Genomic DNA, 72,089 nt, shown 5'->3' with positions numbered 1-72,089 from the left:
AACATGCTAAGACACAACATGCTAAGACAAAACACGCTAAGACAAAATATGCTAAGACACAACACGCTAAGATACAACACGCTAAGACACAACACGCTAACACGCTAAGACAAAACACGCTAAGACAAAACACGCTAAGACAAAACACGCTAAGACACAACACGCTAAGACACAACACGCTAAGACAAAACACGCTAAGACAAAACACGCTAAGACACAACACGCTAAGACAAAACACGCTAAGACAAAACACGCTAACATGCTAAGACACAACACGCTAAGACACAACACGCTAAGACAAAACACGCTAAGACACAACACGCTAAGACACAACACGCTAAGACACAACACGCTAAGACAAAACACGCTAAGACAAAACACGCTAAGACACAACACGCTAAGACAAAACACGCTAAGACAAAACACGCTAAGACAACATGCTAAGACACAACACGCTAACACGCTAAGACAAACCACGCTAAGACACAACACGCTAAGACACAACACGCTAAGACAAAACACGCTAAGACACAACACGCTAAGACAAAACACGCTAAGACCAAACACGCTAAGACACAACACGCTAAGACAAAACACGCTAAGACAAAACACGCTAAGACACAACACGCTAAGACACAACACGCTAACACGCTAAGACAAAACACGCTAAGACACAACACGCTAAGACACAACACGCTAAGACAAAACACGCTAAGACAAAACACGCTAAGACACAACACGCTAAGACAAAACACGCTTAGACACAACACGCTAAGACACAACACGCTAAGACACAACACGCTAACACGCTAAGACAAAACACGCTAAGACACAACACGCTAACACGCTAAGACAAAACACGCTAAGACACAACACGCTAAGACAAAACACGCTAAGACCAAACACGCTAAGACACAACACGCTAAGACAAAACACGCTAAGACAAAACACGCTAAGACACAACACGCTAAGACACAACACGCTAACACGCTAAGACAAAACACGCTAAGACACAACACGCTAAGACACAACACGCTAACACGCTAAGACAAAACACGCTAAGACAACACGCTAAGACACAACACGCTAAGACACAACACGCTAAGACAAAACACGCTAAGACAAAACACGCTAAGACAAAACACGCTAAGACACAACACGCTAAGACACAACACGCTAACATGCTAAGACAAAACACGCTAAGACAAAACACGCTAAGACAAAACACGCTAAGACACAACACGCTAAGACACAACACGCTAAGACACAACATGCTAAGACAAAACACGCTAAGACAAAACACGCTAAGACAAAACACGCTAAGACAAAACACGCTAAGACACAACACGCTAAGACACAACACGCTAAGACAAAACACGCTAAGACACAACACGCTAAGACAAAACACGCTAAGACACAACACGCTAAGACACCACGCTAAAACACAACACGCTAAGACACAACACGCTAAGACACAACACGCTAACATGCTAAGACAAAACACGCTAAGACACAACACGCTAAGACACAACACGCTAAGACAAAACACGCTAAGACACAACACGCTAAGACAAAACACGCTAAGACACAACACGCTAAGACAAAACACGCTAAGACAAAACACGCTAAGACACAGCACGCTAAGACACAACACGCTAACATGCTAAGACAAAACACGCTAAGACAAAACACGCTAAGACAAAACACGCTAAGAAAACACGCTAAGACAAAACACGCTAAGACAAAACACGCTAAGACACAACACGCTAAGACAAAACACGCTAACACGCTAAGACAAAACACGCTAAGACACAACACGCTAAGACACAACACGCTAAGACAAAACACGCTAAGACACAACACGCTAAGACACAACACGCTAAGACAAAACACGCTAAGACAAAACACGCTAAGACAAAACACGCTAAGACAAAACACGCTAAGACACAACACGCTAAGACACAACACGCTAAGACAAAACACACTAAGACACAACACACTAAGACACAACACGCTAAGATACAACACGCTAAGACACAACACGCTAAGACAAAACACGCTAAGACAAAACACGCTAAGACAAAACACGCTAACATGCTAAGACACAACATGCTAAGACAAAACACGCTAAGACAAAACATGCTAAGACACAACACGCTAAGATACAACACGCTAAGACACAACACGCTAAAACACAACACGCTAACACGCTAAGACAAAACACGCTAAGACAAAACACGCTAAGGCAAAACACGCTAAGGCAAAACACGCTAAGACACAACACGCTAAGACACAACACGCTAAGACACAACACGCTAAGACACAACACGCTAAGACAAAACACGTTAAGACAAAACACGCTAAGACACAAAACGCTAAGACACAACACGCTAAGACAAAACACGCTAAGACACAACACGCTAAGACACAACACGCTAAGACAAAACACGCTAAGACAAAACACGCTAAGACACAACACGCTAAGACAAAACACGCTAACATGCTAAGACACAAAACGCTAAGACAAAACACGCTAAGACACAACACGCTAAGACAAAACACGCTAAGACAAAACACGCTAAGACAACACGCTAAGACACAACACGCTAAGACAAAACACGCTAAGACAAAACACGCTAAGACAAAACACGCTAAGACAACACGCTAAGACACAACACGCTAACACGCTAAGACAAAACACGCTAAGACAAAACACGCTAAGACACAACACGCTAAGACAAAACATGCTAAGACAAAACATGCTAACACGCTAAGACATAACACGCTAAGACACAACATGCTAAGACAAAACACGCTAAGACAAAACACGCTAAGACAAAACACGCTAAGACACAACACGCTAAGATACAACACGCTAAGACACAACACGCTAAGACAACACGCTAAGACACAACACGCTAACACGCTAAGACAAAACACGCTAAGACAAAACACGCTAAGACAAAACACGCTAAGACAAAACACGCTAAGACACAACACGCTAAGACACAACACGCTAAGACAAAACACGCTAAGACACAACACGCTAAGACACAACACGCTAAGACACACCACGCTAACACGCTAAGACAAAACACACTAAGACAAAACACGCTAAGACAAAACACGCTAAGACACAACACGCTAAGACACAACACGCTAAGACACAACACGCTAAGACACAACACGCTAAGACACAACACGCTAAGACAAAACACGCTAAGACAAAACACGCTAAGACACAACACGCTAAGACACAACACGCTAAGACAAAACACGCTAAGACACAACACGCTAAAACAAAACACGCTAAGACAAAACACGCTAAGACAAAACACGCTAAGACAAAACACGCTAAGACACAACACGCTAAGACAAAACACGCTAAGACAAAACACGCTAAGACACAACACGCTAAGACACAACACGCTAACATGCTAAGACAAAACACGCTAAGACAAAACACGCTAAGACAAAACACGCTAAGACAAAACACGCTAAGACACAACACGCTAAGACAAAACACGCTAACACGCTAAGACAAACACGCTAAGACACAACACGCTAAGACACAACACGCTAAGACACAACACGCTAAGACACAACACGCTAAGACACAACACGCTAAGACACAACACGCTAAGACAAAACACGCTAAGACAAAACACGCTAAGACAAAACACGCTAAGACACAACACGCTAAGACAAAACATGCTAAGACAAAACATGCTAACACGCTAAGACATAACACGCTAAGACACAACATGCTAAGACAAAACACGCTAAGACAAAACACGCTAAGACAAAACATGCTAACATGCTAAGACACAACATGCTAAGACAAAACACGCTAAGACACAACACGCTAAGACACAACACGCTAAGATACAACACGCTAAGACACAACACGCTAAGACAACACGCTAAGACACAACACGCTAACACGCTAAGACAAAACACGCTAAGACAAAACACGCTAAGACAAAACACGCTAAGACAAAACACGCTAAGACACAACACGCTAAGACACAACACGCTAAGACACAACACGCTAAGACAAAACACGCTAAGACAAAACACGCTAAGACACAACACGCTAAGACACAACACGCTAAGACACAACACGCTAACACGCTAAGACAAAACACACTAAGACAAAACACGCTAAGACAAAACACGCTAAGACACAACACGCTAAGACACAACACGCTAAGACACAACACGCTAAGACACAACACGCTAAGACAAAACATGCTAAGACACAACACGCTAAGACAAAACACGCTAAGACACAACACGCTAAGACACAACACGCTAAGACAAAACACGCTAAGACACAACACGCTAAAACAAAACACGCTAAGACAAAACACGCTAAGACAAAACACGCTAAGACAAAACACGCTAAGACAAAACACGCTAAGACACAACACGCTAAGACAAAACACGCTAAGACAAAACACGCTAAGACACAACACGCTAAGACACAACACGCTAACATGCTAAGACAAAACACGCTAAGACAAAACACGCTAAGACAAAACACGCTAAGACAAAACACGCTAAGACACAACACGCTAAGACAAAACATGCTAACACGCTAAGACACAACACGCTAAGACACAACACGCTAAGACACAACACGCTAAGACACAACACGCTAAGACACAACACGCTAAGACACAACACGCTAAGACACAACACGCTAAGACAAAACACGCTAAGACAAAACACGCTAAGACAAAACACGCTAACACGCTAAGACAAAACACGCTAAGACACAACACGCTAAGACACAACACGCTAAGACACAACACGCTAAGACACAACACGCTAAGACACAACACGCTAAGACAAAACACGCTAAGACAAAACACGCTAAGACAAAACACGCTAAGACACAACACGCTAAGACACAACAGGCTAAGACACAACACGCTAAGACAAAACACGCTAAGACAAAACACGCTAAGACACAACACGCTAAGACACAACACGCTAAGACAAAACACGCTAAGACACAACACGCTAAGATACAACACGCTAAGACACAACACGCTAAGACAAAACACGCTAAGACAAAACACGCTAACATGCTAAGACACAACATGCTAAGACAAAACACGCTAAGACAAAACATGCTAAGACACAACACGCTAAGATACAACACGCTAAGACACAACACGCTAAGACAAAACACGTTAAGACAAAACACGCTAAGACACAACACGCTAAGACACAACACGCTAAGACAAAACATGCTAAGACACAACACGCTAAGACACAACACGCTAAGACAAAACACGCTAAGACAAAACACGCTAAGACACAACACGCTAAGACAAAACACGCTAACATGCTAAGACACAACACGCTAAGACAAAACACGCTAAGACACAACACGCTAAGACACAACACGCTAAGACAAAACACGCTAAGACAAAACACGCTAAGACACAACACGCTAAGACAAAACACGCTAAGACACAACACGCTAAGACACAACACGCTAAGACACAACACGCTAAGACAAAACACGCTAAGACAAAACACGCTAAGACACAACACGCTAAGACACAACACGCTAAGACACAACACACTAACACGCTAAGACAAAACACACTAAGACAAAACACGCTAAGACAAAACACGCTAAGACACAACACGCTAAGACACAACACGCTAAGACACAACACGCTAAGACAAAACATGCTAAGACACAACACGCTAAGACAAAACACGCTAAGACACAACACGCTAAGACACAACACGCTAAGACAAAACACGCTAAGACACAACACGCTAAAACAAAACACGCTAAGACTAAACACGCTAAGACAAAACACGCTAAGACAAAACACGCTAAGACAAAACACGCTAAGACACAACACGCTAAGACAAAACACGCTAAGACAAAACACGCTAAGACACAACACGCTAAGACACAACACGCTAACATGCTAAGACAAAACACGCTAAGACAAAACACGCTAAGACAAAACACGCTAAGACAAAACACGCTAAGACAAAACACGCTAAGACACAACACGCTAAGACAAAACACGCTAACACGCTAAGACAAAACACGCTAAGACACAACACGCTAAGACACAACACGCTAAGACACAACACGCTAAGACACAACACGCTAAGACACAACACGCTAAGACACAACACGCTAAGACAAAACACGCTAAGACAAAACACGCTAAGACAAAACACGCTAACACGCTAAGACAAAACACGCTAAGACACAACACGCTAAGACACAACACGCTAAGACACAACACGCTAAGACACAACACGCTAAGACAAAACACGCTAACACAAAACACGCTAAGACAAAACACGCTAAGACACAACACGCTAAGACACAACAGGCTAAGACACAACACGCTAAGACAAAACACGCTAAGACACAACACGCTAAGACACAACACGCTAAGACAAAACACGCTAAGACACAACACGCTAAGATACAACACGCTAAGATACAACACGCTAAGACACAACACGCTAAGACACAACACGCTAAGACAAAACACGCTAAGACAAAACACGCTAACATGCTAAGACACAACATGCTAAGACAAAACACGCTAAGACAAAACATGCTAAGACACAACACGCTAAGATACAACACGCTAAGACACAACACGCTAAGACAAAACACGTTAAGACAAAACACGCTAAGACACAACACGCTAAGACACAACACGCTAAGACAAAACACGCTAAGACACAACACGCTAAGACACAACACGCTAAGACAAAACACGCTAAGACAAAACACGCTAAGACACAACACGCTAAGACAAAACACGCTAACATGCTAAGACACAACACGCTAAGACAAAACACGCTAAGACACAACACGCTAAGACACAACACGCTAAGACAAAACACGCTAAGACAAAACACGCTAAGACACAACACGCTAAGACAAAACACGCTAAGACAAAACACGCTAAGACAAAACACGCTAAGACAACATGCTAAGACAAAACACGCTAACACGCTAAGACAAACCACGCTAAGACAAAACACGCTAAGACACAACACGCTAAGACAAAACACGCTAAGACAAAACACGCTAAGACAAAACACGCTAAGACAAAACACGCTAAGACACAACACGCTAAGACACAACACGCTAAGACACAACACGCTAAGACACAACACGCTAAGACAAAACACGCTAAGACAAAACACGCTAAGACACAACACGCTAAGACACAACACGCTAAGACACAACACGCTAACACGCTAAGACAAAACACACTAAGACAAAACACGCTAAGACAAAACACGCTAAGACACAACACGCTAAGACACAACACGCTAAGACACAACACGCTAAGACAAAACACGCTAAGACACAACACGCTAAGACAAAACACGCTAAGACACAACACGCTAAGACACAACACGCTAAGACAAAACACGCTAAGACACAACACGCTAAAACAAAACACGCTAAGACAAAACACGCTAAGACAAAACACGCTAAGACAAAACACGCTAAGACAAAACACGCTAAGACACAACACGCTAAGACAAAACACGCTAAGACAAAACACGCTAAGACACAACACGCTAAGACACAACACGCTAACATGCTAAGACAAAACACGCTAAGACAAAACACGCTAAGACAAAACACGCTAAGACAAAACACGCTAAGACACAACACGCTAAGACAAAACACGCTAACATGCTAAGACAAAACACGCTAAGACACAACACGCTAAGACACAACACGCTAAGACACAACACGCTAAGACACAACACGCTAAGACAAAACACGCTAAGACAAAACACGCTAAGACAAAACACGCTAAGACACAACACGCTAAGACACAACAGGCTAAGACACAACACGCTAAGACAAAACACGCTAAGACAAAACACGCTAAGACACAACACGCTAAGACACAACACGCTAAGACAAAACACGCTAAGACACAACACGCTAAGATACAACACGCTAAGACACAACACGCTAAGACACAACACGCTAAGACAAAACACGCTAAGACAAAACACGCTAAGACAAAACACGCTAACATGCTAAGACACAACATGCTAAGACAAAACACGCTAAGACAAAACATGCTAAGACACAACACGCTAAGATACAACACGCTAAGACACAACACGCTAAGACAAAACACGTTAAGACAAAACACGCTAAGACACAACACGCTAAGACACAACACGCTAAGACAAAACACGCTAAGACACAACACGCTAAGACACAACACGCTAAGACAAAACACGCTAAGACACAACACGCTAAGACACAACACGCTAAGACAAAACACGCTAAGACAAAACACGCTAAGACAAAACACGCTAAGACAAAACACGTTAAGACAAAACACGCTAAGACACAACACGCTAAGACACAACACGCTAAGACACAACACGCTAAGACACAACACGCTAAGACACAACACGCTAAGACAAAACACGCTAAGACAAAACACGCTAAGACAAAACACGCTAAGACACAACACGCTAAGACAAAACACGCTAACATGCTAAGACACAACACGCTAAGACACAACACGCTAAGACACAACACGCTAAGACACAACACGCTAAGACAAAACACGCTAAGACAAAACACGCTAAGACACAACACGCTAAGACAAAACACGCTAAGACAAAACACGCTAAGACAAAACACGCTAAGACAAAACACGCTAAGACACAACACGCTAAGACAAAACACGCTAAGACAAAACACGCTAAGACACAACACGCTAACACGCTAAGACAAAACACGCTAAGACACAACACGCTAAGACACAACACGCTAAGACAAAACACGCTAAGACAAAACACGCTAAGACACAACACGCTAAGACAAAACACGCTTAGACACAACACGCTAAGACACAACACGCTAAGACACAACACGCTAACACGCTAAGACAAAACACGCTAAGACACAACACGCTAACACGCTAAGACAAAACACGCTAAGACACAACACGCTAAGACAAAACACGCTAAGACCAAACACGCTAAGACACAACACGCTAAGACAAAACACGCTAAGACAAAACACGCTAAGACACAACACGCTAAGACACAACACGCTAACACGCTAAGACAAAACACGCTAAGACACAACACGCTAAGACACAACACGCTAACACGCTAAGACAAAACACGCTAAGACAACACGCTAAGACACAACACGCTAAGACACAACACGCTAAGACAAAACACGCTAAGACAAAACACGCTAAGACAAAACACGCTAAGACACAACACGCTAAGACACAACACGCTAACATGCTAAGACAAAACACGCTAAGACAAAACACGCTAAGACAAAACACGCTAAGACACAACACGCTAAGACACAACACGCTAAGACACAACATGCTAAGACAAAACACGCTAAGACAAAACACGCTAAGACAAAACACGCTAAGACAAAACACGCTAAGACACAACACGCTAAGACACAACACGCTAAGACAAAACACGCTAAGACACAACACGCTAAGACAAAACACGCTAAGACACAACACGCTAAGACACCACGCTAAAACACAACACGCTAAGACACAACACGCTAAGACACAACACGCTAACATGCTAAGACAAAACACGCTAAGACACAACACGCTAAGACACAACACGCTAAGACAAAACACGCTAAGACACAACACGCTAAGACAAAACACGCTAAGACACAACACGCTAAGACAAAACACGCTAAGACAAAACACGCTAAGACACAGCACGCTAAGACACAACACGCTAACATGCTAAGACAAAACACGCTAAGACAAAACACGCTAAGACAAAACACGCTAAGAAAACACGCTAAGACAAAACACGCTAAGACAAAACACGCTAAGACACAACACGCTAAGACAAAACACGCTAACACGCTAAGACAAAACACGCTAAGACACAACACGCTAAGACACAACACGCTAAGACAAAACACGCTAAGACACAACACGCTAAGACACAACACGCTAAGACAAAACACGCTAAGACAAAACACGCTAAGACAAAACACGCTAAGACAAAACACGCTAAGACACAACACGCTAAGACACAACACGCTAAGACAAAACACACTAAGACACAACACACTAAGACACAACACGCTAAGATACAACACGCTAAGACACAACACGCTAAGACAAAACACGCTAAGACAAAACACGCTAAGACAAAACACGCTAACATGCTAAGACACAACATGCTAAGACAAAACACGCTAAGACAAAACATGCTAAGACACAACACGCTAAGATACAACACGCTAAGACACAACACGCTAAAACACAACACGCTAACACGCTAAGACAAAACACGCTAAGACAAAACACGCTAAGGCAAAACACGCTAAGGCAAAACACGCTAAGACACAACACGCTAAGACACAACACGCTAAGACACAACACGCTAAGACACAACACGCTAAGACACAACACGCTAAGACAAAACACGTTAAGACAAAACACGCTAAGACACAAAACGCTAAGACACAACACGCTAAGACAAAACACGCTAAGACACAACACGCTAAGACACAACACGCTAAGACAAAACACGCTAAGACAAAACACGCTAAGACACAACACGCTAAGACAAAACACGCTAACATGCTAAGACACAAAACGCTAAGACAAAACACGCTAAGACACAACACGCTAAGACAAAACACGCTAAGACAAAACACGCTAAGACAACACGCTAAGACACAACACGCTAAGACAAAACACGCTAAGACAAAACACGCTAAGACAAAACACGCTAAGACAACACGCTAAGACACAACACGCTAAGACACAACACGCTAAGACACAACACGCTAAGACACAACACGCTAAGACAAAACACGCTAAGACACAACACGCTAAGACAAAACACGCTAAGACAAAACACGCTAAGACAAAACACGCTAAGACAAAACACGCTAAGACACAACACGCTAAGACAAAACACGCTAAGACAAAACACGCTAAGACAAAACACGCTAAGACATAACACGCTAAGACACAACATGCTAAGACAAAACACGCTAAGACAAAACACGCTAAGACAAAACATGCTAACATGCTAAGACACAACATGCTAAGACAAAACACGCTAAGACACAACACGCTAAGACACAACACGCTAAGATACAACACGCTAAGACACAACACGCTAAGACAACACGCTAAGACACAACACGCTAACACGCTAAGACAAAACACGCTAAGACAAAACACGCTAAGACAAAACACGCTAAGACAAAACACGCTAAGACACAACACGCTAAGACACAACACGCTAAGACAAAACACGCTAAGACAAAACACGCTAAGACACAACACGCTAAGACACAACACGCTAAGACACAACACGCTAAGACACACCACGCTAACACGCTAAGACAAAACACACTAAGACAAAACACGCTAAGACAAAACACGCTAAGACACAACACGCTAAGACACAACACGCTAAGACACAACACGCTAAGACACAACACGCTAAGACACAACACGCTAAGACAAAACACGCTAAGACAAAACACGCTAAGACACAACACGCTAAGACAAAACACGCTAAGACACAACACGCTAAAACAAAACACGCTAAGACAAAACACGCTAAGACAAAACACGCTAAGACAAAACACGCTAAGACACAACACGCTAAGACAAAACACGCTAAGACAAAACACGCTAAGACACAACACGCTAAGACACAACACGCTAACATGCTAAGACAAAACACGCTAAGACAAAACACGCTAAGACAAAACACGCTAAGACAAAACACGCTAAGACACAACACGCTAAGACAAAACACGCTAACACGCTAAGACAAACACGCTAAGACACAACACGCTAAGACACAACACGCTAAGACACAACACGCTAAGACACAACACGCTAAGACACAACACGCTAAGACACAACACGCTAAGACAAAACACGCTAAGACAAAACACGCTAAGACAAAACACGCTAAGACACAACACGCTAAGACAAAACATGCTAAGACAAAACATGCTAACACGCTAAGACATAACACGCTAAGACACAACATGCTAAGACAAAACACGCTAAGACAAAACACGCTAAGACAAAACATGCTAACATGCTAAGACACAACATGCTAAGACAAAACACGCTAAGACACAACACGCTAAGACACAACACGCTAAGATACAACACGCTAAGACACAACACGCTAAGACAACACGCTAAGACACAACACGCTAACACGCTAAGACAAAACACGCTAAGACAAAACACGCTAAGACAAAACACGCTAAGACAAAACACGCTAAGACAAAACACGCTAAGACACAACACGCTAAGACACAACACGCTAAGACACAACACGCTAAGACAAAACACGCTAAGACAAAACACGCTAAGACACAACACGCTAAGACACAACACGCTAAGACACAACACGCTAACACGCTAAGACAAAACACACTAAGACAAAACACGCTAAGACAAAACACGCTAAGACACAACACGCTAAGACACAACACGCTAAGACACAACACGCTAAGACACAACACGCTAAGACAAAACATGCTAAGACACAACACGCTAAGACAAAACACGCTAAGACACAACACGCTAAGACACAACACGCTAAGACAAAACACGCTAAGACACAACACGCTAAAACAAAACACGCTAAGACAAAACACGCTAAGACAAAACACGCTAAGACAAAACACGCTAAGACAAAACACGCTAAGACACAACACGCTAAGACAAAACACGCTAAGACAAAACACGCTAAGACACAACACGCTAAGACACAACACGCTAACATGCTAAGACAAAACACGCTAAGACAAAACACGCTAAGACAAAACACGCTAAGACAAAACACGCTAAGACACAACACGCTAAGACAAAACATGCTAACACGCTAAGACACAACACGCTAAGACACAACACGCTAAGACACAACACGCTAAGACACAACACGCTAAGACACAACACGCTAAGACACAACACGCTAAGACACAACACGCTAAGACAAAACACGCTAAGACAAAACACGCTAAGACAAAACACGCTAACACGCTAAGACAAAACACGCTAAGACACAACACGCTAAGACACAACACGCTAAGACACAACACGCTAAGACACAACACGCTAAGACACAACACGCTAAGACAAAACACGCTAAGACAAAACACGCTAAGACAAAACACGCTAAGACACAACACGCTAAGACACAACAGGCTAAGACACAACACGCTAAGACAAAACACGCTAAGACAAAACACGCTAAGACACAACACGCTAAGACACAACACGCTAAGACAAAACACGCTAAGACACAACACGCTAAGATACAACACGCTAAGACACAACACGCTAAGACAAAACACGCTAAGACAAAACACGCTAACATGCTAAGACACAACATGCTAAGACAAAACACGCTAAGACAAAACATGCTAAGACACAACACGCTAAGATACAACACGCTAAGACACAACACGCTAAGACAAAACACGTTAAGACAAAACACGCTAAGACACAACACGCTAAGACACAACACGCTAAGACAAAACATGCTAAGACACAACACGCTAAGACACAACACGCTAAGACAAAACACGCTAAGACAAAACACGCTAAGACACAACACGCTAAGACAAAACACGCTAACATGCTAAGACACAACACGCTAAGACAAAACACGCTAAGACACAACACGCTAAGACACAACACGCTAAGACAAAACACGCTAAGACAAAACACGCTAAGACACAACACGCTAAGACAAAACACGCTAAGACACAACACGCTAAGACACAACACGCTAAGACACAACACGCTAAGACAAAACACGCTAAGACAAAACACGCTAAGACACAACACGCTAAGACACAACACGCTAAGACACAACACACTAACACGCTAAGACAAAACACACTAAGACAAAACACGCTAAGACAAAACACGCTAAGACACAACACGCTAAGACACAACACGCTAAGACACAACACGCTAAGACAAAACATGCTAAGACACAACACGCTAAGACAAAACACGCTAAGACACAACACGCTAAGACACAACACGCTAAGACAAAACACGCTAAGACACAACACGCTAAAACAAAACACGCTAAGACTAAACACGCTAAGACAAAACACGCTAAGACAAAACACGCTAAGACAAAACACGCTAAGACACAACACGCTAAGACAAAACACGCTAAGACAAAACACGCTAAGACACAACACGCTAAGACACAACACGCTAACATGCTAAGACAAAACACGCTAAGACAAAACACGCTAAGACAAAACACGCTAAGACAAAACACGCTAAGACAAAACACGCTAAGACACAACACGCTAAGACAAAACACGCTAACACGCTAAGACAAAACACGCTAAGACACAACACGCTAAGACACAACACGCTAAGACACAACACGCTAAGACACAACACGCTAAGACACAACACGCTAAGACACAACACGCTAAGACAAAACACGCTAAGACAAAACACGCTAAGACAAAACACGCTAACACGCTAAGACAAAACACGCTAAGACACAACACGCTAAGACACAACACGCTAAGACACAACACGCTAAGACACAACACGCTAAGACAAAACACGCTAACACAAAACACGCTAAGACAAAACACGCTAAGACACAACACGCTAAGACACAACAGGCTAAGACACAACACGCTAAGACAAAACACGCTAAGACACAACACGCTAAGACACAACACGCTAAGACAAAACACGCTAACACGCTAAGACAAAACACGCTAAGACACAACACGCTAAGACACAACACGCTAAGACACAACACGCTAAGACACAACACGCTAAGACAAAACACGCTAACACAAAACACGCTAAGACAAAACACGCTAAGACACAACACGCTAAGACACAACAGGCTAAGACACAACACGCTAAGACAAAACACGCTAAGACACAACACGCTAAGACACAACACGCTAAGACAAAACACGCTAAGACACAACACGCTAAGATACAACACGCTAAGATACAACACGCTAAGACACAACACGCTAAGACACAACACGCTAAGACAAAACACGCTAAGACAAAACACGCTAACATGCTAAGACACAACATGCTAAGACAAAACACGCTAAGACAAAACATGCTAAGACACAACACGCTAAGATACAACACGCTAAGACACAACACGCTAAGACAAAACACGTTAAGACAAAACACGCTAAGACACAACACGCTAAGACACAACACGCTAAGACAAAACACGCTAAGACACAACACGCTAAGACACAACACGCTAAGACAAAACACGCTAAGACAAAACACGCTAAGACACAACACGCTAAGACAAAACACGCTAACATGCTAAGACACAACACGCTAAGACAAAACACGCTAAGACACAACACGCTAAGACACAACACGCTAAGACAAAACACGCTAAGACAAAACACGCTAAGACACAACACGCTAAGACAAAACACGCTAAGACAAAACACGCTAAGACAAAACACGCTAAGACAACATGCTAAGACACAACACGCTAACACGCTAAGACAAACCACGCTAAGACAAAACACGCTAAGACACAACACGCTAAGACAAAACACGCTAAGACAAAACACGCTAAGACAAAACACGCTAAGACAAAACACGCTAAGACACAACACGCTAAGACACAACACGCTAAGACACAACACGCTAAGACAAAACACGCTAAGACAAAACACGCTAAGACACAACACGCTAAGACACAACACGCTAAGACACAACACGCTAACACGCTAAGACAAAACACACTAAGACAAAACACGCTAAGACAAAACACGCTAAGACACAACACGCTAAGACACAACACGCTAAGACACAACACGCTAAGACAAAACACGCTAAGACACAACACGCTAAGACAAAACACGCTAAGACACAACACGCTAAGACACAACACGCTAAGACAAAACACGCTAAGACACAACACGCTAAAACAAAACACGCTAAGACAAAACACGCTAAGACAAAACACGCTAAGACAAAACACGCTAAGACAAAACACGCTAAGACACAACACGCTAAGACAAAACACGCTAAGACAAAACACGCTAAGACACAACACGCTAAGACACAACACGCTAACATGCTAAGACAAAACACGCTAAGACAAAACACGCTAAGACAAAACACGCTAAGACAAAACACGCTAAGACACAACACGCTAAGACAAAACACGCTAACATGCTAAGACAAAACACGCTAAGACACAACACGCTAAGACACAACACGCTAAGACACAACACGCTAAGACACAACACGCTAAGACAAAACACGCTAAGACAAAACACGCTAAGACAAAACACGCTAAGACACAACACGCTAAGACACAACAGGCTAAGACACAACACGCTAAGACAAAACACGCTAAGACAAAACACGCTAAGACACAACACGCTAAGACACAACACGCTAAGACAAAACACGCTAAGACACAACACGCTAAGATACAACACGCTAAGACACAACACGCTAAGACACAACACGCTAAGACAAAACACGCTAAGACAAAACACGCTAAGACAAAACACGCTAACATGCTAAGACACAACATGCTAAGACAAAACACGCTAAGAGAAAACATGCTAAGACACAACACGCTAAGATACAACACGCTAAGACACAACACGCTAAGACAAAACACGTTAAGACAAAACACGCTAAGACACAACACGCTAAGACACAACACGCTAAGACAAAACACGCTAAGACACAACACGCTAAGACACAACACGCTAAGACAAAACACGCTAAGACAAAACACGCTAAGACACAACACGCTAAGACAAAACACGCTAACATGCTAAGACACAACACGCTAAGACAAAACACGCTAAGACACAACACGCTAAGACACAACACGCTAAGACAAAACACGCTAAGACAAAACACGCTAAGACAAAACACGCTAAGACAAAACACGTTAAGACAAAACACGCTAAGACACAACACGCTAAGACACAACACGCTAAGACACAACACGCTAAGACACAACACGCTAAGACACAACACGCTAAGACAAAACACGCTAAGACAAAACACGCTAAGACAAAACACGCTAAGACACAACACGCTAAGACAAAACACGCTAACATGCTAAGACACAACACGCTAAGACACAACACGCTAAGACACAACACGCTAAGACACAACACGCTAAGACAAAACACGCTAAGACAAAACACGCTAAGACACAACACGCTAAGACAAAACACGCTAAGACAAAACACGCTAAGACAAAACACGCTAAGACAAAACACGCTAAGACACAACACGCTAAGACAAAACACGCTAAGACAAAACACGCTAAGACACAACACGCTAAGACAAAACACGCTAAGACAAAACACGCTAAGACACAACACGCTAAGACAAAACACGCTAAGACAAAACACGCTAAGACAAAACACGCTAAGACAACATGCTAAGACACAACACGCTAACACGCTAAGACAAACCACGCTAAGACAAAACACGCTAAGACACAACACGCTAAGACAAAACACGCTAAGACAAAACACGCTAAGACAAAACACGCTAAGACAAAACACGCTAAGACACAACACGCTAAGACACAACACGCTAAGACACAACACGCTAAGACACAACACGCTAAGACAAAACACGCTAAGACAAAACACGCTAAGACACAACACGCTAAGACACAACACGCTAAGACACAACACGCTAACACGCTAAGACAAAACACACTAAGACAAAACACGCTAAGACAAAACACGCTAAGACACAACACGCTAAGACACAACACGCTAAGACACAACACGCTAAGACAAAACACGCTAAGACACAACACGCTAAGACAAAACACGCTAAGACACAACACGCTAAGACACAACACGCTAAGACAAAACACGCTAAGACACAACACGCTAAAACAAAACACGCTAAGACAAAACACGCTAAGACAAAACACGCTAAGACAAAACACGCTAAGACAAAACACGCTAAGACACAACACGCTAAGACAAAACACGCTAAGACAAAACACGCTAAGACACAACACGCTAAGACACAACACGCTAACATGCTAAGACAAAACACGCTAAGACAAAACACGCTAAGACAAAACACGCTAAGACACAACACGCTAAGACAAAACACGCTAACATGCTAAGACAAAACACGCTAAGACACAACACGCTAAGACACAACACGCTAAGACACAACACGCTAAGACACAACACGCTAAGACAAAACACGCTAAGACAAAACACGCTAAGACAAAACACGCTAAGACACAACACGCTAAGACACAACAGGCTAAGACACAACACGCTAAGACAAAACACGCTAAGACAAAACACGCTAAGACACAACACGCTAAGACACAACACGCTAAGACAAAACACGCTAAGACACAACACGCTAAGATACAACACGCTAAGACACAACACGCTAAGACACAACACGCTAAGACAAAACACGCTAAGACAAAACACGCTAAGACAAAACACGCCAACATGCTAAGACACAACACGCTAAGACAAAACACGCTAAGACAAAACATGCTAAGACACAACACGCTAAGATACAACACGCTAAGACACAACACGCTAAGACAAAACACGTTAAGACAAAACACGCTAAGACACAACACGCTAAGACACAACACGCTAAGACAAAACACGCTAAGACACAACACGCTAAGACACAACACGCTAAGACAAAACACGCTAAGACAAAACACGCTAAGACACAACACGCTAAGACAAAACACGCTAACATGCTAAGACACAACACGCTAAGACAAAACACGCTAAGACACAACACGCTAAGACACAACACGCTAAGACAAAACACGCTAAGACAAAACACGCTAAGACACAACACGCTAAGACAAAACACGTTAAGACAAAACACGCTAAGACACAACACGCTAAGACAAAACACGCTAAGACACAACACGCTAAGACACAACACGCTAAGACAAAACACGCTAAGACAAAACACGCTAAGACACAACACGCTAAGACAAAACACGCTAAGACAAAACACGCTAACATGCTAAGACACAACACGCTAAGACAAAACACGCTAAGACACAACACGCTAAGACACAACACGCTAAGACAAAACACGCTAAGACAAAACACGCTAAGACACAACACGCTAAGACAAAACACGCTAAGACAAAACACGCTAAGACAAAACACGCTAAGACAAAACACGCTAAGACACAACACGCTAAGACAAAACACGCTAAGACAAAACACGCTAAGACACAACACGCTAAGACACAACACGCTAACATGCTAAGACAAAACACGCTAAGACAAAACACGCTAAGACAAAACACGCTAAGACAAAACACGCTAAGACACAACACGCTAAGACAAAACACGCTAACACGCTAAGACAAAACACGCTAAGACACAACACGCTAAGACACAACACGCTAAGACACAACACGCTAAGACACAACACGCTAAGACACAACACGCTAAGACACAACACGCTAAGACACAACACGCTAAGACACAACACGCTAAGACAAAACACGCTAAGACAAAACACGCTAAGACAAAACACGCTAACACGCTAAGACAAAACACGCTAAGACACAACACGCTAAGACACAACACGCTAAGACACAACACGCTAAGACACAACACGCTAAGACAAAACACGCTAAGACAAAACACGCTAAGACAAAACACGCTAAGACACAACACGCTAAGACACAACAGGCTAAGACACAACACGCTAAGACAAAACACGCTAAGACAAAACACGCTAAGACACAACACGCTAAGACACAACACGCTAAGACAAAACACGCTAAGACACAACACGCTAAGATACAACACGCTAAGACACAACACGCTAAGACACAACACGCTAAGACAAAACACGCTAAGACAAAACACGCTAACATGCTAAGACACAACATGCTAAGACAAAACACGTTAAGACAAAACACGCTAAGACACAACACGCTAAGACACAACACGCTAAGACAAAACACGCTAAGACACAACACGCTAAGACACAACACGCTAAGACAAAACACGCTAAGACAAAACACGCTAAGACACAACACGCTAAGACAAAACACGCTAACATGCTAAGACACAACACGCTAAGACAAAACACGCTAAGACACAACACGCTAAGACACAACACGCTAAGACAAAACACGCTAAGACAAAACACGCTAAGACACAACACGCTAAGACAAAACACGCTAAGACAAAACACGCTAAGACAAAACACGCTAAGACAACATGCTAAGACACAACACGCTAACACGCTAAGACAAACCACGCTAAGACAAAACACGCTAAGACAACACGCTAAGACACAACACGCTAAGACAAAACACGCTAAGACAAAACACGCTAAGACAAAACACGCTAAGACAACACGCTAAGACACAACACGCTAACACGCTAAGACAAAACACGCTAAGACAAAACACGCTAAGACACAACACGCTAAGACAAAACATGCCAAGACAAAACATGCTAACACGCTAAGACATAACACGCTAAGACACAACATGCTAAGACAAAACACGCTAAGACAAAACACGCTAAGACAAAACATGCTAACATGCTAAGACACAACATGCTAAGACAAAACACGCTAAGACACAACACGCTAAGACACAACACGCTAAGATACAACACGCTAAGACACAACACGCTAAGACAACACGCTAAGACACAACACGCTAACACGCTAAGACAAAACACGCTAAGACAAAACACGCTAAGACAAAACACGCTAAGACAAAACACGCTAAGACACAACACGCTAAGACACAACACGCTAAGACACAACACGCTAAGACAAAACACGCTAAGACAAAACACGCTAAGACACAACACGCTAAGACACAACACGCTAAGACACACCACGCTAACACGCTAAGACAAAACACACTAAGACAAAACACGCTAAGACAAAACACGCTAAGACACAACACGCTAAGACACAACACGCTAAGACACAACACGCTAAGACACAACACGCTAAGACAAAACACGCTAAGACACAACACGCTAAGACAAAACACGCTAAGACACAACACGCTAAGACACAACACGCTAAGACAAAACACGCTAAGACACAACACGCTAAAACAAAACACGCTAAGACAAAACACGCTAAGACAAAACACGCTAAGACAAAACACGCTAAGACACAACACGCTAAGACAAAACACGCTAAGACAAAACACGCTAAGACACAACACGCTAAGACACAACACGCTAACATGCTAAGACAAAACACGCTAAGACAAAACACGCTAAGACAAAACACGCTAAGACAAAACACGCTAAGACACAACACGCTAAGACAAAACACGCTAACACGCTAAGACAAACACGCTAAGACACAACACGCTAAGACACAACACGCTAAGACACAACACGCTAAGACACAACACGCTAAGACACAACACGCTAAGACACAACACGCTAAGACAAAACACGCTAAGACAAAACACGCTAAGACAAAACACGCTAACACGCTAAGACAAAACACGCTAAGACACAACACGCTAAGACACAACACGCTAAGACACAACACGCTAAGACACAACACGCTAACACGCTAAGACAAAACACGCTAAGACAAAACACGCTAAGACACAACACGCTAAGACAAAACATGCTAAGACAAAACATGCTAACACGCTAAGACATAACACGCTAAGACACAACATGCTAAGACAAAACACGCTAAGACAAAACACGCTAAGACAAAACATGCTAACATGCTAAGACACAACATGCTAAGACACAACACGCTAAGACACAACACGCTAAGATACAACACGCTAAGACACAACACGCTAAGACAACACGCTAAGACACAACACGCTAACACGCTAAGACAAAACACGCTAAGACAAAACACGCTAAGACAAAACACGCTAAGACAAAACACGCTAAGACAAAACACGCTAAGACACAACACGCTAAGACACAACACGCTAAGACACAACACGCTAAGACAAAACACGCTAAGACAAAACACGCTAAGACACAACACGCTAAGACACAACACGCTAAGACACAACACGCTAACACGCTAAGACAAAACACACTAAGACAAAACACGCTAAGACAAAACACGCTAAGACACAACACGCTAAGACACAACACGCTAAGACACAACACGCTAAGACACAACACGCTAAGACAAAACATGCTAAGACACAACACGCTAAGACAAAACACGCTAAGACACAACACGCTAAGACACAACACGCTAAGACAAAACACGCTAAGACACAACACGCTAAAACAAAACACGCTAAGACAAAACACGCTAAGACAAAACACGCTAAGACAAAACACGCTAAGACAAAACACGCTAAGACACAACACGCTAAGACAAAACACGCTAAGACAAAACACGCTAAGACACAACACGCTAAGACACAACACGCTAACATGCTAAGACAAAACACGCTAAGACAAAACACGCTAAGACAAAACACGCTAAGACAAAACACGCTAAGACACAACACGCTAAAACAAAACACGCTAACACGCTAAGACACAACACGCTAAGACACAACACGCTAAGACACAACACGCTAAGACACAACACGCTAAGACACAACACGCTAAGACACAACACGCTAAGACACAACACGCTAAGACAAAACACGCTAAGACAAAACACGCTAAGACAAAACACGCTAACACGCTAAGACAAAACACGCTAAGACACAACACGCTAAGACACAACACGCTAAGACACAACACGCTAAGACACAACACGCTAAGACAAAACACGCTAAGACAAAACACGCTAAGACAAAACACGCTAAGACACAACAGGCTAAGACACAACACGCTAAGACAAAACACGCTAAGACAAAACACGCTAAGACACAACACGCTAAGACACAACACGCTAAGACAAAACACGCTAAGACACAACACGCTAAGATACAACACGCTAAGACACAACACGCTAAGACAAAACACGCTAAGACAAAACACGCTAACATGCTAAGACACAACATGCTAAGACAAAACACGCTAAGACAAAACATGCTAAGACACAACACGCTAAGATACAACACGCTAAGACACAACACGCTAAGACAAAACACGTTAAGACAAAACACGCTAAGACACAACACGCTAAGACACAACACGCTAAGACAAAACACGCTAAGACACAACACGCTAAGACACAACACGCTAAGACAAAACACGCTAAGACAAAACACGCTAAGACACAACACGCTAAGACAAAACACGCTAACATGCTAAGACACAACACGCTAAGACACAACACGCTAAGACACAACACGCTAAGACAAAACACGCTAAGACAAAACACACTAAGACAAAACACGCTAAGACAAAACACGCTAAGACACAACACGCTAAGACACAACACGCTAAGACACAACACGCTAAGACAAAACATGCTAAGACACAACACGCTAAGACAAAACACGCTAAGACACAACACGCTAAGACACAACACGCTAAGACAAAACACGCTAAGACACAACACGCTAAAACAAAACACGCTAAGACTAAACACGCTAAGACAAAACACGCTAAGACAAAACACGCTAAGACAAAACACGCTAAGACACAACACGCTAAGACAAAACACGTTAAGACAAAACACGCTAAGACACAACACGCTAAGACACAACACGCTAACATGCTAAGACAAAACACGCTAAGACAAAACACGCTAAGACAAAACACGCTAAGACAAAACACGCTAAGACACAACACGCTAAGACAAAACACGCTAACACGCTAAGACAAAACACGCTAAGACACAACACGCTAAGACACAACACGCTAAGACACAACACGCTAAGACACAACACGCTAAGACACAACACGCTAAGACACAACACGCTAAGACAAAACACGCTAAGACAAAACACGCTAAGACAAAACACGCTAACACGCTAAGACAAAACACGCTAAGACACAACACGCTAAGACACAACACGCTAAGACACAACACGCTAAGACACAACACGCTAAGACAAAACACGCTAACACAAAACACGCTAAGACAAAACACGCTAAGACACAACACGCTAAGACACAACAGGCTAAGACACAACACGCTAAGACAAAACACGCTAAGACACAACACGCTAAGACACAACACGCTAAGACAAAACACGCTAAGACACAACACGCTAAGATACAACACGCTAAGATACAACACGCTAAGACACAACACGCTAAGACACAACACGCTAAGACAAAACACGCTAAGACAAAACACGCTAACATGCTAAGACACAACATGCTAAGACAAAACACGCTAAGACAAAACATGCTAAGACACAACACGCTAAGATACAACACGCTAAGACACAACACGCTAAGACAAAACACGTTAAGACAAAACACGCTAAGACACAACACGCTAAGACACAACACGCTAAGACAAAACACGCTAAGACACAACACGCTAAGACACAACACGCTAAGACAAAACACGCTAAGACAAAACACGCTAAGACACAACACGCTAAGACAAAACACGCTAACATGCTAAGACACAACACGCTAAGACAAAACACGCTAAGACACAACACGCTAAGACACAACACGCTAAGACAAAACACGCTAAGACAAAACACGCTAAGACACAACACGCTAAGACAAAACACGCTAAGACAAAACACGCTAAGACAAAACACGCTAAGACAACATGCTAAGACACAACACGCTAACACGCTAAGACAAACCACGCTAAGACAAAACACGCTAAGACACAACACGCTAAGACAAAACACGCTAAGACAAAACACGCTAAGACAAAACACGCTAAGACACAACACGCTAAGACACAACACGCTAAGACACAACACGCTAAGACACAACACGCTAAGACACAACACGCTAAGACAAAACACGCTAAGACAAAACACGCTAAGACACAACACGCTAAGACACAACACGCTAACACGCTAAGACAAAACACACTAAGACAAAACACGCTAAGACAAAACACGCTAAGACACAACACGCTAAGACACAACACGCTAAGACACAACACGCTAAGACAAAACACGCTAAGACACAACACGCTAAGACAAAACACGCTAAGACACAACACGCTAAGACACAACACGCTAAGACAAAACACGCTAAGACACAACACGCTAAAACAAAACACGCTAAGACAAAACACGCTAAGACAAAACACGCTAAGACAAAACACGCTAAGACAAAACACGCTAAGACACAACACGCTAAGACAAAACACGCTAAGACAAAACACGCTAAGACACAACACGCTAAGACACAACACGCTAACATGCTAAGACAAAACACGCTAAGACAAAACACGCTAAGACAAAACACGCTAAGACAAAACACGCTAAGACACAACACGCTAAGACAAAACACGCTAACATGCTAAGACAAAACACGCTAAGACACAACACGCTAAGACACAACACGCTAAGACACAACACGCTAAGACACAACACGCTAAGACAAAACACGCTAAGACAAAACACGCTAAGACAAAACACGCTAAGACACAACACGCTAAGACACAACAGGCTAAGACACAACACGCTAAGACAAAACACGCTAAGACAAAACACGCTAAGACACAACACGCTAAGACACAACACGCTAAGACAAAACACGCTAAGACACAACACGCTAAGATACAACACGCTAAGACACAACACGCTAAGACACAACACGCTAAGACAAAACACGCTAAGACAAAACACGCTAAGACAAAACACGCTAACATGCTAAGACACAACATGCTAAGACAAAACACGCTAAGACAAAACATGCTAAGACACAACACGCTAAGATACAACACGCTAAGACACAACACGCTAAGACAAAACACGTTAAGACAAAACACGCTAAGACACAACACGCTAAGACACAACACGCTAAGACAAAACACGCTAAGACACAACACGCTAAGACACAACACGCTAAGACAAAACACGCTAAGACAAAACACGCTAAGACACAACACGCTAAGACAAAACACGCTAACATGCTAAGACACAACACGCTAAGACAAAACACGCTAAGACACAACACGCTAAGACACAACACGCTAAGACAAAACACGCTAAGACAAAACACGCTAAGACACAACACGCTAAGACAAAACACGTTAAGACAAAACACGCTAAGACACAACACGCTAAGACAAAACACGCTAAGACACAACACGCTAAGACACAACACGCTAAGACAAAACACGCTAAGACAAAACACGCTAAGACACAACACGCTAAGACAAAACACGCTAAGACAAAACACGCTAAGACAAAACACGCTAACATGCTAAGACACAACACGCTAAGACAAAACACGCTAAGACACAACACGCTAAGACACAACACGCTAAGACAAAACACGCTAAGACAAAACACGCTAAGACACAACACGCTAAGACAAAACACGCTAAGACAAAACACGCTAAGACAAAACACGCTAAGACAAAACACGCTAAGACACAACACGCTAAGACAAAACACGCTAAGACAAAACACGCTAAGACACAACACGCTAAGACACAACACGCTAACATGCTAAGACAAAACACGCTAAGACAAAACACGCTAAGACAAAACACGCTAAGACAAAACACGCTAAGACACAACACGCTAAGACAAAACACGCTAACACGCTAAGACAAAACACGCTAAGACACAACACGCTAAGACACAACACGCTAAGACACAACACGCTAAGACACAACACGCTAAGACACAACACGCTAAGACACAACACGCTAAGACAAAACACGCTAAGACAAAACACGCTAAGACAAAACACGCTAAGACAAAACACGCTAACACGCTAAGACAAAACACGCTAAGACACAACACGCTAAGACACAACACGCTAAGACACAACACGCTAAGACACAACACGCTAAGACAAAACACGCTAAGACAAAACACGCTAAGACAAAACACGCTAAGACACAACACGCTAAGACACAACAGGCTAAGACACAACACGCTAAGACAAAACACGCTAAGACAAAACACGCTAAGACACAACACGCTAAGACACAACACGCTAAGACAAAACACGCTAAGACACAACACGCTAAGATACAACACGCTAAGACACAACACGCTAAGACACAACACGCTAAGACAAAACACGCTAAGACAAAACACGCTAACATGCTAAGACACAACATGCTAAGACAAAACACGTTAAGACAAAACACGCTAAGACACAACACGCTAAGACACAACACGCTAAGACAAAACACGCTAAGACACAACACGCTAAGACACAACACGCTAAGACAAAACACGCTAAGACAAAACACGCTAAGACACAACACGCTAAGACAAAACACGCTAACATGCTAAGACACAACACGCTAAGACAAAACACGCTAAGACACAACACGCTAAGACACAACACGCTAAGACAAAACACGCTAAGACAAAACACGCTAAGACACAACACGCTAAGACAAAACACGCTAAGACAAAACACGCTAAGACAACATGCTAAGACACAACACGCTAACACGCTAAGACAAACCACGCTAAGACAAAACACGCTAAGACACAACACGCTAAGACAAAACACGCTAAGACAAAACACGCTAAGACAAAACACGCTAAGACACAACACGCTAAGACACAACACGCTAAGACACAACACGCTAAGACACAACACGCTAAGACAAAACACGCTAAGACAAAACACGCTAAGACACAACACGCTAAGACACAACACGCTAAGACACAACACGCTAACACGCTAAGACAAAACACACTAAGACAAAACACGCTAAGACAAAACACGCTAAGACACAACACGCTAAGACACAACACGCTAAGACAAAACACGCTAAGACACAACACGCTAAGACAAAACACGCTAAGACACAACACGCTAAGACACAACACGCTAAGACAAAACACGCTAAGACACAACACGCTAAAACAAAACACGCTAAGACAAAACACGCTAAGACAAAACACGCTAAGACAAAACACGCTAAGACAAAACACGCTAAGACACAACACGCTAAGACAAAACACGCTAAGACAAAACACGCTAAGACACAACACGCTAAGACACAACACGCTAACATGCTAAGACAAAACACGCTAAGACAAAACACGCTAAGACAAAACACGCTAAGACAAAACACGCTAAGACACAACACGCTAAGACAAAACACGCTAACATGCTAAGACAAAACACGCTAAGACACAACACGGTAAGACACAACACGCTAAGACACAACACGCTAAGACACAACACGCTAAGACACAACACGCTAAGACAAAACACGCTAAGACAAAACACGCTAAGACAAAACACGCTAAGACACAACACGCTAAGACACAACAGGCTAAGACACAACACGCTAAGACAAAACACGCTAAGACACAACACGCTAAGACACAACACGCTAAGACAAAACACGCTAAGACACAACACGCTAAGATACAACACGCTAAGACACAACACGCTAAGACACAACACGCTAAGACAAAACACGCTAAGACAAAACACGCTAAGACAAAACACGCTAACATGCTAAGACACAACATGCTAAGACAAAACACGCTAAGACAAAACATGCTAAGACACAACACGCTAAGATACAACACGCTAAGACACAACACGCTAAGACAAAACACGTTAAGACAAAACACGCTAAGACACAACACGCTAAGACACAACACGCTAAGACAAAACACGCTAAGACACAACACGCTAAGACACAACACGCTAAGACAAAACACGCTAAGACAAAACACGCTAAGACACAACACGCTAAGACAAAACACGCTAACATGCTAAGACACAACACGCTAAGACAAAACACGCTAAGACACAACACGCTAAGACACAACACGCTAAGACAAAACACGCTAAGACAAAACACGCTAAGACACAACACGCTAAGACAAAACACGCTAAGACAAAACACGCTAAGACAAAACACGCTAAGACAACATGCTAAGACACAACACGCTAACACGCTAAGACAAACCACGCTAAGACAAAACACGCTAAGACACAACACGCTAAGACAAAACACGCTAAGACAAAACACGCTAAGACACAACACGCTAAGACAAAACACGCCAAGACACAACACGCTAAGACACAACACGCTAAGACACAACACGCTAACACAAAACACGCTAAGACACAACACGCTAAGACACAACACGCTAAGACAAAACACGCTAAGACACAACACGCTAAGACAAAACACGCTAAGACAAAACACGCTAAGACACAACACGCTAAGACAAAACACGCTAACACGCTAAGACAAAACACGCTAAGACACAACACGCTAAGACACAACACGCTAAGACACAACACGCTAAGACAAAACACGCTAAGACAAAACACGCTAAGACAAAACACGCTAAGACACAACACGCTAAGACACAACACGCTAACACGCTAAGACACAACACGCTAAGACAAAACACGCTAAGACAAAACACGCTAAGACACAACACGCTAAGACACAACACGCTAAGACACAACACGCTAAGACAAAACACGCTAAGACAAAACACGCTAAGACAAAACACGCTAACATGCTAAGACACAACACGCTAAGACAAAACACGCTAAGACAAAACATGCTAAGACACAACACGCTAAGATACAACACGCTAAGACACAACACGCTAAGACACAACACGCTAACACGCTAAGACAAAACACGCTAAGACAAAACACGCTAAGGCAAAACACGCTAAGGCAAAACACGCTAAGACACAACACGCTAAGATACAACACGCTAAGACACAACATGCTAAGACACAACACGCTAAGACAAAACACGCTAAGACAAAACACGCTAAGACAAAACATGCTAACATGCTAAGACACAACATGCTAAGACAAAACACGCTAAGACAAAACACGCTAACATGCTAAGACACAACACGCTAAGACAAAACACGCTAAGACAAAACACGGTAAGACATCACGCTAAGACAAAACACGCTAACATGCTAAGACACAACACGCTAAGACAAAACACGCTAAGACAAAACACGCTAAGACACAACACGCTAAGACAAAACATGCTAAGACAAAACATGCTAACACGCTAAGACATAACACGCTAAGACACAACACGCTAAGACAAAACACGCTAAGACAAAACACGCTAAGACAAAACATGCTAACATGCTAAGACACAACACGCTAAGACAAAACACGCTAAGACACAACACGCTAAGATACAACACGCTAAGACACAACACGCTAAGACACAACACGCTAAGACACAACACGCTAACACGCTAAGACAAAACACGCTAAGACAAAACACGCTAAGACAAAACACGCTAAGACAAAACACGCTAAGACACAACACGCTAAGACACAACACGCTAAGACACAACACGCTAAGACAAAACACGCTAAGACACAACACACTAAGATACAACACGCTAAGACAAAACACGCTAAGACACAACACGCTAACACGCTAAGACAAAACACACTAAGACAAAACACGCTAAGACAAAACACGCTAAGACACAACACGCTAAGACACAACACGCTAAGACACAACACGCTAAGACACAACACGCTAAGACAAAACACGCTAAGACACAACACGCTAAGACAAAACACGCTAAGACACAACACGCTAAGACAAAACACGCTAAGACAAAACACGCTAAGACACAACACGCTAAGACAAAACACGCTAAGACAAAACACGCTAAGACAAAACACGCTAAGACACAACACGCTAAGACACAACACGCTAAGACACAACACGCTAAGACAAAACACGCTAAGACAAAACACGCTAAGACACAACACGCTAAGACACAACACGCTAAGACACAACACGCTAAGACACAACACGCTAAGACAAAACACGTTAAGACAAAACACGCTAAGACACAACACGCTAAGATACAACACGCTAAGACACAACACGCTAAGACACAACACGCTAACACGCTAAGACAAAACACGCTAAGACAAAACACGCTAAGGCAAAACACGCTAAGGCAAAACACGCTAAGACACAACACGCTAAGATACAACACGCTAAGACACAACATGCTAAGACACAACACGCTAAGACACAACACGCTAAGACAAAACACGCTAAGACAAAACATGCTAACATGCTAAGACACAACATGCTAAGACAAAACACGCTAAGACAAAACACGCTAAGATACAACACGCTAAGACAAAACACGCTAAGACAAAACACGCTAAGACACAACACGCTAAGACAAAACACGCTAAGACAAAACACGCTAACATGCTAAGACACAACATGCTAAGACAAAACACGCTAAGACAAAACATGCTAAGACACAACACGCTAAGACACAACACGCTAAGACACAACATGCTAAGACACAACATGCTAAGACACAACACGCTAACACGCTAAGACAAAACACGATAAGACACAACACGCTAAGACACAACACGCTAAGACACAACACGCTAAGACAAAACACGCTAAGACAAAACACGCTAAGACAAAACACGCTAAGACACAACACGCTAAGATACAACATGCTAAGACACAACACGCTAAGACACAAAACGCTAAGACAAAACACGCTAAGACAAAACACGGTAAGACAAAACACGCTAACATGCTAAGACACAACATGCTAAGACAAAACACGCTAAGAAACAACACGCTAAGACACAACACGCTAAGACACAACACGCTAACACGCTAAGACAAAACATGCTAAGACAAAACACGCTAAGACAAAACATGGTAAGACACAACACGCTAAGATACAACACGCTAAGACAAAACACACTAAGACAAAACACGCTAAGACAAAACACGATAAGACACAACACGCTAAGACAAAACACGCTAAGACACAACACGCTAAGACACAACACGCTAAGACACAACACGCTAAGACAAAACACGCTAAGACAAAACACGCTAAGACAAAACACGCTAACATGCTAAGACACAACATGCTAAGACAAAACACGCTAAGACAAAACATGCTAAGACACAACATGCTAAGACACAACACGCTAAGACACAACACGCTGACACAACACGCTAAGACACAACACGCTAAGACACAACACGCTAACACAAAACACGCTAAGACAAAACACGCTAAGACAAAACACGCTAAGACACAACACGCTAAGATACAACATGCTAAGACACAACACGCTAAGACACAAAACGCTAAGACAAAACACGCTAAGACAAAACACGGTAAGACAAAACACGCTAACATGCTAAGACACAACATGCTAAGACAAAACACGCTAAGACACAAAACGCTAAGACACAACACGCTAACACGCTAAGACAAAACACGCTAAGACAAAACACGCTAAGACAAAACACGCTAAGACACAACACGCTAAGACACAACACGCTAAGACACAACACGCTAAGACAAAACACGCTAAGACACAACACGCTAAGATACAACACGCTAAGATACAACACGCTAAGACAAAACACGCTAAGACACAACACGCTAACACGCTAAGACAAAACACACTAAGACAAAACACGCTAAGACACAACACGCTAAGACACAACACGCTAAGACACAACACGCTAAGACACAACACGCTAAGACACAACATGCTAAGACACAACACGCTAAGACAAAACACGCTAAGACAAAACACGCTAAGACAAAACATGCTAACATGCTAAGACACAACATGCTAAGACAAAACACGCTAAGACAAAACACGCTAAGATACAACACGCTAAGACAAAACACGCTAAGACAAAACACGCTAAGACACAACACGCTAAGACAAAACACGCTAAGACAAAACACGCTAACATGCTAAGACACAACATGCTAAGACAAAACACGCTAAGACAAAACACGCTAAGACACAACACGCTAAGACACAACACGCTAAGACACAACATGCTAAGACACAACATGCTAAGACACAACACGCTAACACGCTAAGACAAAACACGATAAGACACAACACGCTAAGACACAACACGCTAAGACACAACACGCTAAGACAAAACACGCTAAGACAAAACACGCTAAGACAAAACACGCTAAGACACAACACGCTAAGATACAACATGCTAAGACACAACACGCTAAGACACAAAACGCTAAGACAAAACACGCTAAGACAAAACACGGTAAGACAAAACACGCTAACATGCTAAGACACAACATGCTAAGACAAAACACGCTAAGACACAACACGCTAAGACACAACACGCTAAGACACAACACGCTAACACGCTAAGACAAAACATGCTAAGACAAAACACGCTAAGACAAAACATGGTAAGACACAACACGCTAAGATACAACACGCTAAGACAAAACACACTAAGACAAAACACGCTAAGACAAAACACGATAAGACACAACACGCTAAGACAAAACACGCTAAGACACAACACGCTAAGACACAACACGCTAAGACACAACACGCTAAGACAAAACACGCTAAGACAAAACACGCTAAGACAAAACACGCTAAGACAAAACACGCTAACATGTTTAGACACAACATGCTAAGACAAAACACGCTAAGACAAAACATGCTAAGACACAACATGCTAAGACACAACATGCTAAGACACAACACGCTAAGACACAACACGCTGACACAACACGCTAAGACACAACACGCTAAGACAAAACACTCTAAGACACAGCACGCTAAGACACAACACGCTAAGACACAACACGCTAAGACAAAACACGCTAAGAGAAAACACGCTAAGACACAACATGCTAAGACACAACACGCTAAGACACAACACGCTAAGACAAAACACTCTAAGACACAGCACGCTAAGACACAGCACGCTAAGACAAAACACGCTAAGACACAACACGCTAAGACACAACACGCTAAGACAAAACACGCTAAGACAAAACACGCTAAGACAAAACACGCTAAGACAAAACACGCTAAGACCACACGCTAAGACAACACGCTAAGACACAACACGCTAAGACACAACACGCTAAGACACAACACGCTAACACGCTAAGACAAAACACGCTAAGACAAAACACGCTAAGACAAAACACGCTAAGACACAACACGCTAAGACACAACACGCTAAGACACAACACGCTAAGACAAAACACGCTAAGACAAAACACGCTAAGACACAACACGCTAAGATACAACATGCTAAGACACAACACGCTAAGACACAAAACGCTAAGACAAAACACGCTAAGACAAAACACGGTAAGACAAAACACGCTAACATGCTAAGACACAACATGCTAAGACAAAACACGCTAAGACACAACACGCTAAGACACAACACGCTAAGACACAACACGCTAACACGCTAAGACAAAACATGCTAAGACAAAACACGCTAAGACAAAACACGCTAAGACAAAACATGGTAAGACACAACACGCTAAGATACAACACGCTAAGACAAAACACACTAAGACAAAACACGCTAAGACAAAACACGATAAGACACAACACGCTAAGACAAAACACGCTAAGACACAACACGCTAAGACACAACACGCTAAGACACAACACGCTAAGACAAAACACGCTAAGACAAAACACGCTAAGACAAAACACGCTAACATGCTAAGACACAACATGCTAAGACAAAACACGCTAAGACAAAACATGCTAAGACACAACACGCTAAGACACAACATGCTAAGACACAACACGCTAAGACACAACACGCTGACACAACACGCTAAGACACAACACGCTAAGACACAACACGCTAACACAAAACACGCTAAGACAAAACACGCTAAGACACAACACGCTAAGACAAAACACGCTAAGACAAAACACGCTAAGACACAACATGCTAAGACACAACACGCTAAGACACAACACGCTAAGACACAACACGCTAAGACAAAACACGCTAAGACACAGCACGCTAAGACACAGCACGCTAAGACAAAACACGCTAAGACACAACACGCTAAGACACAACACGCTAAGACACAACACGCTAAGACAAAACACGCTAAGACACAACACGCTAAGACAAAACACGCTAAGACAAAACACGCTAAGACCACACGCTAAGACAACACGCTAAGACACAACACGCTAAGACACAACACGCTAAGACACAACACGCTAACACGCTAAGACAAAACACGCTAAGACAAAACACGCTAAGACAAAACACGCTAAGACACAACACGCTAAGACACAACACGCTAAGACACAACACGCTAAGACACAACACGCTAAGACACAACACGCTAAGACACAACACGCTAAAACACAACACGCTAAGACACAACACGCTAACATGCTAAGACAAAACACGCTAAGACACAACACGCTAAGACACAACACGCTAAGACACAACACGCTAAGACAAAACACGCTAAGACACAACACGCTAAGACAAAACACGCTAACACGCTAAGACAAAACACGCTAAGACACAACACGCTAAGACACAACACGCTAAGACACAACACGCTAAGACACAACACGCTAAGACAAAACACGCTAAGACAAAACACGCTAAGACAAAACACGCTAAGACACAACACGCTAAGACACAACACGCTAACATGCTAAGACAAAACACGCTAAGACAAAACACGCTAAGACAAAACACGCTAAGACAAAACACGCTAAGACAAAACACGCTAAGACACAACACGCTAAGACAAAACACGCTAACACGCTAAGACAAAACACGCTAAGACACAACACGCTAAGACACAACACGCTAAGACACAACACGCTAAGACAAAACACGCTAAGACACAACACGCTAAGACACAACACGCTAAGACAAAACACGCTAAGACAAAACACGCTAAGACACAACACGCTAAGACACAACAGGCTAAGACACAACACGCTAAGACAAAACACGCTAAGACAAAACACGCTAAGACACAACACGCTAAGACACAACACGCTAAGACAAAACACGCTAAGACACAACGCGCTAAGATACAACACGCTAAGACACAACACGCTAAGACACAACACGCTAAGACAAAACACGCTAAGACAAAACACGCTAAGACAAAACACGCTAACATGCTAAGACACAACATGCTAAGACAAAACACGCTAAGACAAAACATGCTAAGACACAACACGCTAAGATACAACACGCTAAGACACAACACGCTAACACGCTAAGACAAAACACGCTAAGACACAACACGCTAAGACACAACACGCTAAGACACAACACGCTAAGACACAACACGCTAAGACACAACACGCTAAGACAAAACACGTTAAGACAAAACACGCTAAGGCAAAACACGCTAAGGCAAAACACGCTAAGACACAACACGCTAAGATACAACACGCTAACACGCTAAGGCAAAACACGCTAAGACACAACACGCTAAGACACAACACGCTAAGACACAACACGCTAAGACACAACACGCTAAGACAAAACACGTTAAGACAAAACACGCTAAGGCAAAACACGCTAAGGCAAAACACGCTAAGACACAACACGTTAAGATACAACACGCTAAGACACAACATGCTAAGACACAACACGCTAAGACAAAACACGCTAAGACAAAACACGCTAAGACAAAACACGCTAAGACACAACACGCTAAGACAAAACACGCTAAGACAAAACACGCTAACATGCTAAGACACAACATGCTAAGACAAAACACGCTAAGACAAAACACGCTAAGACACAACACGCTAAGACACAACACGCTAACACGCTAAGACAAAACACGATAAGACACAACACGCTAAGACACAACACGCTAAGACACAACACGCTAAGACAAAACACGCTAAGACACAACACGCTAAGATACAACATGCTAAGACACAACACGCTAAGACACAAAACGCTAAGACAAAACACGCTAAGACAAAACACGGTAAGACAAAACACGCTAACATGCTAAGACACAACATGCTAAGACAAAACACGCTAAGACACAACACGCTAAGACACAACACGCTAAGACACAACACGCTAACACGCTAAGACAAAACATGCTAAGACAAAACACGCTAAGACAAAACATGGTAAGACACAACACGCTAAGATACAACACGCTAAGACAAAACACACTAAGACAAAACACGCTAAGACAAAACACGATAAGACACAACACGCTAAGACAAAACACGCTAAGACACAACACGCTAAGACACAACACGCTAAGACACAACACGCTAAGACACAACACGCTAAGACAAAACACGCTAAGACAAAACACGCTAAGACAAAACACGCTAAGACAAAACACGCTAAGACAAAACACGCTAACATGCTAAGACACAACATGCTAAGACAAAACACGCTAAGACAAAACATGCTAAGACACAACACGCTAAGACACAACACGCTAAGACACAACACGCTAAGACACAACACGCTAAGACACAACACGCTAAGACACAACACGCTAACACGCTAAGACAAAACACGCTAAGACAAAACACGCTAAGACAAAACACGCTAAGACAAAACACGCTAAGACACAACACGCTAAGACACAACACGCTAAGACAAAACACGCTAAGACAAAACACGCTAAGACAAAACACGCTAAGACACAACACGCTAAGACAAAACACGCTAAGACAAAACACGCTAAGACAGCACGCTAAGACACAGCACGCTAAGACAAAACACGCTAAGACCAAACACGCTAAGACACAACACGCTAAGACACAACACGCTAAGACACAACACGCTAAGACACAACACGCTAAGACAAAACACGCTAAGACAAAACACGCTAAGACCACACGCTAAGACAACACGCTAAGACACAACACGCTAAGACACAACACGCTAAGACACAACACGCTAACATGCTAAGACAAAACACGCTAAGACAAAACACGCTAAGACAAAACACGCTAAGACAAAACACGCTAAGACACAACACGCTAAGACACAACATGCTAAGACACAACACGCTAAGACAAAACACGCTAAGACAAAACACGCTAAGACAAAACACGCTAAGACAAAACACGCTAAGACAAAACACGCTAAGACACAACACGCTAAGACAAAACACGCTAAGACAAAACACGCTAAGACAGCACGCTAAGACACAGCACGCTAAGACAAAACACGCTAAGACCAAACACGCTAAGACACAACACGCTAAGACACAACACGCTAAGACACAACACGCTAAGACACAACACGCTAAGACAAAACACGCTAAGACCACACGCTAAGACAACACGCTAAGACAACACGCTAAGACACAACACGCTAAGACACAACACGCTAACACGCTAAGACAAAACACGCTAAGACAAAACACGCTAAGACAAAACACGCTAAGACACAACACGCTAAGACACAACATGCTAAGACACAACACGCTAAGACACAACACGCTAAGACAAAACACGCTAAGACACAACACGCTAAGACACAACACGCTAAGACACAACACGCTAAGACACAACACGCTAAGACACAACACGCTAACATGCTAAGACAAAACACGCTAAGACACAACACGCTAAGACACAACACGCTAAGACACAACACGCTAAGACAAAACACGCTAAGACAAAACACGCTAACACGCTAAGACAAAACACGCTAAGACACAACACGCTAAGACACAACACGCTAAGACACAACACGCTAAGACAAAACACGCTAAGACACAACACGCTAAGACACAACACGCTAAGACACAACACGCTAAGACACAACACGCTAAGACACAACACGCTAACATGCTAAGACAAAACACGCTAAGACACAACACGCTAAGACACAACACGCTAAGACACAACACGCTAAGACAAAACACGCTAAGACACAACACGCTAAGACAAAACACGCTAACACGCTAAGACAAAACACGCTAAGACACAACACGCTAAGACACAACACGCTAAGACACAACACGCTAAGACAAAACACGCTAAGACAAAACACGCTAAGACACAACACGCTAAGACACAACACGCTAACATGCTAAGACAAAACACGCTAAGACAAAACACGCTAAGACAAAACACGCTAAGACAAAACACGCTAAGACACAACACGCTAAGACAAAACACGCTAACACGCTAAGACAAAACACGCTAAGACACAACACGCTAAGACACAACACGCTAAGACACAACACGCTAAGACAAAACACGCTAAGACAAAACACGCTAAGACACAACACGCTAAGACAAAACACGCTAAGACAAAACACGCTAAGACAAAACACGCTAAGACACAACACGCTAAGACACAACACGCTAAGACACAACACGCTAAGACAAAACACGCTAAGACAAAACACGCTAAGACAAAACACGCTAAGACACAACACGCTAAGACACAACACGCTAAGACACAACACGCTAAGACACAACACGCTAAGACACAACACGCTAAGACACAACACGCTAAGACACAACACGCTAAGACAAAACACGCTAAGACAAAACACGCTAAGACAAAACACGCTAACATGCTAAGACACAACATGCTAAGACAAAACACGCTAAGACAAAACATGCTAAGACACAACACGCTAAGATACAACACGCTAAGACACAACACGCTAACACGCTAAGACAAAACACGCTAAGACAAAACACGCTAAGGCAAAACACGCTAAGGCAAAACACGCTAAGACACAACACGCTAAGACACAACACGCTAAGACACAACATGCTAAGACACAACACGCTAAGACAAAACACGTTAAGACAAAACACGCTAAGACACAACACGCTAAGACACAACACGCTAAGACAAAACACGCTAAGACACAACACGCTAAGACACAACACGCTAAGACAAAACACGCTAAGACAAAACACGCTAAGACACAACACGCTAAGACAAAACACGCTAAGACAAAACACACTAACATGCTAAGACACAACACGCTAAGACAAAACACGCTAAGACACAACACGCTAAGACACAACACGCTAAGACAAAACACGCTAAGACAAAACACGCTAAGACACAACACGCTAAGACAAAACACGATAAGACAAAACACGCTAAGACAACATGCTAAGACACAACACGCTAACACGCTAAGACAAACCACGCTAAGACAAAACACGCTAAGACAAAACACGCTAAGACAAAACACGCTAAGACACAACACGCTAAGACAAAACACGCTAAGACACAACACGCTAAGACACAACACGCTAACACGCTAAGACAAAACACGCTAAGACACAACACGCTAAGACACAACACGCTAAGACAAAACACGCTAAGACAAAACACGCTAAGACAAAACACGCTAAGACAAAACACGCTAAGACACAACACGCTAAGACAAAACACGCTAACACGCTAAGACAAAACACGCTAAGACACAACACGCTAAGACACAACACGCTAAGACACAACACGCTAAGACAAAACACGCTAAGACAAAACACGCTAAGACACAACACGCTAACATGCTAAGACAAAACACGCTAAGACAAAACACGCTAAGACAAAACACGCTAAGACACAACACGCTAAGACACAACATGCTAAGACACAACATGCTAAGACACAACACGCTAAGACAAAACACGCTAAGACAAAACACGCTAAGACAAAACACGCTAAGACACAACACGCTAAGACACAACACGCTAAGACACAACACGCTAACATGCTAAGACAAAACACGCTAAGACAAAACACGCTAAGACAAAACACGCTAAGACAAAACACGCTAAGACAAAACACGCTAAGACAAAACACGCTAAGACACAACACGCTAAGACAAAACACGCTAACACGCTAAGACAAAACACGCTAAGACACAACACGCTAAGACACAACACGCTAAGACACAACACGCTAAGACAAAACACGCTAAGACACAACACGCTAAGACAAAACACGCTAAGACACAACACGCTAAGACAAAACACGCTAAGACAAAACACGCTAAGACACAACACGCTAAGACACAACACGCTAACATGCTAAGACAAAACACGCTAAGACAAAACACGCTAAGACAAAACACGCTAAGACAAAACACGCTAAGACAAAACACGCTAAGACAAAACACGCTAAGACACAACACGCTAAGACAAAACACGCTAACACGCTAAGACAAAACACGCTAAGACACAACACGCTAAGACACAACACGCTAAGACACAACACGCTAAGACAAAACACGCTAAGACACAACACGCTAAGACACAACACGCTAAGACAAAACACGATAAGACAAAACACGCTAAGACAAAACACGCTAAGACACAACACGCTAAGACACAACACGCTAAGACACAACACGCTAAGACAAAACACACTAAGACACAACACGCTAAGATACAACACGCTAAGACACAACACGCTAAGACAAAACACGCTAAGACAAAACACGCTAAGACAAAACACGCTAACATGCTAAGACACAACATGCTAAGACAAAACACGCTAAGACAAAACATGCTAAGACACAACACGCTAAGATACAACACGCTAAGACACAACACGCTAAAACACAACACGCTAACACGCTAAGACAAAACACGCTAAGACAAAACACGCTAAGACAAAACACGCTAAGGCAAAACACGCTAAGGCAAAACACGCTAAGACACAACATGCTAAGACACAACACGCTAAGACAAAACACGCTAAGACAAAACACGCTAAGACAACACGCTAAGACACAACACGCTAAGACAAAACACGCTAAGACAAAACACGCTAAGACAACACGCTAAGACACAACACGCTAACACGCTAAGACAAAACACGCTAAGACAAAACACGCTAGGACAACACGCTAAGACAAAACATGCTAAGACAAAACATGCTAACACGCTAAGACATAACACTCTAAGACACAACATGCTAAGACAAAACACGCTAAGACAAAACACGCTAAGACAAAACATGCTAACATGCTAAGACACAACATGCTAAGACAATACACGCTAAGACACAACACGCTAAGATACAACACGCTAAGACACAACACGCTAAGACAACATGCTAAGACACAACACGCTAACACGCTAAGACAAAACACGCTAAGACAAAACACGCTAAGACAAAACACGCTAAGACAAAACACGCTAAGACAAAACACGCTAAGACACAACACGCTAAGACACAACACGCTAAGACACAACACGCTAAGACAAAACACGCTAAGACAAAACACGCTAAGACACAACACGCTAAGATACAACACGCTAAGACACAACACGCTAAGACAAAACATGCTAAGACACAACACGCTAAGACAAAACACGCTAAGACACAACACGCTAAGACACAACACGCTAAGAAAAAACATGCTAAGACACAACACGCTAAGACAAAACACGCTAAGACAAAACACGCTAAGACAAAACACGCTAAGACAAAACACGCTAAGACACAACACGCTAAGACAAAACACGCTAAGACAAAACACGCTAAGACACAACACGCTAAGACACAACACGCTAACATGCTAAGACAAAACACGCTAAGACAACACACGCTAAGACAAAACACGCTAAGACAAAACACGCTAAGACACAACACGCTAAGACAAAACACGCTAAGACAAAACACGCTAAGACAAAACACGCTAAGACACAACACGCTAAGACAAAACACGCTAACACGCTAAGACAAAACACGCTAAGACACAACACGCTAAGACACAACACGCTAAGACACAACACGCTAAGACACAACACGCTAAGACACAACACGCTAAGACACAACACGCTAAGACACAACATGCTAAGACACAACACGCTAAGACAAAACACGCTAAGACAAAACACGCTAAGACAAAACACGCTAAGACACAACACGCTAAGACACAACACGCTAAGACAAAACACGCTAAGACAAAACACGCTAAGACACAACACGCTAAGACACAACACGCTAAGACAAAACACGCTAAGACACAACACGCTAAGATACAACACGCTAAGACACAACACGCTAAGACACAACACGCTAAGACAAAACACGCTAAGACAAAACACGCTAAGACAAAACACGCTAAGACACAACACGCTAAGACAAAACACGCTAAGACAAAACACGCTAAGACACAACACGCTAAGACACAACACGCTAAGACAAAACACGCTAAGACAAAACACGCTAACATGCTAAGACACAACATGCTAAGACAAAACACGCTAAGACAAAACATGCTAAGACACAACACGCTAAGATACAACACGCTAAGGCACAACACGCTAAGACACAACACGCTAAGACAAAACACGCTAAGACAAAACACGCTAAGACACAACACGCTAAGACACAACACGCTAAGACACAACACGCTAAGACACAACACGCTAACACGCTAAGACAAAACATGCTAAGACAAAACACGCTAACACGCCCTTATATTTGGGACATGAAACACATAATGGGCAGACCCTTATATCCGTGACATAAAAACATGTAAGGGGGACCCTTATATCCGGGACATAAAAACACATAAGGGGGGACCCTTATATCCGGAACATAAAAACTCGTAAGGGGGGACCCTTATATCCGGGACATAAAAACACATAAGGGGGGACCCTTATATCCGGAACATAAAAACACATAAGAAGGGACCCTTATATCCGTGACATAAAAACACATAAGGGGGAGCCTTATATACGGGACATAAAAACACATAAGGGGAGACCCTTATATCCGGGACATAAAAACACATAAGGGGGGACCCTTATATTCGTGACATAAAAACACATAACGGGGGACCCTTATATCCGGAACATAAAAACACATAAGTGGGGACCCTTATATCCAAGACATAAAAACACATAAGGGGGGACCCTTATATCCGGAACATAAAAACACATAAGGGGGGACCCTTATATCCGGAACATAAAAACACATAAGGGGGACCCTTATATCCGAGACATAAAAACACATAAGGGGGGACCCTTATATCCAGGACATAAAAACATGTAAGGGGGACCCTTATATCCGGGACATAAAAACACATAAGGGGGGACCCTTATATCCGGAACATAAAAACACATAAGGGGGGACCCTTATATCCGAGACATAAAAACACATAAGGGGAGACCCTTATATCCGAGACATAAAAACACATAAGGGGGACCCTTATATCCAAGACATAAAAACACATAGGGCGGGACCCTTATATCCAAGACATAAAAACACATAAGGGGGGACCCTTATATCCGGGACATAAAAACACATAAGGGGGGACCCTTATATCCGGAACATAAAAACACGTTAGGGGGGACCCTTATATCTGGAACATAAAAACACATAAGGGGGGACCCTTATATCCGGGACATAAAAACACAAAAGGGGGGACCCTTATATCCGGGACATGAAACACAATGGGCAGACCCTTATATCCGGGACATAAAAACACATAAGGGGGGACCCTTATATCCGGAACATAAAAACACATAAGGGGGGACCCTCATATCCAGGACATAAAAATACATAAGGGGGGAGCCTTATATCCGGGACATAAAAACACATAAGGGGGGACCCTTATATCCAAGACATAAAAACACATAAGGGGGGACCCTTATGTCCGGGACATAAAAACACATAACGGGGGACTCTTATATCCGGAACATAAAAACACATAAGGGGGGACCCTTATATCCGGGACATAAAAACACATAAGGGGGGACCCTTATATCTGGAACATAAAAACACATAAGGGGGGACCCTTATATCTGGGACATAAAAACACATATGGGGGGACCCTTATATCCGGAACATGAAACATAATGGGCGAACCTTATATTTAGGACATGAAACACAGAATGGGCAGACCCTTATATCCGGAACAAAAAACACATAAGGGGGGACCTTTATATCCGGAACATAAAAACACATAAGGGGGACCCTTATATCCGGGACATAAAAACACATAAGGGGGGACCCTTATATCCGGGACATAAAAACACATAAGGGGGGACCCTTATATCCGGGACATAAAAACATGTAAGGGGGGACCCTTATATCCGAGACATAAAAACACATAAGGGCGGACCCTTATATCTGGAACATAAAAACACATAAGGGGGGACCCTTATATCCGGAACATAAAAACACATAATGGGCAGACCCTTATATCCGGGACATAAAAACATGTAAGGGGGGACCCTTATATCCGGGACATAAAAACACATAAGGGGGACCCTTATATCCGGGACATAAAAACATGTAAGGGGGGACCCTTATATCCGGGACATAAAAACACATAAGGGGGGACCCTTATATCCGGAACATAAAAACACATAAGGGGGGACCCTTATATCCGGAACATAAAAACACATAAGGGGGGACCCTTATATCCGAGACATAAAAACACATAAGGGGAGACCCTTATATCCGAGACATAAAAACACATAAGGGGAGACCCTTATATCCGAGACATAAAAACACATAAGGGGGGACCCTTATATCCGGGACATAAAAACATGTAAGGGGGGACCCTTATATCCGGGACATAAAAACACATAAGGGGGGACCCTTATATCCGGAACATAAAAACACATAAGGGGGGACCCTTATATCCGGAACATAAAAACACATAAGGGGGGACCCTTATATCCGAGACATAAAAACACATAAGGGGAGACCCTTATATCCGAGACATAAAAACACATAAGGGGAGACCCTTATATCCGAGACATAAAAACACATAAGGGGGGACCCTTATATCCGGGACATAAAAACATGTAAGGGGGGACCCTTATATCCGGGACATAAAAACACATAAGGGGGGACCCTTATATCCGGAACATAAAAACACATAATGGGCAGACCCTTATATCCGGGACATAAAAACATGTAAGGGGGGACCCTTATATCCGGGACATAAAAACACATAAGGGGGACCCTTATATCCGGGACATAAAAACATGTAAGGGGGGACCCTTATATCCGGGACATAAAAACACGTAAGGGGGGACCCTTATATCCGGAACATAAAAACACATAAGGGGGGACCCTTATATCCGGAACATAAAAACACATAAGGGGGGACCCTTATATCCGAGACATAAAAACACATAAGGGGAGACCCTTATATCCGAGACATAAAAACACATAAGGGGAGACCCTTATATCCGAGACATAAAAACACATAAGGGGGGACCCTTATATCCAAGACATAAAAACACATAAGGCGGGACCCTTATAGCCAAGACATAAAAACACATAAGGGGGGACCCTTATATCCGGGACATAAAAACACATAAGGGGGGACCCTTATATCCGGAACATAAAAACACGTTAGGGGGGACCCTTATATCTGGAACATAAAAACACATAAGGGGGGACCCTTATATCCGGAACATAAAAACACATAAGGGGGGACCCTCATATCCAGGACATAAAAATACATAAGGGGGGAGCCTTATATCCGGGACATAAAAACACATAAGGGGGGACCCTTATATCCAAGACATAAAAACACATAAGGGGGGACCCTTATGTCCGGGACTTAAAAACACATAACGGGGGACTCTTCTATCCGGAACATAAAAACACATAAGGGGGGACCCTTATATCCGGGACATAAAAACACATAAGGGGGGACCCTTATATCTGGAACATAAAAACACATAAGGGGGGACCCTTATATCTGGGACATAAAAACACATATGGGGGGACCCTTATATCCGGAACATAAAAACACATAAGGGGGGACCCTTATATCCGGAACATAAAAACACGTAAGGGGGGACCCTTATATCCGGGACATAAAAACACATAAGGGGGGACCCCTATATCCGGAACTTAAAAACACATAAGGGGGGACCCTTATATCTGGGACATAAAAACACATAAGGGGGGACCCTTATATCCGGAACATGAAACACATAATGGTCGACCCTTATATTTAGGACATGAAACACAGAATGGGCAGACCCTTATATCCGGGACATAAAACACATAAGGGGGGACCTTTATATCCGGAACATAAAAACACATAAGGGGGACCCTTATATCCGGGACATAAATACACATAAGGGGGGACCTTTATATCCGGAACATAAAAACACATAAGGGGGGACCCTTATATCCGTGACATAAAAACACATAAGGGGGGACCCTTATATCCGGAACATAAAAACACATAAGGGGGGACCCTTATATCCGGAACATAAAAACACATAAGGGGGGACCCTTATATCCAGAACATAAAAACACATAAGGGGGACCCTTATATCCGGGACATAAAAACACATAAGGGGGGACCCTTATATCCGGGACATAAAAACATGTAAGGGGGGACCCTTATATCCGGGACATCAAAACACATAAGGGGGGACCCTTATATCCGGGAAATGAAAACATGTAAGGGGGGACCCTTATATCCGGGACATCAAAACACATAAGGGGGGACCCTTATATCCGGGACATAAAAACACATAAGGGGGGACCCTTATATCCAGAACATAAAAACACAATGGGCAGACCCTTATATCCGGGACATAAAAACACATAAGGGGGGACCCTTATATCCGGGACATAAAAACACATAAGGGGGGACCCTTATATCCGGGACATAAAAACACATAAGGGGGACCCTTATATCCGGGACATAAAAACACATTAGGGGGACCCTTATATCCGGGACATAAAAACACATAAAGGGGGACCCTTATATCCGGGACATAAAAACACATAAGGGGGGACCCTTATATCCGGGACATAAAAACACATAAGGGGGGACCCTTATATCCGGGACATAAAAACACATAACGGGGGATTCTTTTATCCGGAACATAAAAACACATAAGGGGGGGACCCTTATATCCAAGACATAAAAACACATAAGGGTGGACCGTTATATCCGGAACATAAAAACTCATAAGGGGGGACCCTTATATCCGGAACATAAAAACACATAAGGGGGGTCCCTTATATCCGAGACTTAAAAACACATAAGGGGGGACCCTTATATCCAGGACATAAAAACATGTAAGGGGGACCCTTATATCCGGGACATAAAAACACATAAGGGGGGACCCTTATATCCGGAACATAAAAACTCGTAAGGGGGGACCCTTATATCCGGGACATAAAAACACATAAGGGGGGACCCTTATATCCGGAACATAAAAACACATAAGGGGGGACCCTTATATCTGGGACATAAAAACACATAAGGGGGGACCCTTATATCCGGAACATGAAACACATAATGGGCGACCCTTATATTTAGGACATGAAACACAGAATGGGCAGACCCTTATATCCGGGACATAAAACACATAAGGGGGGGACCTTTATATCCGGAACATAAAAACACATAAGGGGGACCCTTATATCCGGGACATAAATACACATAAGGGGGGACCTTTATATCCGGAACATAAAAACACATAAGGGGGGACCCTTATATCCGTGACATAAAAACACATAAGGGGGGACCCTTATATCCGGAACATAAAAACACATAAGGGGGGACCCTTATATCCGGAACATAAAAACACATAAGGGGGGACCCTTATATCCGGAACATAAAAACACATAAGGGGGACCCTTATATCCGGGACATAAAAACACATAAGGGGGGACCCTTATATCCGGGACATAAAAACATGTAAGGGGGGACCCTTATATCCGGGACATCAAAACACATAAGGGGGGACCCTTATATCCGGGAAATGAAAACATGTAAGGGGGGACCCTTATATCCGGGACATCAAAACACATAAGGGGGGACCCTTATATCTGGAACATAAAAACACATAAGGGGGGACCCTTATATCCGAGACATAAAAACACATAAGGGCGGACCCTTATATCTGGAACATAAAAACACATAAGGGGGGACCCTTATATCCGGAACATAAAAACACATAAGGGGGACCCTTATATCCGGGACATAAAAACACATAAGGGGGGACCCTTATATCCGGGACATAAAAACATGTAAGGGGGGACCCTTATATCCGGGACATAAAAACACATAAGGGGGGACCCTTATATCCGAGACTTAAAAACACATAAGGGGGGACCCTTATATCCAGGACATAAAAACATGTAAGGGGGACCCTTATATCCGGGACATAAAAACACATAAGGGGGGACCCTTATATCCGGAACATAAAAACTCGTAAGGGGGGACCCTTATATCCGGGACATAAAAACACATAAGGGGGGACCCTTATATCCGGAACATAAAAACACATAAGAAGGGACCCTTATATCTGGGACATAAAAACACATAAGGGGGGACCCTATATCCGGAACATAAAACACATAATGGGCGACCCTTATATTTAGGACATGAAACACAGAATGGGCAGACCCTTATATCCGGGACATAAAACACATAAGGGGGGACCTTTATATCCGGAACATAAAAACACATAAGGGGGACCCTTATATCCGGGACATAAAAACACATAAGGGGGGACCCTTATATCCGGGACATAAAAACACATAAGGGGGGACCCTTATATCCGGGACATAAAAACATGTAAGGGGGGACCCTTATATCCGGGACATAAAAACACGTAAGGGGGGACCCTTATATCCGGGACATAAAAACACATAAGGGGGGACCCTTATATCCGGGACATGAAAACATGTAAGGGGGGACCCTTATATCCGGGACATGAAAACATGTAAGGGGGGACCCTTATATCCGGGACATAAAAACACATAAGGGGGGATCCTTATATCCGGGACATAAAAACACATAAGGGGGGACCCTTATATCTGGAACATAAAAACACATAAGGGGGGACCCTTATATCCGGGACATAAAAACACATAAGGGGGGACACTTATATCTGGAACATAAAAACACATAAGGGGGGTCCCTTATATCCGGAACATAAAAACACATAATGGGCAGACCCTTATATCCGGGACATAAAAACACATAAGGGGGGACCCTTATATCCGGGACATAAAAACAGATAAGGGGGGACCCTTATGTCCGGGACATAAAAACACATAACGGGGGACCCTTATATCCGGGACATAAAAACACATAAGGGGGAACCCTTATATCCGGAATATGAAACTTATAAGGGGGCCCCTTATATTTGGGACATGAAACACATAATGGGCAGACCCTTATATCCGGGACATAAAAACACATAAGGGGGAGCCTTATATACGGGACATAAAAACACATAAGGGGAGACCCTTATATCCGGGAAATAAAAACACATAACGGGGGACTCTTATATCCGGAACATAAAAACACATAAGGGGGGACCCTTATATCCAAGACATAAAAACACATAAGGGGGGACCCTTATATCCGGAACATAAAAACACATAAGGGGGGACCCTTATATCCGGGACATAAAAACACATAAGGGGGGACCCTTATATCCAAGACATAAAAACACATAAGAGGGGACCCTTATATCCGAGACATAAAAACACATAAGGGGGGACCCTTATATCCGGAACATAAAAACACATAAGGGGGACCCTTATATCCGGGACATAAAAACACATAAGGGGGGACCCTTATATCCGGAACATAAAAACACATAAGGGGGGATCCTTATATCCGAGACATAAAAACACATAAGGGGGGACCCTTATATCCGGGACATAAAAACACATAAGGGGGGACCCTTATATCCGGAACATAAAAACACATAAGGGGGGACCCTTATATCCGGAACATAAAAACACATAAGGGGGGACCCTTATATCCGGAACATGAAACACATAATGGGCGACCCTTATATTTAGAACATGAAACACATAATGGGCAGACCCTTATATCCGGGACATAAAAACACATAAGGGGGAGCCTTATATACGGGACATAAAAACACATAAGGGGAGACCCTTATATCCGGGACATAAAAACACATAACGGGGGACTCCTATATCCGGAACATAAAAACACATAAGGGGGGACCCTTATATCCAAGACATAAAAACACATAAGGGGGGACCCTTATATCTGGAACATAAAAACTCATAAGGGGGGACCCTTATATCCGGAACATAAAAACACATAAGGGGGACCCTTATATCCGAGACATAAAAACACATAAGGGGGGACCCTTATATCCGAGACATAAAAACACATAAGGGGGGACCCTTATATCCAAGACATAAAAACACATAAGGGGGGACCCTTATATCCAAGACATAAAAACACATAAGGGGGGACCCTTATATCCGAGACATAAAAACACATAAGGGGGGACCCTTATATCCAAGACATAAAAACACATAAGGGGGGACCCTTATATCCGAGACATAAAAACACATAAGGGGGGATCCTTATATCTGGAACATAAAAACACATAAGGGGGACCCTTATATCTGGAACATAAAAACACATAAGGGGGGACCCTTATATCCGGAACATAAAAACACATAATGGGCAGACCCTTATATCCGGGACATAAAAACACATAAGGGGGGACCCTTATATCCGGGACATAAAAACACAAAAGGGGGGACCCTTATATCCGGGACATGAAACACAATGAGCAGACCCTTATATTTGGGACATGAAACACATAATGGGCAGACCCTTATATCCGGGACATAAAAACACATAAGGGGGGACCCTTATATCCGGAACATAAAAACACATAAGGGGGGACCCTCATATCCAGGACATAAAAATACATAAGGGGGGAGCCTTATATCCGGGACATAAAAACACAAAAGGGGGGACCCTTATGTCCGGGACATAAAAACACATAACGGGGGACCCTTATATCCGGAACATAAAAACACATAAGGGGAGACCCTTATATCCGGAACATAAAAACACATAAGGGGGGATCCTTATATCCGAGACATAAAAACACATAAGGGGGGACCCTTATATCCGGGACATAAAAACACATAAGGGAGGGACCCTTATATCCGGAACATAACACATAAGGGGGACCCTTATATCCGGAACATAAAAACACATAAGGGGGGAGCCTTATATCCGGGACATAAAAACACATAAGGGGGGGACCCTTATATCCGGGACATAAAAACACATAAAGCGGAGACCCTTATATCCGGGACATAAAAACACATAAGGGGGGACCCTTATATCCGGAACATAAAAACACATAAGGGGGGACCCTTATATCCGGGACATAAAAACACACAGGGGGGACACTTATATCCGGAACATAAAAACACATAAGGGGGGACCCTTATATCCGGGACATAAAAACACATAAGGGGGGACCCTTATATCCGGAACATGAAACACATAATGGGCGACCCTTATATTCGGGACATGAAACAGATAATGGGCAGAATCTTATATCCGGGACATAAAACACATAAGGGGGGACCCTTATATCCGGGACATAAAAACACATAAGGGGGGACCCTTATATCCGGGAAATGAAACACATAATGGGCAGACCCTTATATTTGGGACATGAAACACATAATGGGCAGACCCTTATATCCGGGACATAAAACACATAAGGGGGGACCCTTATATCCAAGACATAAAAACACATAAGGGGGGACCCTTATATCCGGAACATAAAAACACATAAGGGGGGACCCTTATATCCTGGACATAAAAACACGTAAGCGGGGACCCTTATATCTGGAACATAAAAACACATAAGGGGGGACCCTTATATCCGGGACATAAAAACACATAAGGGGGACCCTTATATCCGGGACATGAAACACATAATGGGCGACCCTTATATTCGGGAAATGAAACCGATAATGGGCTGACCCTTATATCCGGGACATAAAACACATAAGGGGGGGACCCTTATATCCGGGACATAAAAACACATAAGGGGGGACCCTTATATCCGGGACATGAAACACATAATGGGCAGACCCTTATATTTGGGACATGAAACACATAATGGGCAGACCCTTATATCCGGGACATAAAAACACATAAGGGGGACTCTTATATCCGTTACATAAAAACACATAAGGGGGGACCCTTATATCCAGGACATAAAAACACATAAGGGGGGACCCTTATATCCGGGACATAAAAACACATACGGGGGAACCCTTATATCCGGGACATGAAAACATGTAAGGGGGGACCCTTATATCCGGGACATAAAAACACATAAGGGGGGACCCTTATATCCGGAACATAAAAACACATAAGGGGGGACCCTTATATCCGGGACATAAAAACACATAAGGGGGGACCCTTATATCCGGAACATGAAACACATAATGGGCGACCCTTATATTCGGGACATGAAACATAATGGGCAGACCCTTATATCCGGGACATAAAACACATAAGGGGGGACACTTATATCCGGGACATAAAAACACATAAGGGGGGACCCTTATATCCGGGACATGAAACACATAATGGGCAGACCCTTATATTTGGGACATGAAACACATAATGGGCAGACCCTTATATCCGGGACATAAAACACATAAGGGGGGACCCTTATATCCAAGACATAAAAACACATAAGGGGGGACCCTTATATCCGGAACATAAAAACACATAAGGGGGGACCCTTATATCCGGGACATAAAAACACATAATGGGCGACCCTTATATTCGGGAAATGAAACAGATAATGGGCAGACCCTTATATCCGGGACATAAAAACACATAGGGGGACTCTTATATCCGGAACATAAAAACACATAAGGGGGGACCCTTATATCCAGGACATAAAAACACATAAGGGGGGACCCTTATATCCGGGACATAAAAACACATAAGGGGGGACCCTTATATCCGGGACTTGAAAACATGTAAGGGGGGACCCTTATATCCGGGACATAAAAACACATAAGGGGGGACCCTTATATCCGGAACATAAAAACACATAAGGGGGGACCCTTATATCTGAGACATAAAAACACATAAGGGCGGACCCTTATAACTGGAACATAAAAACACATAAGGGGGGTCCCTTATATCCAGAACATAAAAACACATAACGGGGGACCCTTATATCCGGGACATAAAAACACATAATGGGGAACCCTTATATCCGGAACATAAAAACACATAAGGGGGGATCCTTATATCCGAGACATAAAAACACATAAGGGGGGACCCTTATATCCGGGACATAAAAACACATAAGGGAGGGACCCTTATATCCGGAACATAACACATAAGGGGGACCCTTATATCCGGAACATAAAAACACATAAGGGGGGAGCCTTATATCCGGGACATAAAAACACATAAGGGGGGGACCCTTATATCCGGGACATAAAAACACATAAAGCGGGGACCCTTATATCCGGGACATAAAAACACATAAGGGGGGACCCTTATATCCGGAACATAAAAACACATAAGGGGGGACCCTTATATCCGGGACATAAAAACACACAGGGGGGACACTTATATCCGGAACATAAAAACACATAAGGGGGGACCCTTATATCCGGGACATAAAAACACATAAGGGGGGACCCTTATATCCGGAACATGAAACACATAATGGGCGACCCTTATATTCGGGACATGAAACAGATAATGGGCAGAATCTTATATCCGGGACATAAAACACATAAGGGGGGACCCTTATATCCGGGACATAAAAACACATAAGGGGGGACCCTTATATCCGGGAAATGAAACACATAATGGGCAGACCCTTATATTTGGGACATGAAACACATAATGGGCAGACCCTTATATCCGGGACATAAAACACATAAGGGGGGACCCTTATATCCAAGACATAAAAACACATAAGGGGGGACCCTTATATCCGGAACATAAAAACACATAAGGGGGGACCCTTATATCCTGGACATAAAAACACGTAAGCGGGGACCCTTATATCTGGAACATAAAAACACATAAGGGGGGACCCTTATATCCGGGACATAAAAACACATAAGGGGGACCCTTATATCCGGGACATGAAACACATAATGGGCGACCCTTATATTCGGGAAATGAAACCGATAATGGGCTGACCCTTATATCCGGGACATAAAACACATAAGGGGGGGACCCTTATATCCGGGACATAAAAACACATAAGGGGGGACCCTTATATCCGGGACATGAAACACATAATGGGCAGACCCTTATATTTGGGACATGAAACACATAATGGGCAGACCCTTATATCCGGGACATAAAAACACATAAGGGGGACTCTTATATCCGTTACATAAAAACACATAAGGGGGGACCCTTATATCCAGGACATAAAAACACATAAGGGGGGACCCTTATATCCGGGACATAAAAACACATACGGGGGAACCCTTATATCCGGGACATGAAAACATGTAAGGGGGGACCCTTATATCCGGGACATAAAAACACATAAGGGGGGACCCTTATATCCGGAACATAAAAACACATAAGGGGGGACCCTTATATCCGGGACATAAAAACACATAAGGGGGGACCCTTATATCCGGAACATGAAACACATAATGGGCGACCCTTATATTCGGGACATGAAACATAATGGGCAGACCCTTATATCCGGGACATAAAACACATAAGGGGGGACACTTATATCCGGGACATAAAAACACATAAGGGGGGACCCTTATATCCGGGACATGAAACACATAATGGGCAGACCCTTATATTTGGGACATGAAACACATAATGGGCAGACCCTTATATCCGGGACATAAAACACATAAGGGGGGACCCTTATATCCAAGACATAAAAACACATAAGGGGGGACCCTTATATCCGGAACATAAAAACACATAAGGGGGGACCCTTATATCCGGGACATAAAAACACATAATGGGCGACCCTTATATTCGGGAAATGAAACAGATAATGGGCAGACCCTTATATCCGGGACATAAAAACACATAGGGGGACTCTTATATCCGGAACATAAAAACACATAAGGGGGGACCCTTATATCCAGGACATAAAAACACATAAGGGGGGACCCTTATATCCGGGACATAAAAACACATAAGGGGGGACCCTTATATCCGGGACTTGAAAACATGTAAGGGGGGACCCTTATATCCGGGACATAAAAACACATAAGGGGGGACCCTTATATCCGGAACATAAAAACACATAAGGGGGGACCCTTATATCTGAGACATAAAAACACATAAGGGCGGACCCTTATAACTGGAACATAAAAACACATAAGGGGGGTCCCTTATATCCAGAACATAAAAACACATAACGGGGGACCCTTATATCCGGGACATAAAAACACATAATGGGGAACCCTTATATCCGGAATATGAAACTTATAAGAGGGCCGCTTATATTTGGGACATGAAACACATAATGGGCAGACCCTTACATCCGGGACATAAAAACACATAAGGGGGGACCCTTATATCCGGGACATAAAAACACATAAGGGGGACCCTTATATCCGGGACATAAAAACACATAAGGGGAGACCCTTATATCCGGGACATAAAAACACATAAGGGGGGACCCTTATATCCGGGACATAAAAACATGTAAGGGGGGACCCTTATATCCGAGACATAAAAACACATAAGGGGGGACCCTTATATCCGGGACATAAAAACACATAAGGGGGGACCCTTATATCCGGGACATAAAAACACATAAGGAGGGACCCTTATATCCGGAACATGAAACTTATAAGGGGGCCCCTTATATTTGGGACATGAAACACATAATGGGCAGACCCTTATATCCGGGACATAAAAACACATAAGGGGGAGCCTTATATCCGGGACATAAAAACACATAAGGGGAGACCCTTATATCCGGGACATAAAAACACATAAGGGGGGACCCTTATATCCGGGACATAAAAACACATAAGGGGGGACCCTTATATCCAAGACATAAAAACACATAAGGGGGAACCCTTATATCCAGAACATGAAACTTATAAGGGGGCCCCTTATTTTTGGGACATGAAACACAATGGGCAGACCCTTATATCCGGGACATAAAAACACATAAGGGGGGACCCTTATATCCGGGACATAAAAACACATAAGGAGGGACCCTTATATCCGGAACATAAAAACACATAAGGGGGGACCCTTATATCCGGAACATAAAAACACATAAGGGGGGACCCTTATATCCGGAACATAAAAACACATAAGGGGGGACCCTTATATCCGGAACATAAAAACACATAAGGGGGGACCTTTATATCCGGAACATAAAAACACGTAAGGGGGGACCCTTATATCTGGGACATAAAAACACATAAGGGGGGACCCTTATATCCGGGACATAAAAACACATAAGGGGGGACCCTTATTTCCGGGACATAAAAACACATAAGGGGGGACCCTTATATCCGGGACATAAAACACATAAGGGGGGACCCTTATATCCGGGACATAAAAACACATAAAGGGGGACCCTTATATCCGGGACATGAAACAATGGGCAGACCCTTATATTTGGGACATGAAACACATAATGGGCAGACCCTTATATCCGGGACATAAAAACACATAAGGGGGGACCCTTATATCCGGAACATAAAAACACATAAGGGGGGAGCCTTATATCCGGGACATAAAAACACAAAAGGGGGGACCCTTATGTCCGGGACATAAAAACACATAACGGGGGACCCTTATATCCGGAACATAAAAACACATAAGTGGGGACCCTTATATCCGAGACATAAAAACACATAAGGGGGGACCCTTATATCCGAGACATAAAAACACATAATGTGCGACCCTTATATTCGGGACATGAAACAGATAATGGGCAGACCCTTATATCCGGGACATAAAACACATAAGGGGGACCCTTATTTCCGGGACATGAAACACATAATGGGCAGACCCTTATATTTGGGACATGAAACACATAATGGGCAGACCCTTATATCCGGGACATAAAACACATAAGGGGGGACCCTTATATCCAAGACATAAAAACACATAAGGGGGGACCCTTATATCCGGAACATAAAAACACATAAGGGGGGACCCTTATATCCGGAACATAAAAACACGTAAGCGGGGACCCTTATATCTGGAACATAAAAACACATAAGGGGGGACCCTTATATCCGGGACATAAAAACACATAAGGGGGGACCCTTATATCCGAAACATGAAACACATAATGGGCGACCCTTATATTCGGGACATGAAACAGATAATGGGCAGACCCTTATATCCGGGACATAAAACACATAAGGGGGAGACCCTTATATCCGGGACATAAAAACACATAAGGGGGGACCCTTATATCCGGGACATGAAACACATAATGGGCGACCCTTATATTTAGGACATGAAACACAGAATGGGCAGACCCTTATATTTGGGACATAAAAACACATAGGGGGACTCTTATATCCGGAACATAATAACACATAAGGGGGGACCCTTATATCCAGGACATAAAAACACATAAGGGGGGAGCCTTATATCCGGGACATGAAAACACATAAGGGGGGACCCTTATATCCGATACATAAAAACACATAAGGGGGGACCCTTATATCCGAGACACAAAAACACATAAGGTCGGACCCTTATATCCGGAACATAAAAACACATAATGGGCAGACCCTTATATCCGGGACATAAAAACACATAAGGGGGGACCCTTATGTCCGGGACATAAAAACACATAACGGGGGACCCTTATATCCGGGACATAAAAACACATAAGGGGGAACCCTTATATCCGGAATATGAAACTTATAAGGGGGCCCCTTATATTTGGGACATGAAACACATAATGGGCAGACCCTTATATCCGGGACATAAAAACACATAAGGGGGGACCCTTATATCCGGGACAAAAAAACACATAAGGGGGGACCCTTATATCCGGGACATAAAAACACATGAGGGGGGACCCTTATATCCGGGACATAAAAACACATAAGGGGGGACCCTTATATCCGGGACATAAAAACATGTAAGGGGGGACCCTTATATCCGGGACATAAAAACACATAAGGGGGGACCCTTATATCCGAGACATAAAAACACATAAGGGGGGACCCTTATATCCGGGACATAAAAACACATAAGGGGGGGACCCTTATATCCGGAACATAACACATAAGGGGGGACCCTTATATCCGGGACATAAAAAAACATAAGGGGGGACCCTTATATCCGGGATATAAAAACATAAGGGGGACCCTTAAATCCGGGACATAAAAACACATAAGGGGGGACCCTTATATCCGGGACATAAAAACACATAAGGGGGGACCCTTATATCCGGGACATAAACACATAAGGGGGGACCCTTATATCCGGGACATAACAACACATAAGGGGGGACCCTTATATCCGGAACATAAAAACACATAAGGGGGGACCCTTATATCCGGAACATAAAAACACGTAAGGGGGGGACCCTTATATCCGGGACATAAAAACACAAAAGGGGGGACCCTTATATCCGGGACATGAAACAATGGGCAGACCCTTATATTTGGGACACGAAACACATAATGGGCAGACCCTTATATCCGGGACATAAAAAACACATAAGGGGGGACCCTTATATCCGGAACATAAAAAGACATAAGGGGGGACCCTCATATCCAGGAAATAAAAATACATAAGGGGGGAGCCTTATATCCGGGACATAAAAACACAAAAGGGGGGACCCTTATGTCCGGGACATAAAAACACATAAGGGGGGACCCTTATATCTGGGACATAAAAACACATAAGTGGGGACCCTTATATCCGGAACATAAAAACACATAAGGGGGGACCCTTATATCCGGGACATAAAAACACATAAGGGGGGAGCCTTATATCCGGGACATAAAAACACAAAAGGGGGGACCCTTATGTCCGGGACATAAAAACACATAAGGGGGGACCCTTATATCTGGGACATAAAAACACATAAGTGGGGACCCTTATATCCGGAACATAAAAACACATAAGGGGGGACCCTTATATCCGGGACATAAAAACACATAGGGGGGACCCTTATATCCAAGACATAAAAACACATAAGGGGGGACCCTTATATCCGGGACATAAAAACACATAAGGGGGGACCCTTATATCCGGAACATAAAAACACATAAGGGTGGACCCTTATATCCGGGACATGAAAACACATAAGGAGGGACCCTTATATCCGGGACATGAAAACATGTAAGGGGGGACCCTTATATCCAGGACATAAAAACACATAAGGGGGGACCCTTATATCCGGAACATAAAAACACATAAGGGCGGACCCTTATATCTGGAACATAAAAACACATAAGGGGGGACCCTTATATCCGGAACATAAAAACACATAATGAACAGACCCTTATATCCGGGACATAAAAACACATAAGGGGGGGCCCTTATATCCGGGACATAAAAACATGTAAGGGGGGACCCTTATATCCGGGACATAAAAACACATAAGGGGGGACCCTTATATCCGGAACATAAAAACACATAAGGGGGGACCCTTATATCCGGAACATGAAACACATAATGGGCGACCCTTATATTTGGGACATGAAACACATAATGGGCAGACCCTTATATCCGGGACATAAAAACACATAAGGGGGGACCCTTATATCCGGGACATAAAAACACATAAGGGGGGACCCTTATATCCGGGACATAAAAACACATAAGGGGGACCCTTATATCCGGGACATGAAAACATGTAAGGGGGGACCCTTATATCCGGGACATAAAAACACATAAGGGGGGACCCTTATATCTGGAACATAAAAACACATAAGGGGGGACCCTTATATCCGAGACATAAAAACACATAAGGGCGGACCCTTATATCTGGAACATAAAAACACATAAGGGGGGACCCTTATATCCGGAACATAAAAACACATAATGAACAGACCCTTATATCCGGGACATAAAAACACATAAGGGGGGACCCTTATATCCGGGACATAAAAACACATAAGGGGGGACCCTTATATCCGGGACATAAAAACATGTAAGGGGGGACCCTTATATCCGGGACATAAAAACACATAAGGGGGGACCCTTATATCCGGGACATAAAAACACATAAGGGGGGACCCTTATATCCGGAACATGAAACTTATAAGAGGGCCGCTTATATTTGGGACATGAAACACATAATGGGCAGACCCTTATATCCGGGACATAAAAACACATAAGGGGGACCCTTATATCCGGGACATAAAAACATGTAAGGGGGGACCCTTATATCCGGGACATAAAAACACATAAGGGGGGACCCTTATATCCGGGACATAAAAACACATAAGGGGGGACCCTTATATCCGAGACATAAAAACACATAAGGGGGGACCCTTATATCCGGAACATGAAACTTATAAGGGGGCCCCTTATATTTGGGACATGAAACACATAATGGGCAGACCCTTATATCCGGGATATAAAAACACATAAGGGGGGACCCTTATATCCGGGACATAAAAACACATAAGGGGGGACCCTTATATCCGGGACATAAAAACACATAAGCGGGGACCCTTATATCCGGGACATAAAAACACATAAGGGGGGACCCTTATATCCGGGACATAAAAACACATAAGGGGGGACCCTTATATCCGGGACATAAAAACACATAAGGGGGGACCCTTATATCCAAGACATAAAAACACATAAGGGGGGACCCTTATATCCGGAACATAAAAACACATAAAGGGGGACCCTTATATCCGAGACATAAAAACACATAAGGGGGGACCCTTATATCCAAGACATAAAAACACATAAGGGGGGACCCTTATATCCGGGTCATATAAACACAAAAAGGGGGGCCCTTATATCCGAGACATAAAACACATAAGGGGGGACCCTTATATCCGGAACATAAAAACACATAAGGGGCGACCCTTATATCCGGGACATAAAAACACATAAGGGGGACCCTTATATCCGGAACATAAAAACACATAAGGGGGGACCCTTATATCCGAGACATAAAAACACATAAGGGGGGACCCTTATATCCGAGACATAAAAACACATAAGGGGGGACCCTTATATCTGGAACATGAAACTTATAAGGGGGCCCCTTATATTTGGGACATGAAACACATAATGGGAAGACCTTTATATCCGGGATATAAAAACACATAAGGGGGGACCCTTATATCCGGGACATAAAAACACATAAGGGGGGACCCTTATATCCGGAACATAAAAACACATAAGGGGGGACCCTTATATCCGGGACATGAAAACACATAAGGAGGGACCCTTATATCCGGGACATGAAAACATGTAAGGGGGGACCCTTATATCCGGGACATAAAAACACATAAGGGGGCACCCTTATATCCGGAACATAAAAACACATAAGGGGGGACCCTTATATCCGAGACATAAAAACACATAAGGGCGGACCCTTATATCTGGAACATAAAAACACATAAGGCGGGACCCTTATATCCGGAACATAAAAACACATAATGAACAGACCCTTATATCCGGGACATAAAAACACATAAGGGGGGACCCTTATATCCGGGACATAAAAACATGTAAGGGGGGACCCTTATATCCGGGACATAAAAACACATAAGGGGGGACCCTTATATCCGGAACATGAAACTTATATGAGGGCCGCTTATATTTGGGACATGAAACACATAATGGGCAGACCCTTATATCCGGGACATAAAAACACATAAGGGGGGACCCTTATATCCGGGACATAAAAACACATAAGGGGGGACCCTTATATCCGGGACATAAAAACACATAAGGGGGACCCTTATATCCGGGACATGAAAACATGTAAGGGGGGACCCTTATATCCGGGACATAAAAACACATAAGGGGGGACCCTTATATCTGGAACATAAAAACACATAAGGGGGGACCCTTATATCCGAGACATAAAAACACATAAGGGCGGACCCTTATATCTGGAACATAAAAACACATAAGGGGGGACCCTTATATCCGGAACATAAAAACACATAATGAACAGACCCTTATATCCGGGACATAAAAACACATAAGGGGGGACCCTTATATCCGGGACATAAAAACACATAAGGGGGGACCCTTATATCCGGGACATAAAAACATGTAAGGGGGGACCCTTATATCCGGGACATAAAAACACATAAGGGGGGACCCTTATATCCGGGACATAAAAACACATAAGGGGGGACCCTTATATCCGGGACATAAAAACACATAAGGGGGGACCCTTATATCCGGAACATGAAACTTATAAGAGGGCCGCTTATATTTGGGACATGAAACACATAATGGGCAGACCCTTATATCCGGGACATAAAAACACATAAGGGGGACCCTTATATCCGGGACATAAAAACACATAAGGGGGGACCCTTATATCCGGGACATAAAAACACATAAGGGGGACCCTTATATCCGGGACATAAAAACATGTAAGGGGGGACCCTTATATCCGGGACATAAAAACACATAAGGGGGGACCCTTATATCCGGGACATAAAAACACATAAGGGGGGACCCTTATATCCGGGACATAAAAACACATAAGGGGGGACCCTTATATCCGAGACATAAAAACACATAAGGGGGGACCCTTATATCCGGAACATGAAACTTATAAGGGGGCCCCTTATATTTGGGACATGAAACACATAATGGGCAGACCCTTATATCCGGGATATAAAAACACATAAGGGGGGACCCTTATATCCGGGACATAAAAAAACATAAGGGGGGACCCTTATATCCGGGACATAAAAACATAAGGGGGACCCTTATATCCGGGACATAAAAACACATAAGGGGGGACCCTTATATCCGGGACATAAAAACACATAAGGGGGGACCCTTATATCCGGGACATAAAAACACATAAGGGGGGACCCTTATATCCGGGACATAAAAACACATAAGGGGGGACCCTTATATCTGGGACATAAAAACACATAAGGGGGGACCCTTATATCCGGGACATAAAAACACATAAGGGGGGACCCTTATATCCAAGACATAAAAACACATAAGGGGGGACCCTTATATCCGGAACATAAAAACACATAAAGGGGGACCCTTATATCCGAGACATAAAAACACATAAGGGGGGACCCTTATATCCAAGACATAAAAAACACATAAGGGGGGACCCTTATATCCAAGACATAAAAACACATAAGGGGGGACCCTTATATCCGGGTCATAAAAACACATAAAGGGGGGCCCTTATATCCGAGACATAAAACACATAAGGGGGGACCCTTATATCCGGAACATAAAAACACATAAGGGGCGACCCTTATATCCGGGACATAAAAACACATAAGGGGGACCCTTATATCCGGAACATAAAAACACATAAGGGGGGACCCTTATATCCAAGACATAAAAACACATAAGGGGGGACCCTTATATCCGGGACAAAAACACATAAGGGGGGTCCCTTATATCCGGAACATAAAAACACATAAGGGGGGACCCTTATATCCGGAACATAAAAACACATAAGGGGGGACCCTTATATCCGGGACATAAAAACACATAAGTGGGGACCCTTATATCCGGAACATAAAAACACATAAGGGGGGACCCTTATATCCGGAACATAAAAACACATAAGGGGGGACCCTTATATCCGGGACATAAAAACACATAAGGGGGGACCCTTATATCCGGGACATAAAAACACATAGGGGGACCCTTATATCCAAGACATAAAAACACATAAGGGGGGACCCTTATATCCGGGACATAAAAACACATAAGGGGGACCCTTATATCCGAGACATAAAAACACATAAGGGGGGACCCTTATATCCGGGACATGAAAACATGTAAGGGGGGACCCTTATATCCGGGACATAAAAACACATAAGGGGGGACCCTTATATCCGGAACATAAAAACACATAAGGGGGGACCCTTATATCCGAGACATAAAAACACATAAGGGCGGACCCTTATATCTGGAACATAAAAACACATAAGGGGGGACCCTTATATCCGGAACATAAAAACACATAATGAACAGACCCTTATATCCGGGACATAAAAACACATAAGGGGGGACCCTTATATCCGGGACATAAAAACATGTAAGGGGGGACCCTTATATCCGGGACATAAAAACACATAAGGGGGGACCCTTATATCCGGGACATAAAAACACATAAGGGGGGACCCTTATATCCGGAACATGAAACTTATAAGAGGGCCGCTTATATTTGGGACATGAAACACATAATGGGCAGACCCTTATATCCGGGACATAAAAACACATAAGGGGGGACCCTTATATCCGGGACATAAAAACACATAAGGGGGGGCCCTTATATCCGGGACATAAAAACACATAAGGGGGACCCTTATATCCGGGACATAAAAACATGTAAGGGGGGACCCTTATATCCGGGACATAAAAACACATAATGAACAGACCCTTATATCCGGGACAAAAAAACACATTAGGGGGGACCCTTATATCCGGGACATAAAAACATGTAAGGGGGGACCCTTATATCCGGGACATAAAAACACATAAGGGGGGACCCTTATATCCGGGACATAAAAACACATAAGGGGGGACCCTTATATCCGGAACATGAAACTTATAAGAGGGCCGCTTATATTTGGGACATGAAACACATAATGGGCAGACCCTTATATCCGGGACATAAAAACACATAAGGGGGGACCCTTATATCCGGGACATAAAAACACATAAGGGGGGACCCTTATATCCGGGACATAAAAACACATAAGGGGGACCCTTATATCCGGGACATGAAAACATGTAAGGGGGGACCCTTATATCCGGGACATAAAAACACATAAGGGGGACCTTTATATCTGGAACATAAAAACACATAAGGGGGGACCCTTATATCCGAGACATAAAAACACATAAGGGCAGACCCTTATATCTGGAACATAAAAACACATAAGGGGGGACCCTTATATCCGGAACATAAAAACACATAATGAACAGACCCTTATATCCGGGACATAAAAACACATAAGGGGGGACCCTTATATCCGGGACATAAAAACACATAAGGGGGGACCCTTATATCCGGGACATAAAAACATGTAAGGGGGGACCCTTATATCCGGGACATAAAAACACATAAGGGGGGACCCTTATATCCGGGACATAAAAACACATAAGGGGGGACCCTTATATCCGGGACATAAAAACACATAAGGGGGGACCCTTATATCCGGAACATGAAACTTATAAGAGGGCCGCTTATATTTGGGACATGAAACACATAATGGGCAGACCCTTATATTCGGGATATAAAAACACATAAGGGGGGACCCTTATATCCGGGACATAAAAACATGTAAGGGGGGACCCTTATATCCGGGACATAAAAACACATAAGGGGGGACCCTTATATCCGGAACATAAAAACACATAAGGGGCGACCCTTATATCCGGGACATAAAAACACATAAGGGGGGACCCTTATATCCGGGACATAAAAACACATAAGGGGGGACCCTTATATCCGGGACATAAAAACACATAAGGGGGGACCCTTATATCCAAGACATAAAAACACATAAGGGGGGACCCTTATATCCGGAACATAAAAACACATAAAGGGGGACCCTTATATCCGAGACATAAAAACACATAAGGGGGGACCCTTATATCCAAGACATAAAAACACATAAGGGGGGACCCTTATATCCGGGTCATAAAAACACATAAAGGGGGGCCCTTATATCCGAGACATAAAACACATAAGGGGGGACCATTATATCCGGAACATAAAAACACATAAGGGGCGACCCTTATATCCGGAACATAAAAACACATAAGGGGGGACCCTTATATCCGAGACATAAAAACACATAAGGGGGGACCCTTATATCCGGGACATAAAAACACATAAGGGGGGTCCCTTATATCCGGAACATAAAAACACATAAGGGGGGACCCTTATATCCGGAACATAAAAACACGTAAGGGGGGACCCTTATATCTGGAACATAAAAACACATAAGGGGGGACCCTTATATCCGGGACATAAAAACACATAAGGGGGGACCCTTATATCCGGAACATGAAACTTATAAGAGGGCCGCTTATATTTGGGACATTAAACACATAATGGGCAGACCCTTATATTCGGGATATAAAAACACATAAGGGGGGACCCTTATATCCGGGACATAAAAACATGTAAGGGGGGACCCTTATATCCGGGACATAAAAACACATAAGGGGGGACCCTTATATCCGGAACATAAAAACACATAAGGGGCGACCCTTATATCCGGGACATAAAAACACATAAGGGGGGACCCTTATATCCGGGACATAAAAACACATAAGGGGGGACCCTTATATCCGGGACATAAAAACACATAAGGGGGGACCCTTATATCCAAGACATAAAAACACATAAGGGGGGACCCTTATATCCGGAACATAAAAACACATAAAGGGGGACCCTTATATCCGAGACATAAAAACACATAAGGGGGGACCCTTATATCCAAGACATAAAAACACATAAGGGGGGACCCTTATATCCGGGTCATAAAAACACATAAAGGGGGGCCCTTATATCCGAGACATAAAACACATAAGGGGGGACCCTTATATCCGGAACATAAAAACACATAAGGGGCGACCCTTATATCCGGAACATAAAAACACATAAGGGGGGACCCTTATATCCGAGACATAAAAACACATAAGGGGGGACCCTTATATCCGGGACATAAAAACACATAAGGGGGGTCCCTTATATCCGGAACATAAAAACACATAAGGGGGGACCCTTATATCCGGAACATAAAAACACGTAAGGGGGGACCCTTATATCTGGAACATAAAAACACATAAGGGGGGACCCTTATATCCGGAACATAAAAACACATAAGGGGGGACCCTTATATCCGGGACATAAAAAAACATAAGGGGGACCCTTATATCCGGGACATAAAAACACATAAGGGGGGACCCTTATATCCAAGACTTAAAAACACATAAGGGGGGACCCTTATATCCAAGACATAAAAACACATAAGGGGGGACCCTTATATCCGGGTCATAAAAACACATAAGGGGGGCCCTTATATCCGAGACATAAAAACACATAAGGGGGGACCCTTATATCCGGGACATAAAAACACATAAGGGGGACCCTTATATCCGGAACATAAAAACACATTAGGGGGGACCCTTATATCCGGAACATAAAAACACATAAGGGGGGACCCTTATATCCGGGACATAAAAACACATAAGGGGGGTCCCTTATATCCGGAACATAAAAACACATAAGGGGGGACCCTTATATCCGGAACATAAAAACACGTAAGGGGGGACCCTTCTATCTGGAACATAAAAACCCATAAGGGGGGACCCTGATATCTGGGACATAAAAACACATAAGGGGGGACCCTTATATCCGGAACATGAAACACATAATGGGCGACCCTTATATTTGGGACATGAAACATATAATGAGCAGACCCTTATATCCGGGACATAAAACACATAAGGGGGGACCCTTATATCCGGGACATAAAAACACATAAGGGGGGACCCTTATATCCGGGACATGAAACAATGGGCAGACCCTTATATTTGGGACATGAAACACATAATGGGCAGACCCTTATATCCGGGACATAAAACACATAAGGGGGGGCCTTTATATCCGGAACATAAAAACACATAAAGGGGGACCTTTATATCCGGAACATAAAAACATGTAAGGGGGGACCCTTATATCCGGGACATAAAAACACATAAGGGGGGACCCTTATATCTGGGACATAAAAACACATAAGGGGGGACCCTTATACCTGGGACATAAAAGCACATAAGGGGGGACCCTTATATCTGGGACATAAAAACACATAAGGGGGGACCCTTATATCCGGAACATGAAACATAATGGGCGACCCTTATATTTAGGACATGAAACACAGAATGGGCAGACCCTTATATCCGGGACATAAAACACATAAGGGGGGGCCTTTATATCCGGAACATAAAAACACATAAGGGGGACCCTTATATCCGGGACATAAAAAAACATAAGGGGGGACCCTTATATCCGGAACATAAAAACACATAAGGGGGGACCCTTATATCCGAGACATAAAAACACATAAGGGGGAACCCTTATATCCAGAACATGAAACTTATAAGGGGGCCCCTTATTTTTGGGACATGAAACACATAATGGGCAGACCCTTATATCCGGGACATAAAAACACATAAGGGGGGACCCTTATATCCGGGACATAAAAACACATAAGGGGGACCCTTATATCCGAGACATAAAAACACATAAGGGGGGACCCTTATATCCGGAACATAAAAACACATAAGGGGGGACCCTTATATCCGGGACATGAAAACACATAAGGGGGGACCCTTATATCCGGGACATGAAAACATGTAAGGGGGGACCCTTATATCCGGGACATAAAAACACATAAGGGGGGACCCTTATATCTGGAACATAAAAACACATAAGGGGGGACCCTTATATCCGAGACCTAAAAACACATAAGGGCGGACCCTTATATCTGGAACATAAAAACACATAAGGGGGGACCCTTATATCCGGAACATAAAAACACATAATGAACAGACCCTTATATCCGGGACATAAAAACACATAAGGGGGGACCCTTATATCCGGGACATAAAAACATGTAAGGGGGGACCCTTATATCCGGGACATAAAAACACATAAGGGGGGAGCCTTATATCCGGGACATGAAAACATGTAAGGGGGGACCCTTATATCCGAGACATAAAAACACATAAGGGCGGACCCTTATATCTGGAACATAAAAACACATAATGGGCAGACCCTTATATCCGGGACATAAAAACACATAAGGGGGGACCCTTATATCCGGGACATAAAAACACATAAGGGGGGACCCTTATGTCCGGGACATAAAAACACATAACGGGGGACCCTTATATCCGGGACATAAAAACACATAAGGGGGAACCCTTATATCCGGAATATGAAACTTATAAGGGGGCCCCTTATATTTGGGACATGAAACACTTAATGGGCAGACCCTTATATCCGGGACATAAAAACACATAAGGGGGGACCCTTATATCCAGGACATAAAAACACATAAGGGGGGACCCTTACATATTCGGAACATAAAAACACATAAGGGGGGACTCTTATATCCGGGACATAAAAACACATAAGGGGGGCCCCTTATATCCGGGACATAAAAACACATAACGGGGGACCCTTATATCCGAGACATAAAAACACATAAGGGGGGGACCCTTATATCCAAGACATAAAAACACATAACGGGGGACCCTTATATCCAGGTCATAAAAACACATAAGGGGGGACCCTTATATCCGGAACATGAAACACATAATGGGCAACCCTTATATTTAGAACATGAAACACATAATGGGCAGACCCTTATATCCGGGACATAAAAACACATAAGGGGGACCCTTATATCTGGAACATAAAAACACATAAGGGGAGACCCTTATATCCGGAACATAAAAACACATAAGGGGGAACCCTTATATCCGGAATATGAAACTTATAAGGGGGCCCCTTATATTTGGGACATGAAACACTTAATGGGCAGACCCTTATATCCGGGACATAAAAACACATAAGGGGGGACCCTTATATCCAGGACATAAAAACACATAAGGGGGGACCCTTATATATTCGGAACATAAAAACACATAAGGGGGAACTCTTATATCCGGGACATAAAAACACATAAGGGGGGCCCCTTATATCCGGGACATAAAAACACATAACGGGGGACCCTTATATCCGAGACATAAAAACACATAAGGGGGGGACCCTTATATCCAGGTCATAAAAACACATAAGGGGGGACCCTTATATCCGGAACATGAAACACATAATGGGCAACCCTTATATTTAGAACATGAAACACATAATGGGCAGACCCTTATATCCGGGACATAAAAACACATAACGGGGGACCCTTATATCCGAGACATAAAAACACATAACGGGGGACCCTTATATCCAGGTCATAAAAACACATAAGGGGGGACCCTTATATCCGGAACATGAAACACATAATGGGCAACCCTTATATTTAGAACATGAAACACATAATGGGCAGACCCTTATATCCGGGACATAAAAACACATAAGGGGGACCCTTATATCTGGAACATAAAAACACATAAGGGGAGACCCTTATATCCGGAACATAAAAACACATAAGGAGGGACCCTCATATCCGGGACATAAAAACACAAAAGGGGGGACCCTTATGTCCGGGACATAAAAACACATAACGGGGGACCCTTATATCCGGGACATAAAAACATGTAAGGGGGGACCCTTATATCCGGGACATAAAAACACATAAGGGGGGACCCTTATATCCGAGACATAAAAACACATAAGGGGGGACCCTTATATCCGGGACATAAAAACACATAAGGGGGGACCCTATATCCGGGACATAAAAACACATAAGGGGGGACCCTTATATCCGGAACATAAAAACACATAAGGGGGGACCCTTATATCCCAGACATAAAAACACATAAGGGGGACCCTTATATCCGAGACATAAAACTTATAAGGGGGCCCCTTATATCCGGAACATAAAAACATGTAAGGGGGGACCCTTATATCCGGGACATAAAAACACGTAAGGGGGGACCCTTATATCTGGAACATAAAAACACATAAGGGGGGACCCTTATATCCGGAACATAAAAACACATAAGGGGGGACCCTTATATCCGGGAAATAAAAACACATAAGGGGGGACCCTTATATCCGGGACATAAAAACATGTAAGGGGGGACCCTTATATCCGGGACATCAAAACACATAAGGGGGGACCCTTATATCCGGGACATCAAAACATGTAAGAGGGGACCCTTATATCCGGGACATAAAAACACATAAGGGGGGACCCTTATATCCGGGACATAAAAACACATAAGGCGGGACCCTTATATCCGGAACATAAAAACACATAATGGGCAGACCCTTATATCCGGGACATAAAAACACATAAGGGGGGACCCTTATATCCGGGACATAAAAACACAGAAGGGGGACCCTTATATCTGGGACAAAAAAAACACATAAAGGGGGACCCTTATATCCAGGACATAAAAACACATAAGGGGGGACCCTTATATATTCGGAACATAAAAACACATAAGGGGGGATCCTTATATCCGGGACATAAAAA

Source organism: Hyperolius riggenbachi, chromosome 12 (genome assembly GCF_040937935.1).
Source record: "Hyperolius riggenbachi isolate aHypRig1 chromosome 12, aHypRig1.pri, whole genome shotgun sequence".
Lineage (NCBI taxonomy): Eukaryota > Metazoa > Chordata > Amphibia > Anura > Hyperoliidae > Hyperolius > Hyperolius riggenbachi.
Note: the sequence above shows the minus strand (reverse complement) of the source record.